Source organism: Gymnoscopelus microlampas (genome assembly GCF_963454915.1).
Source record: "Gymnoscopelus microlampas genome assembly, chromosome: 19".
NCBI classification, from domain to species: Eukaryota; Metazoa; Chordata; class Actinopteri; order Myctophiformes; family Myctophidae; genus Gymnoscopelus; species Gymnoscopelus microlampas.
Window position 1 is genome coordinate 15521078 of NC_139956.1, and position 72089 is coordinate 15593166.

The window sequence follows — 72089 nt, forward strand, 5'->3', positions numbered from 1 at the left end:
CTTTTGAGCCAAGAACTCGGTAAATAGTTGATTACTTGACTGAGTTATTGCTTGCGTTCTTTCTGGAATGCTAGACATTAACAAACTCAAAACCCTGAGGACATGGACATTTATAGGCCAATATTGTACCAAGTACAGTCAGTACAGTATGCATGTAAAACAAGCAACTTCCTCCATTAGTGATGTCATTACCATGCAGTTCAAACTGATCCATTCTTCTATACTGTACAGTCGCCTTTTCACAACTGTTTCTCATTTAACCCATTGAAACCAGGATAAGCATCTGTGTAACCACTTTAACCTTTTTCTATACTTTGGCTATTCAAAAGTAGCAGATATACAAGCTCATAGCGCGTCACCTCCTGTCACGCTATGAGCTTGTATAGATCTGCTATTTTTGAAAAATCCGGAAAATGTGTAGCAAATCTATACTTCTGGGGGGGTCCCAGGAACAAAATATTTAGCGATGGGCAGCCAAATACATATCATTTTGGGGGTCCTTGACATGAAAAGAATTTGAGCACCACTGATATAGAAACATAAGTTTTTCAGAAAGCATTTTTTTCCCCCAGTAATTTCCATATAATTATTAATTATTAAAAAGCAACTGATAATTGTCTTGATATTCTGTATTATGTAAATATCTGAAGTTGTCCCGTATCTGGTGCCCGACCTTTAAATGAACACTGCATTTTGCCATGTCATGCTAAGCGTGTTTTACCTCAGCGATTACCAAGCTGTGGGCGTGAGGATATTACAAGTGGGCTCCTAAATAATTGCCAAAGTACGAAGATTTTATTGATCACATAACAAAAATATTTACATTTGTTTTTTCCTTTAAAACCTTGAAAAATAACGTTTCTTTGTGATACCAATATATAATATACAGAACTTAAAGTATATCTTAATATGTTTGTTCCATTGATCCAAGCCGGAACACAATCGATTGATTCATCATTAAGATAAACATCCTCTGAAAATGCACACGGCCCACCCATCTGACCACTTAACACAGCCGCCGAATAGGTGCTCGGACCGCTACGCCAGCAGTCCGGGGCGCCGTGAACCCTTTTTGAGATATTCAAGTGGGCCCTGATCCAGGAAAGGTTGGGGGACAACTGATTTACCTTATGTCTCGGGTGGTGGTGGTGGTGGGGGTGGGGGTGGGAAGGGAATGGTGGAGTGGAGGAGGTGTAGGGAGAGGAGAGAGAGGACTATCTGTCCTCCTCCTCCTGTAGAGAGGAAAGAGAGAGACAGAGAGGTGGTGAGTGATGGAGCGGTGCGTCTTCTACAGAGTGGAAGGGTTACGCCAGGCTAATGAGGTGACTCAGTCAAATAACCACTCTGAAGGACTAAGGCAAAGAGGAGAGTGGGATGCTGATAAATGCAGCGATGTGGGAGATGGAGAAGCGTGCGTGCGTGTGTGTGCGTGTGTGTGTGTGTGTGTGTGTGTGCGTGTGTGCGTGTGTGTGTGTATGTGTGTGTACTTGTATTACTATACGTGTGAGGGCCACATTTCCCCATGCACAAATACAGTAGAATTTGGGAAACGGGAACATTTTCCCAGTCAGAGAAATCGCTGTTTGTGCTTAGTTGCGTGCCACGCTGCAACGCGTCTGGGGCTTGTAGATCAGCTATTTTTGGTGCACAACACTCGCGTGCAAAAACCTGTCCTCACAAGTATAGTAAGTAGTACAAGTACACACAACAGTGTCTGAGACGTAATTATTGTGGGACTCGACAGCAAGAGGCGACAGTGCATGGCGTGGTCGTCTTGTTGTTTGTTTAATTGATTGAATACTTTATCAACAAATTGCAAACCGTATATGGCAAGTGCAATTTCACAAACAAAGCTGAAAGGACAACACCAAAGACGTCTTGGCTTGGCTGGCTTGTGGTCCTATTCAATTCAATTCAATTCATCAGCAATACCAGGAGAAATAAAAGGTATATATTGTCCTGTTGTACGGCTTTAGGCCTTGTTTGCAGTGCCCCGCCAATTGCCTTCCATTGTGAGGTGTTGACTCTAGCTGCCGAGCCCCTGCGCTATAGGGCATTTAATTCCAGCTGCTAGCCAAACCAACGGTGGCTAACAGCCCACATAAGCTGATAACACCGGGTTTGTGGGTTGTGTGTGCACCGTGTACCTCCCAGGACAATGAAATCTGGAGCCAGAAATTGGACGAAAGCCCCCCGAGGGGCAGGTCGGGGGGAGGGGGGGGGTGCTGAGGTGTAAGGGCTTGAGTAAAGCTGGATTTATACTTCATCGTGTGGCGGTGTCGCACCTCAACAATAGCGCGTTGTGAGCTTGGTAGGTCGGCTATTGTTGGGCGCCCGCAACGGAGCATAAATCAGGCTCAACGGGTGAGGTCCTTTGGGGTGGGGTGGTGTGTTCAAAGTGGGGGGCGTGGACGTGTTTTGTGGCTAAAGTGCAGCTCCCCTGTGTGTGCCACAGAAATCCCAGAGGCACGCGCGGCACCGCCGCCCGCCACTGAGATGCATCTCGGGTTCCCGCGTTGTTTCCCTGGGGACTCGTTTAGGTGTAGCGCGGGGACCCGCGGCTTATTATTATGAATCACCTGCGCTTTAATGCGCTCATTACGCTTGGTTGTGGTGTGGCTCTCTGAAAGGCCCCTGGGGGGCCCCTGGGGGGGTTGAGACCTCTCGCGTGGAACACGCATCCCACTCGCCACTGATCACACGCTCGACCAACGCGCCTCTCCGGCCGTGTCGCAGGGTGGCCTTGTCATCGTTAGAGGGTGCAGCGAGTGTACGCGTGGGTGTTTTTCCAGCTGTCCGTCGGTATCACTTATTTTGCTGATAACTATATTTTGACTGTTTTGCCTTTTTTGTTCTACTGTAATTGCTTTAATTAATTTTCTGGTGTATCTGTTTTAGTTCTTTGAAAACTTTTTTTTTATGAGTATTCTCTGTCTTCTGATTATATATTTTTTAATGTTGATGTATATACATGTATATCCCTGTTGATATTATTGTGTTCTGTATCTCGGCTACATTGAAAATGAGGGGCCTGTCCCTCAACTGTATTCCGAGTTGAAATAAAGGTTATGATGATGTTTTAGTCATACAGTATTAGCACAATTTTAACTGTTGTCTTTTTTTGACAACCTTATGAGGCTTTGTATCTGTTTTGTCCATACATGGTATGTCACTTTGTCCCCCGGCCCCAGCCAAAAAAGTCTGTCCCCCTTTCGTCATAGAAGGGACATAGAAGGGACACACGTCATGCGAAGCCCGGCCATTCAGATTTCAACCACTAGTTGTCTGGCAGTACCAGGTCTCCTGGTTCTAGTTATTGTATCATTTTGGCTATAGCGACCACTTTGTGGGAGCTAATGGGGATCCTAATAAAGAATAATAAGAAAGAACCACCGATCCAACAATTATGGCCATATATGGGCATGCCAATATACAGGATATGGGCATAATATACAGATACAGAGACCTCCATATACTGTATGGGCACAAAAGGAACACAGACAGATGGGTACAACGGGTACTCTAACAACAACAAAGCCCCCGATACTATAACTCAGACATATTGGTCGGATCCAGTGTTGCCAGATTCTGTGAGAGAAACAAGCAACCAGGTCTAGGAAAACCAGCCCGAAAGAAGCGACTATGGGCCACACGAGCACTTTAACATACACATCAGCTATTTGAAAACAGCAGATCTACAAGCTCACAACGCGTCGCGATGCGACGCGTTGTGAGCTTGTAGATCGGCTATTTTCAAATAAAATCTTGTGGGGAAATTATAATAAGCAGATCTGGCAACGCTGGTGGGATCGCCGGTGCAGTAGTATATACAGTATGTTTTATTTAATTGCCCAGCCCTATACTTCTAAGATAAAAAAACAAAGTGTTTGTATTAGATTTAGTTCATAAACATCTATGGGTGTGGTGTAGTACTGTAGTGTGCAGCAGACAGCGTGCAGCAGAACAGAAGATGTGTGTCTTGGCGTAGCAGCTCCTGAGCGTCCCATTTTCCTGTGTGATGTGCTCTAATGAGATGATGTATGGTTTATTCTCAAGGAACTCTCATAACAAGTGTTTACGAGAGGGAGACGTGTCCCTGTTGTGTGCGTGCGTGTGTGTGTGCGTGTGCGTGTGTGTGTGTGTGTGTGTGTGTGTGGGAGAGAGAGAACAGAGAACCAAGATTCAGAGAACAGCCGTGCACAGCATTATTTGTGCATTCATTGTGTGTGTGTGTGTGTGTGTGTGTGTGTGTGTGTGTGTGTGTGTGTGTGTGTGTGTGTGTGTGTGTGTGTGTGTGTGTGTGTGTGTGTGTGTGTGTGTGTGTGTGTGTGTGTGTGTGTGTGTGTGTGTGTGTGTGTGTGTGTGTGTGTGTGCTTACAGTGCTTGTGAGGGCCAAATGTCCCCATAAGTATAGTATAATTTGAGAAACAGGCATTGTGAGGACAATGTTCCTGGTCCTCACAAATGAAAATGTGGTTGTATGGTTAAAAACATACTTTTTAGAGATAGGCTTACAATTGGGAAAAGATTCAGGCTAGGGTTTGGATTTAGGCATTTAGAGGTTACATTTATGAGATGGGGTTAGAGTTATGCCTGATTTATACTTAGTTGCATGCGGGTGTCAACACACCAAAAAATAGCAGATCTACAAGCTCACATCGCGTTGCAGCATTGTAAGCTTGTAGATATACTATTTTCAGCTTTCGGATTTTGTGTTAAAAATGGCTCAAAATTGTCAAAATGGCATTCGAAAAAAAAAACACTGTCCTAAAAATGCTGATATCCTCACAAGTATAGCAACACAAACGTGTGTGTGTGTGCGTGCGTGTGTGATGCATGTGTGTGCTGTGTATGTGTGTGTGCGCATGTGTGTGTGTGTGTGTGTGTGTGTGTGTGTGTGTGTGAGAGTGCTCCAGATAGTGCTGCTGATGGCTATCTCTGGGAGAGAGGCTCTATTGATTTGGCTGGGGTAAATAATTGGTTGGTTCTACAAGCTGTCATGTTCGGCCTGATTGCTGAGCACTGTGTGGTCTAAAGCAGTTATCTCTCACCATATCCCTCCCTGATCCTCCACCAGGCCTTCTTAGTCTATCTCTACATTTATCGATCAGCACAATTTTGGACTATAATCCTTATTCTGAAGCCTTGTGTTACAAGTCCTCGTTTTTGTTGTTGTTACTATTGGGTGAGGACAGATGATAGCCTATATTTCGTGAAATGAGAAAATGACTAGGGGGGGGGGGGGGCGTTTTAGAGCAGTGGTTCTCAAAGTGGTGTCCGTGGACCCCCGAGGGTCCTTAGCGTAGCATCAACAGCAGTTTAACCACTTCGGGAATTTTGAAAAGAGGCTATCTGATCTACAAGCTCACAGATCTGGGCTTTATGGAGTGAAAACAGTCTGGTACTCAGGCTATTTATGTGTTGTGACTGTCTGTTTTGTATCTCGTTTTTTTTTAATATGGACCTATTGTGTCTGAAATAAAGTTTATATATCACAGCGTCTAGACCTGCTATTTTGAAACATTCTAACAACTCAAATCTTGTATGGGGCTCCCTGGCACAAAATAATATTTCAGATGGGGTGGGGGGGGGGGTCTGCCACCTAATAGCCTACATATTAATTTGGGTGTCCTTGACATGAAAAAAAATGAGAACCACGTACTACAGGGCAGGAGATAGCCTATTTCATTAAAAGAGAAACTGGGCTTGCTATCTTTACAATAGAGGGATAGAGGGAAAGGTTTCCAGAGGAGTCAGACATACAGTAATAAAGGCTTAGGCTTTGAATGGTCTGCTCCATTTTTCTCTGACAGCAGAGCCTGCCCTGTGCTACACCAGATCGCATAGGGTCATCCGACCTATAGGCCCGTAGAAGACCATTAGCGACCCCGCTCGGGAGCCTTCAGAACTACAACCCACCACTGTGAGCCTCCGGCAAAGAAAGTCGATTTTATTTATCCACTTAATCTTGACAGAAAGAAAAAGAAAGAAAGAAAGAAAGAAAGACGTAATCGCACGCAGTTGTTGCAATATTGTACAATGTTGTAGCATGTAGCCTAATCATATAATTATAATTGTAGGCTACTGCCAATAGCCTTGAAACATGACTGTCATATATTATATGACAGTCATGGATGAACTTCAACCTGGTGTTTGCACTTTCTCTCTTTGTGGCCCGTACATCTACATAAACGTTCAAATTTCAAATATAAAGTGCTTACCCCATGGCCACGGATGTTACAATTATGTACGGTACCCGTATCTTCCGTGTTGTTCAATAAAAAGCATTTAATCCGATCGGTGGCCATTCTTTCATATGCTTTCAACTACGTGGCCCTATCGGTTGGGAGGTGTATTGCACGGAAAATAACTCTGAGAAAATGGCCACCGGTCGGATTAAAATGCTTTTTATTGAACAATGCTGAAGATACGGGTACTTTTGAGAACCCGTACATAATTGCAACATCCGTGGCCATGGGGTAAGCACTCTATATTTGAAATCTGAACGTTTATGTGGATGTACGGACCAAAAAGGGAGAACGTACAAACACCAGGTTGAAGTTCATCCATGACGGTCGTGACAGACGACCGTCGCGTGATCCATGGCTACAGTTGCCAGGCGTTTTATTACACGATAAATAAGACGAACGTCCTCTCTCTTCTCTTATGTTTTTAGTTTTATCTGTGAGAGGAGAACCAATAAAAGTCCTGTGCTGGGCTTTACTTTGTTTTATCTTCGAATGCCTTTTGCCAGTTTTTTTTAACCATGGTTGTGTGGGTTATTTGCAATTCAAATCAACCATCATTAGAAAGTTCACAAGTAGGCTATAAGATCGCTTTGTAACGTTGAAGCCGATTAAGCGAGGCGTGACGCTTGCTGCGACGCGTTGTGCTTCTTGTCGGCAAGCGACAGCAGCCCACCGCAGCGCCACTACGTTCTGGAAGTTTGTGGGAATTGGGGAAAGCGCTCCCACTCCCAAAAGGGCAGAAATGTGTGTCTGTATTGTGTGTTTCTGCCACGTCTGAACGCAGTCAGTCAGTCCCTACATCACTTCCCCTCAACATCACTTCCCAAGGACAGCGTCGCAGCTGCAGTACTGGAGCAAGAAACTTTGAATTAATTAACGGTAATTTGGGAGTAAACATCAACCTTTCTTTTCTTATTCTCTTTTTTTTTTAGCTGCAGAGGCTTTCGGATATTTATAATAAAGTAGGAAAACAGATGTTGAGCGTCATTCTGTCATCGTCGGCTTGGCGAATTCAAAGTCAAGAGCAGGGGGCGGGAGGAGGGGGGCGTTGAAAGGAACAAACGCTTTGCTTCATTCTCCTTTTCATCATCATTCCGTTGTTTTTTTTTTCATTTTCTTGACACTGCATCAAAGTTAATTGTGTAACACACTGTATTGGTGCTGCAGTGGGTGTGATCCATTTAAAAAATAGCACGTCGTTGATGATGAAGACTTGGTTTAAAGTTTACAGTTAAAGTTCCCGTGTACTTAGTCAGCAGGGGAGGAACAGAGAGAGTGAACATGCAGTGTGGAAGCAGTGGGAGTCACCACGCTGTCAGAAGGAGGAGGGCCGCAGGCTAGTGCTTTATTACATGAACTGAAACAATGTCTTTGCAAAGGGGCATATAGTAAGCCATATGAGTAAGCCATTTCCTTTGCTATGAGCATAATCTAAACTAGCATTGTAATGTTTAACCCGTTCAATCCGGAACGCATAGATCTGTCATTTTTAGATTTCTTTGGCTATTAAAAAAACAGCAGATCTACAAGCTCATAGTGTGGCTATTGTTTTTGAAAAATCCTGAAAATGTTTGCAAATCTTTAAATGTATATATTTTATAAAGCAAACATTTGCAAAATATTTTGTTCCAGGGACCCCCCAGAAGCAAAGATTTGAGTTACAAATGTTCGTTTTAAAATAATAATAAGAATATATGCATATATTCAAAGATTTGCAGGCATTTTCACAATTTATCAAAAATAGCAGATCCACAAGCTCATAGCGCGGCACTCGGTGCCGCGCTATGAGCTTGTAGATCTGCTATTTTTGAATAGCCAAAGAAATGTAAAATGACAGAGATGCGTCCCCGGATTGAATGGGTTAATGTTTTTTTCATGTGTGAGAGAGAGAGAGAGAGAGAGAATAAGGCATATTGATGAGAAAACATATTAATTAACATGGCAACAACAATGTTGATGGTGTTTCTTTCTCTCCTCCAGGTCTGCCATGCTGCCTACACTCTCCATCTCTCTCCTCATCATCGCTGTGCCAGTTCTCCTATCGCTGGGGGGCAACGCCGCCGCCTCATCAGAGAAGACCCCTGCCGCCGCCCTTGCCAGCCCACCCCCACCCCCCCCACCCCGCCCTCCATCACCCCTAGGGGACCCCACCTGGGCCCTGGGTCTGCGCGTGTACCAGGCTCTCCGCTCGTCCGACTCCCACAACACCGTTTTCTCCCCCTTGCTCTTGGCGTCCTCCCTGGGCGCTCTGGGCGGAGGCTCCGGCGGTAGCACCTCCAGCCAGCTCCGGGACCTCCTCAAGACCCCCTCGTCTTCTTCTTCCTCTTCCTCTTCCCCCGAGGCAGGAAGAGGAGGAGGGGAGGAGCTTTTATCTGGGGCGCTGAAGGCCCTCGGGGAGGCCAACGGGAGCAGCTTCCACCTCCACGGCGCCTCGGCCGTCTTCTCCAAGGAAACGCCGCCCGTGGACCAGGCCTTCGTCAAGGACGTCCGGGCCAGGTTCGGGGTGCAGCACCTGCCTCTGTGGAAGGGAGACTCCCAGGCCGACCTGAAGCAGCTCCACGCCTGGGCCAAGGCTGGCCTTGGCGGGCTGGAGGGGGTCCCTCCTCTAGGGGCCGAGATCCAGGCCAAGGCGGGAGCCCTCATACTGGCCAATGCCCTGCGCTTTAAAGGTGAAGAGAAATAGTGTGCGTGACATACATACATACATAGACCACTTATGGCAAAAACTAAGAACTGTTTCTGAAATACCTTTTAACCACTTTCAACCTGACCTCCCTATTTTATTGAGGCAAACAATAGCAGATCTACAAGCTCACAAAATGTCGCAATGCAACACATTGTAAGCTAGTAGGTCGGACATTTTTTGCTATTTGTCGTACTACCATATGTATATAGTGGTTAATGTCTTGAATATAGTATTTAATGCTGGGCAATATGGACAAAATCAATTATCACAATATGTTTATATACCTTAATACCGTAATGTTTTGATTTAAACATTTAAGCCCTATTTTTGAAAATTCTTTCAAACTACTCTGATAGCATTAAATGTGCCTCTTTCTATCGCCAAATATATAGTACCAGACCTCAGCTGTGCACACAATGACCCTTGACCCCTGGTTAAATTAAAACTAACATATGGTTCATGTGCATATAGCCTCTGAGTTTGGACACAGATAGTCATAACATTACTATTTGATTTGATTTGATATGAGGATATGCCCACTTCTCCTTCAAATTAGATCATTACCTGGCTCTCAATTTGATTAGAAGTCCAAGAAGATGCAGAATCAGAATCAGCTTTATTGTCACATCACAGGTTTACGGACGTAGAGAAGCGGGTGAAATCATTTATCTTGTGCGTGGCTGCACGCTCCATCATTTTGGAGTAGTCTTCCGTGAGTAGGGTTGGGATCAGGGTTGCCAGATCTGCTTATTATAATTTCCCCGCAAGACTTTATTTGAAAATAGCCGATCTACAGATGTGACGTGTTGTGAGCTTGTAGATCTGCTATTTTCAAATAGCTGATCTATATGTTAAAGTGCTCATGTGGCTCATAATCGCTTCTTTTGGGCTGGTTTTCCTCAACCTGGTTGCTTGTTTCTCTCTGGCAATCTGGCAACACTGGTTGGGATCCTTTAGGATTTCAACGATTCTGGTTCCTTAACGATTCCCTCTTAACTCCTTAACTGCCCTGAGTAATGGTGTAATAGTGTGACACTACTGCCAGCGAAAAGGTGCGATTTTACCAACCTTTGAAAAATCATGGACCCTTACGGGTCCATTTGGTTCCATTTGTACACTCTCAGAGTTATGGTGGTCCTTGAAATTTAAAGGTTTGAGAACCACCGGTATTGTAATTGCATAGCAGACGTGAAATAAATCCACATAACCAGCTCTGACAGTGTGATTAAAAAACGGTTCCAGAAACGGTTCCAAATGTGAGGGAACCGATTCCGGTTCCTCAATGTTGGATCCGGTTCCTCTGATTCCTCCGGTTGTGGATCCTAACCCTATCTGTGAGGAGAGAATACAGGTAGAGTGAGAGCAGAATGGAAAGAGATAGAAACAGCTTAAATAAAACAAACAAACATATATACATACAGATAGCGTGTGTGATAGCACATGGTACATATACTGTACTGTACAGCAGTGCTTCTCAAACTTTTTCCATGCCAGGGACCCCCAAATTGATATATATTTGGCCGCGGACCCCCATCTAAAAATATGTTGTGCCAGGGACTCCCAGAAGCAAAATATTTGTGTTAAAATGTTCGCTTTAAAATAAATATATTCAAAGATTTGCGCGAATCTTCAAGATTTTTCAAAAATAGCAGATATACAAGCTCATAGCGCGGCACTCGGTGCCGCGCTATGAGCTTGTAGATCTGCTATTTTTGAATAGCCAAAGTATAAAAGGTTACAATTATTGTGATGCTATATTCACACATTTTGCTGGGGACCCCCTGGAACCCCCTCAAGGACCCCTGGGGGTCCCCGGACCCCACTTTGAGAACCAATGCTGTAAAGTATGTGATGTTGAACATTGGCATCTTATGCAATGCATGTTCTTTCAGAAACATTAGCATAGCCCCATATGAAACGCACACACACACGTGGTCAGGTGCCAGTTAATGAAAATAAAGTCTTAAAATAGAAGGAAAAAAATCGCTGCACACTCATAACTTCCGAAGCAATTATTTATTAGCACATAAAAGAGATTAAAAATAACCAACGTTTCGGCAGTCAGTCTGCCTTCTTCAGGGTTGATTTGATTAACATTAGCATATAATTTATTTCTAAATATCAAGTCCAGCCTCAGAAAATATACCTGCTATCTATCTCCCTTGCCCAAGGATGATTATGGGTAATACTAATATCCCATTTAAATATCTGTTTTGTAAGTCTTCCCTCAGACATGTATGTAGTGTCTATTCCACGACTATCATATTTCATTTATGTCTGATATCACAGAATTCCCAGACTATAAAGTGTATTGCCTGGCCCCAGTACTATCTCACACTGTCTTTGAAGTGTGGTCTCAAGAGCTTGAAAATGCTGTCATTTTTATAGCTTATGGGAATTAATTATAGTTGAATGAAAACATGTTACTTGATTTATACTTCATCATTATCGATTGAGTCGTGTGCAGATTAGCAAGCTCACAAACGGAAACCTTCGGGGAGTCGGAAGGTTCCTGGTTCGATTCCCGGCTCTCGCTGGCTGCCTGTTAAAATGGCCTTGAGCAAGACACTTTAATTGTAGCCCCTAACTGCTCACAATGAGCAGGTTGGTGCCTTGCGCATGGTTGCTTTCACCGTCGGTGTGTGAATGCAATGAACTTTGTAACGCGACTGGACAAAGGCGCTACATAAATACAGCATTTACCATTTTACCAACAGAACCCGGTCACTCAAATCCTCCTCTAGCCAACCGGTTGCATGTATCATGTAGCTATGTGCAGCCAATGGCAGAAGTATTTGGCTGGACAGTAAGCTCATCACATCACATTGCAGCCAGGCCCGAACAATTGAACGGTGTTGAAATCCATCAGCCCGGGCTTCAAAATCGCAGCCACTTGGAATGCCGCAGTGTGTCTGTAAACGGGCATGAGCACTCTATCGGAGGGGCCGGTCCAGCAATGAGTTAACTTACCCGGGTTTGACTGTTAATTGTGATTAATATTAGCATGTGTGCGTGCCCACGGGTCTGTGTCAGTGCTCACAAAGCTCCGACTGTGCTCTCGCCAGCTCGTCCATCAAAGCGGCCGCGTTGCCAGCATCGCCCACCTGTGTGCCTCTACGCGCGCACGCGCAGAGGGGGCGCGTGCGCGCGCGGCCACCCGTTGGACCCCAGCTGGTGGACACAGCAGATAAAGGATGATTCTGGGGTCTATCACTGAGAGCTTATTCATCTTCCGTTGGGGGGTGATGTGTCATCTTAAATAATTGAGTAACAAGTGTCCAGACTCCCTCCCCGCGGCGTCGTGCCCAACATCTGTGCTCGGAGCGCTCCAAGTCTGCCGCAGAGCTGGGCTCTGATCTGCTCTTTTGTGGAGGGGGGGCCGCAGTGGCACGGAGTCACTTGCCTTTTTGCTGCAGGCTTCAATGCGTCCGCTTTTGAAGAGCCCTGATCTGTCATTGTTGCATGGCGCCCCCTGTTGGAACATTGCTTACAGCCCAACTGGGGGGGTGGTTGATCCTTCGACGGAGTCGGTCGCTGAATTCAGTTGTTTAACTCATTAAGGCCTGAGGCTGATTCTATACAAATGTCTTCTAAATCCTAACAGTTTTATGAAAAGCGTATGTTTCTTTGTCGGTGGTTCTCAAACCTTTTCATGTCAAGGACACCAAAAATGATATGTATTTGGCCGCGGACCCCCTCCTTCCCCTCCCCATCTCAAAATATTTTGCTGAAGGGACCCCCAGAAGCAAAGACTTGAGTTACAAATGTTCGCTTACATTTTTGAGTGGTGCCAACCACTCCTACATTTGACTTTGTCCGTGTGTCCGTATGTCCGTCCGTCCGTATGTCCGTCCGTATGATTGGTCAAGCTTCACGTGACACGTGACAATAATATTGTTGCTGATTGCAACACAAGGATGCAACCAGTTACACTTTCAAAGGCACCACTCTCTTCACACTGGGTGTGATTTTATTTATATAGATATAACATTTTCATGATTTTTCTAAAATGGCAGATCTACAAGCTCATAGCGCGGCACTCGGTGCCGCGCTATGAGCTTGTATATCTGCTATTTTTTAATAGCCAAAGAAATCTTAAAATGACACAGATGCGTTCCCAGTCCTAAAGTGTTAACGTAGTACAACAGCTTTTCTTTTTATGTCGTGATTTGTGAATGATCTGCTGGTGTAGGTACATTTTGTCATAATTAATTTACAACAGAGCTGTATCTTTGGTCAAGGGGAAAAAGGCGATGTATCACCTTTGTCAAATGGTGCTACTGTATACAGAACCATTAGAGGTGCCTAAACTAAGATGAAGAACCAGCAGAGAACCTTTACAGCAGTGGTTCTCAAACGGGGGTCCGGGGACCCCCAGGGGTCCTTAAGGGAGTTCCAGAGGGTCCACAGCAAAATGAGTTAATATAGCATCGAAAGTCAGTCATCGAAAGTCAGTCAAAAATAGCAGATATACAAGCTCATGGCGCACTCAACCGAGTGTTGCGCTATCAGCTTATAGATCTGCTATTTTTGAAAAATTGTGAAAATGTGTGCAAATCTTTGAATATATATATTTTTAAGCGAACATTTGTAACTCAAATCTTTGCTTCTGGGGGTCCCTGGAACAACATATTTTGAGATGGAGGTCCGCGGCCAAATACATATCGTTTTGGGGGTCTTTGACATGAAAAAGTTTGAGAACCACTGATGTACTAGTAACAGTTTTTTTTTTAAACTGTTAAAAAAAACAGCATACAGGGGCTGAACGGGCTCAAAGAACCACTGAAAAACCTAAAACGAATCTGTGTGTGTGAGAGGCCAAATCAACTCAGCCTCAGAGTCGAGTCATCCTCTCATCCTGTGTGTTTCTCTGACCTGCAGCCAGTGGTGGGTGGGTGGGTGTGTGTGTGTGTGTGTGTGTGTGTGTGTGTGTGTGTGTGAAGCCTGCAGGTGTGTGAAGGAAGGCTTAGGTTTGTTCTAGTTTTTTCGGGACATAAAAAAGACACAATGCACCAAACTGCATCCTCCTGTTCTCCCGCACACTTTCGCAGTCTCTTTGTTTTCGGCCGCCGGGTCCTTTTGCACATCGCCATCTCATCTGTCTTGTCTGCTGCCATCTCCTCTTCCCCGTCTCACTCCCAGCAGCCCTGCTGTTCACACGATTATATGTTGCTAGCTCCCTCTCCCTCCCTCTCCCTCCCTCCCTCTCTCTCTCCCTCTCTCCAGGTATTGTCTTCCTCTCATCTAAAAGCCTTTTATATCCGGCTAATGTTCGGTGCGCGACACCGTCGTACGGCGGAGTATAAGTCAGGCTATTTGGAGGAGAGAACAGGTGGCCAACAGACAGACAGACAGACAGACAGACAGACAGACAGGCTCCCGGAAAAATAACATTGGCTGACAGACTGAACATTGATAAGCAATTTAATTAATTTTCTTTGTTTGATGTTTTGACTTCATTATGAAAATGAGTTTTTCTGTTGAACCCTCGTTGGTCCGTTCATTAATTTTTTTGCGGCGGAAATACACAAATTAGATTACACGGCAGGTTGGGGCTCTTCAAATTAGATTACCGCAAATTGAATTCCTTTAGTTTTGATTTATAATTTAAATGTAGTCGATCGTTTGTGTGTCTGTCGTTGCGCTAACTTTTTTTCTTCCTCTGCGTTTGAGTTTGTCTTTGATACCGCGAGGGGTCCTGAGGCAATACTCGGCACGCTGATGATGCAACGGGTCTCACAGAACGACAATGGCGGGGAATTCTTTTGGCGTGGAGAAGGCATCTGCTTCCTCTAATGTTCTTTTTTTTTGTTTGTTTGTTTGTTTGCTTCCCTCTTGCTCCTTCTAGTTAATTATTGAAGAGAAACAAGGGGTGGGAGGGGCGAGCTCTTTGCTGTCGCCCTCCCCCACTCCCTTGGCTCTATGCATGACTCAAAGAGAGGAGAGAGAGAGAGAGAGAGAAGGAGGGGGAGAGAATTAGTGGACAGGAAATCAGAGGGGAGTAATGTAAAGGAAACAGAATGGAGAGGAGAGGTCTGTTGTTGAGCCAGAGGAAATGTGATGAGACGGAGACTTCTGGGTGGGTTTGGCGGACAAAGCGATGGAGACTGGCGTAATTTTGCATGTGTGAGCGGAGTGAAGAAAGCATGGGGTTAGACCACTGAGAGAGACGGAGAGGGAGAGGGAGAAAGACGGGAAGATGGGGAATGACAGAGAGAAGGGGTGAGGCAGAGGGGGAGAGAGGAGGAGGAGAGAGAAAGAAAGGGGAGAGAGGGAGGCCTACCTTGGGAGTTCCAGTCCATACTTGTTAATTAATTCAGGCTCTGTGCTTTGTTTCAAGACAAACAAACAGTGGAAACGGAGAAAAATAGGATCCCCCAGAAAAAGGAGGGGGAAAAAAATACAATAAAATAAAAGCCGAGAAAAGCGTGCACACGAGGGGAAACAACAAGTCCCCACATATTTAACCTCTAATAACGGCTTTTAAAATACCACAAACCACTTGTAATCAGAAGTTGATGAGGGAGAGGAGAGCAGCAACACGGTCGGCCTCATTGATTCTCTCCCTTGTTCTTTTCTTATTATGTATTCCCGATGTCTTGGCGTAATATGGGCCGGGAGAATGCGAATCGGGTTTCTTTCTTTCTCCGAGATTGCAATTGTCTCATTGTTTATTGTCGGGAGGGATTGGATATTAATGGGTTGGTGGGTTTTCAAGTATATGGACCGGACCTCCTCCTCCTCTGCTAGGGCTGTGGCCAGGAGGCGCTGGGAGATAACACAGCGCTCGGCCAGGAGGAAGCACACGCCGAGCTTGTCTAGACACCGCGGCCCCCACACAGCCCTCACACGCCCCCCAAATCACCACGCATCGCCTAGCTTTGAATGCTGGCCCAGGTACTAGTGTGCTTCTTGCCAGGTATCACCTCATCATGGTGTTTTTTTGGACACATACAAAACATACAGGGAGAACTAGAGGTTACGTATGTAACCCCGGTTCTTTTACTCTTTTTCCCCACATGTTACTGCATAGCGGACGAATAATGCCACCCAGGTAACACACATCGGCTGTTGCTGTTGTGGTTATAACCCGTTTAGACCGGGAAAGAATCTTGTATCATTTTTTTTTATTTCTTTGGCTTTTCAAAAATAGCAGATCTACAAGCTCAGTGCCTCATAGCGTGGCACCGAGTGCCACGCTATGAGCTTGTAGATCTGCTATTTTTGAAAAATCATGAAAATTCCTGCAAATCTTTGAATATACATATATATATAGCAAACATTTTTCGCTCAAAACTCAAATCTTTGCTTCTGGAGGATTCTACAAATGTCTTCTAAATCCTAACAGTTAGTTTTTGGAAAATAACGTATGTTGCTATATATATATCAGTGGTTCTCAAACTTTTTCATGTCGAGGACCTCCAAGATTATATGTATTTTGCCGCGGACCCCCATCTGAAAATATTTCGTTCCAGGGACCCCCAGAAGCAAAGTTTTGAGTTATAAATGTTTTTATATATTCAAAGATTCGCACACATTTTCTCGATTTAAAAACAAAAATAGCAGATATACAAGCTCATAGCGCGGCACTCGGTGCCGCGCTATGAGCTTGTAGATCTGCTATTTTTGAAAAGCCCAAAGAAATATAAAAGTGACACAGATGCGTTCCCGGTCTTTATGGGTTAAAAAAAAGAAAGAAAGGAAGTCATATCCCGTTTCTCACTCCTCCAGAGTTTGTGAAAGTGGAGATGGGTGCCTGTGGCTGGTGTTTGCCTGTTCTTTGGAAGAGCAAATTCCATTCCATCCGCCGCCCGCGCGCCGTGATTGGCCGTGCTCCGAGGTGAGGTGAGGCGAGGTGAGCCTGGTTTACATCAGGCTCACTCTCCGGTGTCAGATTCATGCTAGGGCTGGTCATTAATATATGGATAATATATCCATTTCGTGATACGTGACTAGATATTGTCTGGGATTTTTTTAATATCGTAACATGATACCGCATAAGTGTCCTGGTCGTTTTCTGGTTTTAATCACTTAAAGGCGCACTGCGCCCTTTTTCAACCATATCGTCATATTATTGGTCCTCACTAATGCTCATTATAAGACGGCGCCATTTCTGTCTACTCCCACTCATTGGTCTCATTGATGGGCTGTGGACAGTTCAGAAACCTACCTACCGGTGACATCATCGATGTGGATTCTGAACTACTACAAACTACAGCCTTTCTCTTGCTGGAAAGTTATCTTAGTGAAATAGAAGCCTTTGTTGTTGCTTAGGAAAAAAACATCTTATTTGGAACACAGCGGTTAGACAGAAATTATACTGCGCGTCATTGAGGACGATTTATATACATTTAACCCATTAAGACCTGGAACGCATCTGTGTCACTTTTTGATTTGAGCTAAAAAGTATTATTTTACACTTTGGCTATTCAAAAATAGCAGATATACAAGCTCATAGCGCGGCACCGAGTGCCGCGCTATGAGCTTGTACATCTGTTCTTTTTGAAAAATGGAGAACATTTGTGCAAATCTTTGAATATATATATATATTTTTTTCTTCCATATTGCCCAGGCCAGCCATAGTTCTATTATCTATTTCTTTACCCAGGTTGATCTGGTCACTCCATCCAGTGTCTCCTCTCTCCGGCTCTATTGAACTGGCCACGGGGGTGTCTGGCAGACAGTATAGGAAGGCAGTTTATTACCGCCTCACCAATTCCGCTCATCTCCTGTCCCCCTCCGTCGGGCAGCAGTCAGGGGGGGTTGGGGGGGGGGGGCGTCACCGAGCACACCGGGGAGGGCACACCGGTGAATGAGGAAGGTGTGTGACCTCACGGACCTCATAACCGTCCCCGTATAGCCCTCCACACACACAGGTTTTATGGAGAGCAATATAGGCTTTTTTTTCAATGCACTCTCTCTGTATATCAATGTTTGATGACTCGGTGTCAGTGTGGTATGCGCGCGGCACACAGCGGCCACGCGCCTTCATGAATGAGCGCCCGCCGGGTTGAAGCCGGGGTGTCCTCCCGCCCCCGCACGTACCTTTTGCGTATTTCAATATTTTTCTAAGGGCCCATCCATGCGAAGCATCCAGTATTTAAACCGGCTCTGACCTCGTGTGTCTGTCTGCCTGCCTGTCTGCCTGACTGTCTTCCTGTCTTTCTATTCAGGGCTGTGGGGGAGAGAGTTCAGCGTGGACCACGGAGATAAACGCACCTTCTTGGGGAAGAAATACACCAAAGTTCCCGTAATGCACAGGGCAGGTAGGTGCAGTATATGGTTAATGCCATGGGTGATGGGAGAAGTACTCCAGTTTTTTTACTTAACCACTTGAAGCCTATAGAATCCCCCGAACATTTGCTAAAAACAGCAGATCTACAAGCTCACAACGCATCGTGAGCTTGTAGATCAGCTATTTTCAGCAAAGATATGAAGTATGAAGTAGTGAACACAGGAAGGGGTCTAATTTACTCCGGTCAACTTAGTGTATGGTTTTAAGTCGAAAAAATAGAAATATCACAATGTAGAAATATTCTGTTCCATGTAAAAGTCAGGTATTGAAAATACTCATAAAAAATACCTGAATCATACAGAATGGTCTATTTCACAATCATATTATTGACTATGTATATTATTATTAATGCATTAATGTGTCAATCACTTTAAAGTTGTAGCTGGTTAAAGGTGGGGCTGATTATAATGACTTTAAGTGCTGCTGGGAAGTATAACCTATAATAATACATAATCTTGTATCACTTAATTTATGTTTTGCATCAATAATCAAAATATCGAAGTAACTAAAGCTGTCAAATAATTGTAGTGGAGTAAAAGGTGCAATATTTGCCTGGAGATGTAGTGGAGTAGAAATATAAAGAAATGTAATACATTGGAAATACTCAAGTAAAGTAAAAGTACCTCAAAATGATACTTATGTATTATTCAAAATGACAAAATACTTATGTACAGTACTTGAGTAAATGTACTTGGTTACTTACTCCACCACTGAATAACACCATCTACCACACGGCAGGAATCCAGGTTTTGAAATGACTTAAACATGTGCCGTCTTATTATTATTCATCAATGTGTGGCCTCTGACTTATTTATTAATAGGTTTTCATATTTAACCCTTTTAGACCGGGAACGCATCTGTGTCATTTATTTATTTGGCTATTCAAAAATAGCAGATATACAAGCTCATAGCGCGGCACTCGGTGCTATTTTTGAAAAATCTTGATCATTCAGTGCAAATATTTTAATATATATATATTTTTAAAGGGAACATTTGTAACTCAAATCTTTCTGGGGGGGTCCCTGGAACAAGATATTTTGAGATGGGAGTCCGTGGCCAAATACATATCATTTTGGGTGGTCCTTGACATGAAAAGGTTTGAGAACCACTGATATTAAAGCAACATACTGTAAGCTTTTCAGAAAACTGTTAGGATTTAGAAGACATTTGCAGTATCCCCCCCAGAAGCAAAGATTTGAGTTACAAATGTTTGCTTTAAATATATATATTCAAAGATTTGGTCACGATTTAGAAGAAATAGCAGATCTACAAGCTCGTAGCTATAGAGCTTGTAGATCTGCTCTTTCTGGACACGGATTAAGATTCCGATTCTTTCCTGGTCTTAATGGGTTAATGTGTGCATTGCCCTGCAGTCAGGGCGAGGTGCACTGTGTATTTTGTGCTGTCACAGCAGTCGAGGGAGCCGTGGGAATTCACAGCAGATGCTATTCCATCATGTTCATGCTTCATGTCAATCTTGTCCTACACAAACCTTATCTCGCTTAACCCTTTAAGACCCCCAGAAAAGCAGGGATTTGAGTTATAAACGTTTGCTTTAAAAAAAAATATATATTCAAAGATTTGCACAAAATGTTCACGATTTATCGAAAATAGCAGATCTACAAGCTCATGGCGCGGGTGCCGCGCCATGAGCTTGTAGATCTGCTATTTTTGAATAGCCCAACGAAATCTAAAAAATGACACACAGATGCGTTCCCGGTCTTAAAGGGTTAAATTGAAGCCAGACGTCAATCAAACTCTCGGGAAAGCAAATAAATAAATACAAATGAAAGATATTAACGATAATTCCGCATCACTGAACACTACAGGATATTGAAGATATTATCTTGCCAAGCAGAACTATGAATCGCCATGCGTTTCCTCCATCTCAGCTGTCCAACACACAGTTTTTTTTTGTTGTTCTTTTTTTTTGCACATGGATACAATTCAATTAGTCTTGTGTGGCCAGACTGTTGCCTCCCACAATTTTCAAATGTACAGGTTGGACACTCTGGAAGCTCTGATCATGATTAAAATATGAAGCGGCTGTGAAGCCGCCTCCCCACTTCGGTTTCGTCTTTACAGTCGCGCAAACTTATTCTAATACAAATCAAAATCATCAAAGTATATTATATAGCTTGCTGTTGAGCAGAAATGGAAATTTAAAAAATTAAAAGCAAAGATATTTTAAAATATATTTTCGCGAACGGAAGTGCCAGCTTCCTCTCTCGAATTTTGGGAGGTGTACTGTAGTTCCAGACTCTATATAGCATTCGGAGATTGTGGAATAGTTGTCTGGCTACGCGAGACTACGCCTCAATTGCACTAGGCGTGTACAGTAAGTAGCCGCTTCTGATCCGTTTCAACTCTGGACAATGCTTGTGGTTCCACCTTACAGGTTTCAGACGTGTCCCAGTAAGCCGAGCGTCTCTCCGCCTCACACCTCGCTCTCGAAGACTTATCTCTCTTTGGTCGCATGCGACCGTCTTAGATAAATATCAAGAATGTTTGATAGTAATCTATGCGTCTGTGAGCAGATCTTGGACATGTAAGATCGGATCTACAAACCCCTCCTCACACTACAGGATCATCTGGGCAGATAATCGCCTCGAACCGGGAACACTGGCCTGTAATTGTCAGGCAGGCCGTTTCTGATCCAAACATCTCCCCATTTATCCTGTAATGCAATGGTCCCCCATTCCCAACCTTTTTTTCCCCCTGTGGAGCCCCCCGCTTCTTATGTCTGACGATGCTGAGATCCACCACATGTCCGCGCACGCACGCACGCACGCACACACACACACACACACACACACACACACACACACACACACACACACACACACACACACACACACACACACACTTGTGTTTTTCAGACATGTTAACCACTGAAGCCCTATATACTTCTCGTAAGATGAATAATAAAAAGAGCCGATTATGTTTGTAGATCTGCAATTTAACTTTTTTTTGAAAAATATATAAAGTTGGATTGATATCACATTGAGAACAACATGGCACACAGTGGATGAAAGCAAGTTATGATTTTGTGCAACAAGTTTAAAATGTTTTCCCAACATTTCCAAACTATTTCCAGGGCCTCACAATGTGTCACGTTGCGACGCGTTGTGAGATGGCTTTTTTCTAGCCTGGCATGGCCAGACTAATATCACTGCGTAGATATTGGTCTGGAATCTCTGTGTGGAACCTGCATTTCCGAGGGGAAAATTCATAAAATGCCTCTGGTGATTGGTCCCTCACAGTTTCGGAGGGAGAGAAATGGAATCTCTATCTGCCAAGGGCAATTTTTTTTTGCAATGGCAGATTTGTCTGGAACCAGGCTAGCTTTTTTCGGCCACAAGATTTTGTGTAGAGTGTACAGAGCCAAAGGTTAAGTTTACTATATGTTTTAATGGTTTAAGCGGTTAAATGTCTGAATTAACATGAATCCAACATATGAATTGAAAATAAAATCTAAAGAAAATGTGTAAAATAAAGTGCTGTGAAACAAGTCTATAAGGAGATCTATGAAAAGGTTTTAACACCATTTTTATACAAACATGTAGCAGGGGGTCCCTGCTACATCTCTCAGCTAAGTGATCCTTGGCCTGAAAGACGTTAAAGACCCCCGTTCTAAATCTTCCATTTTGTGTCCCCATGTGGCCCAGGTGTGTACCGTCACTACGAGGACATGGAGAACATGGTGCAGGTGCTGGAGCTGGGGCTGTGGGGGGGCCAGGCCAGCCTGGTGCTGCTGCTGCCCTTCCACGTGGAGGGTCTGTCCAGGCTGGACAAGCTGCTCAGCCTGGAGCTCATCAGCACCTGGCTGGACAAGAGCACGCTGATGAGCACCGCCGTCTCCATGCCGACGGCCAACATCACCTGCACGCTCAGCTTGAAGGTACACGCACGCACGCACTTTTGTAGTGTTACCAGTGGTGGAGAAAGTACTCACATTTCTTACTTTAAGTAAAAGTATCAACACTGCAATGTTGAAACACTGTTACAGGGAATAAATAATAAATAGGGCTGAAGTGGTTAATGTATGTTTTGTAACAATAATCTACAAAGTAACTAGTAAGTTTTCAAATAATTGTAGTGGAATAAAAGTACAATATTTGTCTCTTAGATGTAGTGGAGTAGAAGTATAAAGTATAGAAAATTGGAAATACTCCAGTAAAGTAAAATTACCTCAAAATGACTTGAGTACATGTACATAGTTACTTTACACCACTTAGTATTACTATACTTGTGAGGACATCGACATTTTGGGATAGCGATAGTATGTATTTTTTTTTATCCCTCTTATATCCCCTCTACAAGGGTGACAATGACTTAAAATGGATCTGGTATAAAGCTTACCTAACCCAGACCAACCTCCATTAAATTTAATTCACCAAATATCACAGTACATAACTTCCATCTGTGATTCATGTGTCTGCCTGCATCTGACACCACGCCAAAACTATGACTGTGAATATGAAAATAGCACGTCTACAGCTTGTGGATCTGCTATATTTGCTATTTTTGCAATGAGGCTTAAGTGGCTAAGACTCAAGCAGGTTTATTTGTCACTACTCAAGCAGCGAAATGCGTGTGTGCAAGATCTGGAAATACTGTGCAACATCAACATAATAATAAATAACTAGGGATGCACCGAATATTCGGCTACCGAATATATTCGTCCGAATATGTGCCAAAATAAGCTTATTCTGTATTCGTATTCTGCCTTAAAATCTATTCGGCCGAATACCGAATGTATATATATATTTTATAACTGATCTCGATATGGACCCATAGTGATTATAAGTTTTGCCATAATCATGTAGCTCTACACAGAGGCACAGCCATGACAGCAATGGTACAAAAAAGTGTTTTAAAAAAAAATAAAAATATATATATATATATATTTTTTTTTAAATCATATTCGGTATTCGGTTATTCGGCCAACTGTTTCCTATATTCGGTATTTGGTTTCGGCCAAGAATTTCCCATTCGGCGGATCCTTAAAGTTGTGCTGTGCAAATTAAAAAAAACATTTTTAGCAGCCTCTGCTGGTCATTACCGTCACTGCAGGCCGTTCGTTTATTACTGCGTTACCCAGAATTCCATTTGTTTTCAACGGAAGACGGAAGTGTTTCAAAAAGCGTTCTTTTAATTGTTTTATACGATCTGTGGATCGTTTCTCTTAGACAGTGGAGCTTTAGTTACCGTGAGCTGTGTTTTCTTTTTCGTTCTTTTTCTTCTTCGTTCTTCAAATCATACAATCTCATAAAATCAGCGTGAGTTTCCTTTTGTTATTAGCGCGGTAGTTCCTGGCCAAACAGGAAACCGGTGCATTTCCGCTTCCATTTTCCGGCCCGATGACGTCAGTATCGCGGGAACGTCAACCCCGACCCTGTTCAATAGAAAATATATAAATAAAAGGCTTTCGGGGGTGAAATTCATGGAGTGGGTGTTGTGAAACATTTGCCACTCACAAAAGATATACAATTTAACTTTAGTTTTATTGAAAAAGTTACCTAGCATTACTTTAATAATAACAACAATAAAACTAAGATAAGAAGAAGCCCGCAAGTTCTTCTGCCGTTCCCAAGTTCTCCCTGTGAACCCTGGACTGGCTCCAGCAGAGCCTGGCAGAAGGCACGATGCTCCGTCCGTACTGGGCCCGACCCCTCTCGAGCCCATAGCCCCCCGCTCGCTGCCGCGTCAGCAGCCCCCGGTGCCATGGGCGCTAGCCTTGGGTCTCCCCGGAAGGGGGAGTGGTGCACCCTCAGGGACCCAGATGCTGCCACATGGCCAACTTGTCCAGTAGGGATTGATCGGGGGGCTATGAGGGGGGGAGGGTGACGAAGGTCACCTTTGAGCAGACGTCTTCTTCCATAATGCCCCCCCCCCCCTGCCACCGCCACTGCATGACTGGCGAGGGAGATGCAAGAGTTTCTCTCTTAAGCCATTAAGGCAGGGAACGCATCTGTGTGTCATTTTAAGATTTCTTTGGCTATTCAAAAACAGCCGATCTACAAGCCCATAGTGCGGCACCGAGTGCCGCACTATGAGCTTGTAGATCTGCTATTTTTTTTTTTATCGTGACATTTTTTAAACATTTAAAACATTTAATAACATTTTTAACTCAAATATTTGCTTCTGGGGATTCTACAAATATGTTGTTATATATCAGTGGTTCTCAAACATTTTTCATGTCAAGGACCCCCAAAATTACCCCCCATCTCAATATATTTTGTGCAGGGACCCCCTCAAGCAAAGATTTGAGTTAAAATGTATCTATATATTCAAAGATTTGCACAAATATTTCACGATTTAAGAAAAATAGCCCAAGAAAAAAAAAAATGACACACAGATGCGTTCCCGGTCTTAATGGGTTAAGCCCAATTTAAATGTAGTCCTATGATGGTGTTGAGCGACAAATATATGCGATGCATTGTGAGCTTGTAGTTGCCATTTTCGGTGTGCAACACCATCATACGATAGAACATAAATTAAGCATTTTCCGCCTACTCTCTTCGCCTTTCTTGGTTATTTTCCCTCCCTCCCTCTCTCTGTCTTTTCTCTCCATTCTTCCCCCTCCTCTCGTCCTCTGTCACCAGGCCCGCCTCTCTCTCTCTCTCTCTCTCACTTCATCATCTGCCCTTTCTATCTCTTCGCTTCCCACTTTTCACCTGTGGCCTCTGCCTCCCCCTCCTCTTCTTCTTCCCCTCTTGTCTCGACGTTGTCTTTGCTCTCTGAGACACCGGCATGCGGCGGTGCACGCGGTCACGCGGCCGGGGACCCCCAACCAGAGCAGACAGGGTCGGGGACCCCCAACCAGAGCAGACAGGGTCGGGGACCCCCAACCAGAGCAGACAGGGTCTCTCTATAGCAGAGCCACTGCAGCCTCGAACCCAAAGCTGCCTGGGCAGGTCTGAGGGTGACCGTGAGCTGTATAGCTCATTACTATAGCCTCCCAGCAGAGACTCCCGCAGCAGACCTGCCTTTCCAGGCATGACAAGGTCCTCCTGAGGCCTGCGTGGAACCTGTGCTCTCGTCACCCTCAGAGCCAGCAGGTCAGTGGCCCTGGGTGAGCAGAGAGGAGAGACCCCCATCGGGCTCTGATCTGTGGTGGATGAAGTATAGCATGCATGATTGGGGGGTTCTTGAGGTTCACAGAGCAGAGGCTAGGACTGAAGCAGTGTCTGGGCTTGTTAGGGATGATGGAGCATCCTTGGAGACACCAAGCCATGGGGCCGAGCAGTTCTAGAGGCTATTATTGACCAGGTCATGGGGCGTATAGTACTAGAGGCTGTTATTGGTTTGGTCGATAATATCAGCCATTACTTGACTTTTTGGATAACATTGGTATTGGCAATTTTGCAGCGGATGTGTCATGATTTTTAACCACTTTAAACCTGGCAGCCCTCCATCATAACCTTTATTTCAACTCGGAGTACAGTTGAAGGGCAGGCTCTCATTTTCAATGTAGCCGAGATACAGAACGCCGTAATCAACAGGAATATACATGTATATACATCAATATTAAATATATGAATAAGACAGAGAATACTCAAACATATTCAAAGAACTAAAACAGATTGCCCTAAATTGACCCAAGGAAGGCAGTGATCTGATTTTTAGGGACTTAGCTCATTCCAAGCAGATGGAGCACTAACAGAGAATGCTGCCTTGCCTAGCTCTGTATGAGTAAATGGAACCTTGAGGGTCAGGAAGTCACTCGAGCCGGTCTGGTAGGGCCCTTATTTTGGGCATGTAATTATAGTCATCTTTAATTAAACATTATTATTATTATTCATATGTTTTAATGTAAAATCTACTACAGGATCACATTTACAATGTGTCATTAGGTTTTATTTATTTGTTTGCTGATAAGTTAAAGGGTAGGGTAAGTGATATTTTTTGGTTAAAACAAAAAGTATTTTGTTAAAAGGTTAAAATACTATATTCTGATAGTAATCATTGCTATAGAGTGTTTGTTCAGTAACAGGAGTCTCCATGTCTCTCCAGCTCTTTAATAAACAGAAAATACATTTTCCGGTAGGTGTCAAAATCTCAGCCAATCAGGAGAAAGTACCCATTTTTAAGCTTCATTTTTATAGTGTTCCAGTTCCAATTTTGCCTGCTCAAAAGGAGACTCTTTTTACTGAACAAACACTCTATAGCAATGAGTACTATCAGAATATAGAGCTATTTAACACTTATTTTAACCAAAGCAAATCACTTACCCTACCTTTAAATGTTCTCAATACAGAAACTTGAATCAAAATATTTTTCAAATTCATTTCAAGATTATTATTATTCAAAACAAAACCTCAGTAATCAGTGGTCTAGGACTCTCCAAAATCAGGATCTCCATCGGACCCGAACATCTGGCTTCTGTCGCGCTCTGCCCATTAGCATGAACACAGGTAGCAGACAGAGAACCAACCACTCACAGAAGATTTCCCAGGGGTCTCTCTTTCCTCCAGAGGGGGATTCTCTCCCCTGGGGAGCGTCTCCCCTGAGAGCTGGGCAGAATGGGGGGTGTGCGTGGCGTGTGAACATCATAAATCATGATGAATCTGTGGACGAGACACAAGGAGAAATGTCCCATTTCACGTTTTCAAATGTATACAAATCTTTTGAAAATAGACGATCTACAGTACAAGCTCACAATGCGTTGCGATGCGACGCGTTGTGAGCTTGTAGATCTGCTATTTTCTAATGGCCGAAATGTATATGGGGCTATAGGGCTGAAGTGGTTAATGTATGTTTTGTAATAATGATCTAAATCTACAAAGTAACTAGTAACAAGTTTTCAAATAATTGTAGTGAAGTAAAAGTATAATATTTGCCTCTGAGATGTAGCGGAGTAGAAGTAAAAGTACTGAAATTGGATATACTCCAGTAAAGTAGAAAAGACCTCACAATTGTACTTAAGTACAGTACTTGAGTAAATGTACTTAGTTACTTTACACCACTGGTTAGTGGTCAGTTCTTATACAATACACAAAGAGCAGTGGAAAGTATTTCTTGAGTCTGTAGACACGATGTACAATTTACGAGGCATTTAGCAGATTTGGGCATTTTATTCAGAACGACTTGTGCGAGATCAGAGAAAGCGGAGTACGCGTGACCTCTAGTCCACAAACAACAAGGTAAATGCAGAGAGAACAATGTAGTGCCAAACAAAGTAGCTAGGATACGAGATAAACAATGACCCTAGCATCTGTCTAAACATTTTTAAGTAACCTTCTTGACATCAAGTAGTAAAGAAGAACGAATATATGAAAACAACAACAACCAGACAAGTAATCAACATATTATCTAAATGTACTTTACACCACTGGAATCCTGTTGGTTACATGAAATCTGACTGACTAATATATCACAACAAAAGGTATGAAATATGTCAATGTAAAATGACATTTAAACATTGACTTATCATTACAAAAGGCATGACTTTCATAATAACGCTATTCGTCAGACTAAATATATAGGGCTAAACCCGACACTAGCATCCCTACTGCTGGGGCGAATATTTAGCAAACAAATAGCTGTTTTTGGCTAAGACATTTGGTGTAATGAATGGTGTAATGGTGGCGTCTTCCATGTGGATCTCAGATGCCATGTTGGTGACGGCATATTGACACAGTGATGTCATGTGGCTTTTTGTGGTTTATTTGCCTCTCCATAGACCCCTTAACAGACGACGTCATACTGGCTGCACGCAGCCAGTATGCGCGCAACGAAACCCATTATATCAGGTCTCGTTAGGACGCGTCTCACTAGCCAACACACACAAGAGGGGGTTGGGGTGTGCTGAAACCAGTGCACCCCGAAACAGGTTGGGAATTGATTGCGTGAAACAATCACCTGTGCGTCCAGGCTCAATGTTAGTAAACAAATAATTGGTCTATGGACTTCCAGTATCAAACAGAAGTTATATATATATACTCCATCCAGGGAAACTCTCCCCTGTCAGGTGACAAGAAGGTCAGTTGGCTCTCATGCATTGAAGGAGGCATGAGCTCGGCCCTGGCCTCCCTAGGCTGGTGAGGGGAGTGTAGCGCCCAGGATCACTTAGAAAATTGGCGACGGGTGAAAAATAAGGGTTTAAAAAATCGCGGGATAAAAAAAACAGATGTTATAAAAAGTGAAATTAACTTTTTTTTCCAGAAAGTATAAAACATGAAACATATGCTGGGATTTACTTCAGGTTCTACTGGCAGTGTGCACAACACATTTGGTGCTGATCGGTCGAGTGGTTTGCAAGATTTAGCCCCGGCAGACACACGCAGAGACACACACACACACACACACACACACACACACCCTTGCCATTAAAAGGAGCGGGCCAAGTATAGAGCCCTGAGGGATCCTGGTCAACTAAGTATACAGGGTTTAAGTGGTTAAGTGGTCTCACAGAAAGCAGCAAATCAGCTCACCGCTGTTGTGCTCGAGCATAAACGTCCGTGTTCTGCTCTCTGCTGTCTTAACAACCCGTCTCGTTCTCTTCACAGTAAACCTGCGAGGGAACTGCAAAGGAAGTACGTTTTGTTTACATAGCGTTTCATTGGAACCACGGCTCATAACACCACCAGCTCGGCGGCGGTACTGGCTCCTTGCCTAGAGCATTCCTTCAAATTTGATCATTTTATAATGCGGAAACGTTGCAGGGAGATCCAGGCTCTCAGGGTCAGATTGCAAGTACTCAACGATTCGTGGCAGCGGGGGGATCGGTCGAGTTTGCGTCAAAATTCGTGTGATCACAAGACCGCAAATTTGCGGAGGGACTGATTAACCCTTTAAGACCGGGGATGCATCTGTGTGTCATTTTAAGATTTCTTTGGGCTATTCAAAAATAGCAGATATACAAGCTCATAGCGCGGCACCAAGTGCCGCGCTATGAGCTTGTAGATCTGCTATTTTAGAAAAATCGTGAACATTTTTTGCAAATCTTTGAATATATATATATATTTTTAAAGCAAACATTTTTAACTCAAATCTTTGCTTCTGGGGATTCTACAAATGTCTTCTAATTCATAAGTTTTTTCAAAAAAAATGTTATTATGTTGCTATAATATCTGTGGTTATCAAACTTTTTTGATGTCAAGGACCCCCCAAAATGTTGTTCCAGGGACCCCCCAGAAGAAAAGATTTGACTTAAAAATGTTCGCTTCAAAAGTATACATAAATTCAAAGATTTGCACAAATTTTCACAATTTAAAAAAAGGAAAATAGTAGATCTACAAGCTCTTAGCGCGGCACTCGGTGCCGCGCTATGAGCTTGTAGATCTGCTATTTTTGAAATAGCCCAAAGTATAAAATAATGGTTAAAGTGGTTACACACAGATGCGTTCCCGGCTTTAATGGCTTAAAGGCGTTCTACAACTCCTCGCAGTGGGTCAGGGTGTTATTTTAGGGCCCGAGACGGAGCTGTGGGTTTAGAGAGGGAGGAGAGCCGTGTGCAAGAGTGAAGGAGAGGCTAGTGCAACATGACATATCATCACTGTCTGCTGGAAACTCCTAACCTTGTATGTCCAAAACCATTCGTTTCCAGGACATGGAATAAATGTCCTAGTGCAGTGGTTCTCAAACTTTTTCATGTCAAGGACCCCCAAATTGACACTTAGTAGCCCGCGGACCCCCATTTGAAAAGATAACCCAGGGACCCCAATAAGAGAAGGTTTTTACGGCTCTCTAGCAGTGATTCTCAACCATTTTAATTTCAAGGACCCCCAGTATGACATGCATTAAGGCTACGGACCCCCATTTAATGGCATGTATGTCTCTGGGACCCCAATTTATATTGTAAAATCAATGTTATTTTAACTCTGAGAGTGTACAAATGGAACCAAATGGACCCGTTAGGGTCCATTTGGTTCCATTTGTACACTCTCAGAGTTACAGACCCATAAGGGTCCATTTGGTCCCTGTCCATCATTTAGCTGGGGACCCCCTGGAACCCCCTGAAGTACCCCTGGGGGTCCCCGGACCCCACTTTGAGAACCAACGTCCTAGTGGATCCAATATAGGTATTATTTAGTCAGAAGCTCTTGTTAATACTTTTCTTTGCTTCAGTATACAGTATACAGCAGGCGTGGGCCACTATATTTCCACACTCACTCCAGAGGGCCACACTTTTTTCGTAAATTAATGCCGTACTTCGCCATTAGTAGTAGCCGATCTACAAGCTCAAAACGTGTCGCAGTACAACGCATTTTTTAGCTTGTAGATCTGCTATTTTTGCTATTTTTGAATGGGAATCATGATTTTTTTTTCATTGGAATCCTGAAAAGTAGCATTTTTATTTAATGTCAAATGCATTTAACTATACTTATGTTAACTTTATGGACTTAAATACAAATACATTGGACGTAAAAAAGACAATAGAATTTTAATGCTTGTCATTAAGCTACTAATATAGACCTGAAGTAATTAAAGCGGGTCATGTTTGCATGTTTGGAACTGTAACAGCTGAAATCAATAATATAGCAGTATTCTGATATTAACCTGCGGGCCACATTAAGTGAAGGTGGGGGGCCGCCAGTTGCCCCTGTATGGTATACAGTATATAAAACCCACAGACACACAACACTTTCACTTTCACCTTCAAAATGTTTCAAAAATAGCAAACGTATATATCACAGCTACAAGCTCACAATGTGTCGCTTTATGCAACGTGCTGTGGATCTAACATTTTCAATATTATGAAAAGAAAAACATGAAAAGTTGAATTATGGAGATACAAGGTTTCTGCCCGACAACAACGATTTGAAGCAGGGCGAGCTTAGGCAGTGCAAAACCATTTCCCTTGGAGCGGAGAGGAGAGGAGAGGAGAACAGTACAGCTGACTGGAACCTATTATCATGTCCTCATTAGATGTACATTGTAAAAGCTCATCATGAGGGCTGATGAAATGCACTCTGCCCTCCCACTAGTTTAACAAACATCTCTGCAGACTCATGCTGCCATGTTTTTGTTGCTGCGGCCGTGCCCCGAAGAGCAAGCTTTCGACATGAACATCGTAAAGGGACACACTGGGGGACGCAGGCTGTAATCTAGTATTAAAGCTTGAAGCATCTCTTTTTGACACGGCCGTGACTTTGCTTTCAGAAAGGGAGCCAAGTACGTATTGAAAACCCTCTTTTCTGTTGCTGGGGGGGGATTGTAAGCCACAGAAACCGCTTTTACTGTTGCAAATAGCTAATACTACCCGTGTTATACGACCTAATTATGGCTAAGCTATACCGCTGTTTTCTTAACCACCACGAACGAACCCCTGGCGGAGTCCCACTTCTGGGCATGTCGTTATAGGCGAACGTTTTGCGTAGAGGGGGGGAAAGCATGGAACCCTGGGGGACTCCGGTCAATGAAGCATATAGGGTTGAAGTTGTTAAAATAAATAATGAAAGAATTGTGTCATCCCCAAGGGGGGAAAATAACTTTACTGTATTCACCCAGCAGAGGGCTTGCTCAGGGACACTTCGACACGGGCCGGGCCGAGAGGGGATCGAACCGGTGACCTTCTGATTACCAGATGGCCTCTCTATACCCACTCGGCTCAACCCGATCTCACACGACTTAGTATACATTGCACGGAGTGGTCATTCCGTGCATAGACAACTGGAAAACCCGAAAATCGTAGCCGCCTCGCATCTCCGCCATTGTGACTAAACCCTTTCGGAGGCGCAAGGGAACTGGAGCCACGTAAGGGACCACCGAGCGAGCTAAAGTGAGAGAGTTGCCGTCCCGAACGTTGCAACGGGTAGGCACAGAATATCTAATTTTTTGTTGTAGGGACTGCTCTGCTTCCGGGTTTTTCCGGGTTGCAACTGGTTACGCCCACCGTGGGACTCGCCGTACATATGCACGGATTTTCGGGGTTTCTATAGGCGACTATGCACGGAATGACGTGCACTGGATCCGTGCAATGTATACTAAATTCTGTGAGATCAGGCTGCTCGGCTACGACCGCCTTCGACGGTTCTTTGTCTCGCCTTGCCCGCTCACGAGGATGCGGTGCATTCGAGGAAATCATTACAGAAGGAAAGGCCCCACGAACGAGAACAAGCTGATGCTCATGTTCCCTCTGTCTCTGCGACGGCCCGCCTTGCCCTCCCCGACCATCGTTTCTCCAAATTGGCTCGGGGCAAATAATTGCTCATCACGACGCGTTAAGACTGTTTACCCCTCCGTCTGTCAGGGCCGTCTGACATGGATGGCGGCCTTGGAGTTCGGGATGCATTACAAAGGGGGGGCCGCGTGTCTGTCTGTCAGTCTCGCTGGTTGTCATCTTAACAGCAGACGTACATGCACGTGCACAGGGCAGGGCGGGGGTGTACTGTACAAATCTGTACTTCTATAACACGTGTCGTACAGACGGACACGTGCGCGCGCCAACAGAAAACAACTTCATCGCCAGACTAAAAAGTTTGCATTCTACGTTTCTGCAAAACCACAGATATATATACATTGGATGTTGATGTTTCTGAACCCCAAATGTGTTGCATGTCAGCATTTCCAGATGCAGACCACTTCAACTCAATAATAATACATTCTATGTGAAATACTATGTGCCGTTTAGATCAGCGGTTTTTCAGGCCAAGGACCCCTTAGCTGAGAGAGAGCAGGGACCCCCCTTCTACAAATTGTGTTGCAGATTAAACTTTTTCATAGATTTCAGTAGCTTCATAGATTTGTTAGACAGCACTGTCTGTCATCAGTGTTGGATTCATGTTAATGTGTATCTACAGACAGTTAACCACTATATTACGAAGTATTGACCCTCAATACTTATTAAACTTGACCTTTGGCTCTGTACTTGCTGCTCTTTTTTTCCCTCTACACCAAACCTCTTTGCCGAAAATAGGCGATCTACAAGCTTACAACGCCTTGCGGCGTGAGGCATTGTGAGCTTGTAGATCTGCAATTTTTGGCTAAAGGTCTCCTCAGAAAAGGGATGCTAGGGTTCAAGTAGTTAATGTAAAAAAATAATTATACTATCACACAAAGATTTGGCGGCCCCCCTGTAGTAACTCTGAAGACCCCTAGGTGTCCCGGACCTCCTGTTGAAGACCCCTGGTTTAGATTACAATTGATTCCCAGTTCCTACCATGTTGGTTTGCGACTCGAATGCCGCTGAGTCATCAGCATGGCCATCGCACAGCTCGGCACGGGCACTTTAGGCTCTGCTAGCACCGTGCTCCCTTGAAACACTGAGATGTAGCGTATTCTGCAGTGGTGAAAAGTAACGAAGTACATAATACTTAAGTACTGTACTTAAGTACAATTTTGAGGTATTTGTACTTTACTTGAGTATTTCCAATTTCCAATACTTTTACTTCTACTCCACTACATCTCGGATCCAAATATTGTACATTTTCTCCACTGCATTTATTTGAAAACTTTAGTTACTAGTTACTTTGTAGATTTTGTTTATTATTACAAAATATATATTTACCACTTAAGCCCTACAGTATATACATTTCAGCCATTTGAAAATAGCCGATCTACAAACTCACAATGTGTCGCGATATTGTGAGCTTGTAGATTGGCTATTTTCAAAAGATGTTATACATTTGAAAACTTGAAATGGGACATTCTGCATAATGAGTACTTTTACTTTTGGTACTTAAATACATTTTGATGCCAATACTTTTGTACTTTTACTCAAGTAACTTTAGAATTCCGAACTTTTACTTGTAACAAAGTATTTCTATATTGCAGTATTGATACTTTTACTTAAGTAAAACATTTGAGTACTTTTTCCACCACTGGTATTCGGCAGAAATGTACAAATTCCAATGTTTTTCTTTGGCGATTTGGTCGTGCATGCATGTACGGTTTTGCATGCACGTACGTTTACTGAGTCTATCCCTCCTCCCTCTCTCTGCTCATCAGACCTGATTTATACTTGGTCGTACGCAGGTTGTCGTACATCGAAAATAGCCGATCTACAAGCTCACGACGCGGCACAGCGCAACGCATCGAGAGCTTGTACATTGGCTATTTTTCGACGTGCGACACAGTATATAAATCAGGCATCAGTCTCAGACATCTGGTTCCTCCTCACATGTGCTCCAGTGCGCCATCGCTCAATGGCCGCGCCATGGCTCTGCTGACCTAAATAGGAGTGACATTCAGCGGGCGAGGGAGGGAGAGGTGTGTGTGTGTGTGTGTGTGTGTGTGTGTGTGTGTGTGTGTGTGTGTGTGTGTGTGTGTGTGTGTGTGTGTGTGTGTGTGTGTGTGTGTGTGTGTGTGTGTGTGTGTGTGTGTGTGTGTGTGTGTGTGGGGGGGGTGGGGGGGAGGGGGGGGTTCGATCGCTCAGGGGACGAAGTGGAAAAGCATCACAGGGAAACTATAAATAGCGGTAGAGTTCTCTCTTTCTTTCTGTCTTTCTCTCTCTTTCCCCTCTGGTGAAGGGCAGACTGTGTTGGGGGGGGGGGGGGGGGGGGGTCTGTGGCCAGAGAGAGAGAGAGAGCGAGAGACAGAGAGACTTAACGATCTTGGCCTGTAGGTCACTGGCTAAAATACCCTCATTGCTCTCTCTCTCTCCCTCTCTCTCTCTCTCTCTCTCTCCCTCCCTCCCTGATCCAGCACTGGCCAAGCCGGACACACACGCACACGCGCGCGCGCTCGGTAATGGCATTGGCCTGAGCGCTGCAGTCTGGCTGGATGTCCAGCCGGTGACTAAGACATACGAGCGCGCGCGGGAGAACTCACTCAATCACGGCTAATGAGGTCGAAAAGGTCATCAAATATTTACGAGAGCACACACACTCTCCCTCCCCAGTATACAGTGTGTGTCGGGGGAGAGCTGTCTTTAACATTGGTACCACAGCCTTGTACCGTATGAATTAATCACATTTAAAATAAAGCGTTTCACTGCTGCATGCTTTGATATCTCAATAAAGATGTGGAGGCCGTTTTCGCATGTAAATGTGGTAAAACAACGGCCTTGCGGGGATGAAAGCGGTGCGTGTGATGGCATGGGATGTACATAAAGCTGTAGACGGAGCTAGAAGCACGCTAGCCGCGTCAATGAGATCGCTAGAGGGAGTATTGTCGATGAGCTATAGTGAATGAAGAGGCTTTGAAGCCGGTACAGGTGCGCTGCTCCACCCTGCCTGCATCAGAGAGAGACGCTTTCTTTCTGAAAGCGTGAATGAAAAGGTACACAGATGGGTTGGCGACAGTGGTGGACAAAGTACTCGGGGAAACCAATTTGATCCAATCAGGAGAGAATTCACACAGGGCACATGATAAACAAGTGCATTTGGTGGGGCGCGGCGGCGCAGTCGGTAGCGCTGTCGCCTCACAGCTAGAAGGTCCTGGGTTCGATTGGGGGCGTGTCTTCTCCTCCGCGTCATCAGCGCCCATACCCTAGGTGGGATTGGCGAAAGCGCCTACTCTGTGTGGAGCTTGCATGTTCTCCCCGTGTCTCTTAGGGTAGTTAATACCCTCACAAAAACATGTAGTAATCCTGGTCTATATACCGCCTCCCCCATGACGGCCCTGGGCTCCCTAGGCTGGTGGGGAGAGTGTAGTGCCCAGGATCACTTAGAAAATTGGCACCGGGTGAAAAAGGGTTTAAAACATTTGTTTTTTAAAGAGCTGGAGACATAGGGAGACTCCTGTTACTGAACAAACACTCTTACTATCACAATATAGTGCTTTTTCCTTTATACTGTATCAAGTACCCTACCTTTTTAAGTATTCAAAAGTATATGCTTTTGAAAATACTTTATTAGGTACAGTACTCGAGTAAATGTACTTTGTAATCGTCCACTACTGCTTGGCAGCCTGAAAGCGGTGCGTGCTTGGGTCCCAGCGAGGGTCAAGGGTGAGCGGTCAAACAGGAAAAGGCAGACGTTGCCTGTGGCTCGTGCGACACTTAGCCTTTTACACACGTTCCTTCACTCTATGGGTTTCTCATGAGTCATGTTACCGTGGTGTTGTCGATCCGGTGGGACACCCTGATGGATCACACATAGACACACAGAGAGAGAGGGCTTATAAGGACAACTATTGTTACTGTCGGGTGAAAACCTTGTACAGTAAGTCCCAAACATTCCTTTCTTTATTATTATATAAAAAAAGGTGAAAATAACAAATGTATCTAGATCGGATATTTTCGCACATTTTGTGCTTGTATGATGAAGCAGGGAATCAATTCATGAAAAAAACATAAAAAGTTGAAATATGGAGACTCAAGGTTTCTTTTTTTTAATATATATATATGTTTGGGGCTTTTCTACCTTTTATTATGGATAGTACAGTGAAGATAGGACAGGAAACGGGGCGAGAGAGAGAGATGGGGAGTGACACGCAGCCAAGGCCACCGGGCTCGGGAATCGAACCCGCGACTCACTGTCAGGCGCCTTAACCACTAGGCTATCGGCGACCCGAGATACAAGGTTTCTTGCCCCGACAGCAACGATATAATACTACAGGGGGGAGGTTGTTGGAAGAGCTAAAAGGGCACAGGAACCAGACGACTATGTGTTCACTTATTCATTCCCTTGTCTTCAGCCGACTGAGGCTCGTACATCAACTTCTGACTTCACCTTCACAGGTTTACAGGTGTGGAGATGTGTGGGGAAAACAAGCCCCCTAACATTTGAAGTTCATAAGAAAAAGGGGAAAAGAAACAGAGATAAAAAAATAAAACAAGGAAATATCAGAAGTATGAGCAGAGCAAAATATATAGTCTCAGAATATATAGTCAGGTGGAAACCTCATAATTATGTCCAAAACTGTTACTTTTCAGGATTCAAATTCAAGAGTGTGTGACGCTGTAGTATGATCAAGTATAGGGCGTTCATTTACCAAACAGTTAGAATATGGAGATAGGAGGTTTCTGTCCAGATGGCCGTGTTACGGGCAGCGAGACGAGACGAGGCGATCGCGATGTCCGCGATGCTGTCTCCGCATTGCACTCTCATACCAACCCGTCGTCCGTTCTCGCTCGACCCCACACAGCGGCGACAGAAAGACGCGCTCTCCCTTTAAAAAAAAGACGCCCCACCACCGCAGCCCCGCAGCCGCCGCCGGATGAAACATTTCCCGACTCTCCAGAGCCATCTCCCCTTTTAACCCCTTAAGACCGGGAAAGCATCTGTGTGTCATTTTTTGATTTCTTTGGGCTATTCAAAAAATAGCAGATCTACAAGCTCATAGCGCGGCACCGAGTGCCGCGCTATGAGCTTGTAGATTTGCTATTTTTGAAAAACTTAGAAAATTGATGCAAATCTTTGAATATATACATTTTTAAGCGAACATTTGTAACTCAAATCTTTGCCTCTGGGGGGATTCTACAAATGTCTTCTAAATCCTTCTAAAAACAGTTTTAGGAAAAAAAAACTTATGTTGCTATAATCAGTGGTTCTCAAAATTTGGCCACGGACCCCCATCTCAAAATATTTCTGTTCCAGGGACCCCCCAGAGGAAAAGATTTGAGTTAAAAATGTTCGCTTAAAAAATATATATATATTCAAAGATTTGCACAAATGTTCAAGATTTTTCAAAAATAGCAGATCTACAAGCTCGTAGCGCGGCACCGAGTGCCGCGCTACGAGCTTGTAGCTCTGCTATTTTTGAATAGCCCAAAGAAATCTAAAAACGACAGGGATGATGCGTTCCCGGTCTAAACGGGTTAACCCCCATCATCCAGCCCCCCGCACATCCAACAAGCTACTCAAGCCCCGCTTCAATCATCAGACTAATTAAATGCAATATGGAGCGCCGCACACCAGAGACTTGTTGCCATGTTACATGGTAAGTCCACTGTACTCTCTCTCTCTCTCTCTCTCTCTGTCTCCGCCAGCTTGACAGCAGTAGCCTGTAGCGCTCACTACGCCGGCAGACAAATGGCTGATCGATGCAGGGCTATCAGCAGTCCGCACCCAGCAGCGTTGTGTAGCATCTGAGATTCATGCAGCGCTACACGGAGGAGAGGAGGGAGGGAGGGAGACGGTGAGAGATAAAGGCCAGCCAAAAGACCACCTCCCTCCGGGAGGCCTTTATGTGTCCCCGTCACATCAGTATAGCCACGATGCCCCCTCCCCCCCAGCCTTCGCTTTGCCCGCATGGGGGGCCGCCAAGCTGCTCCCTATACTGTACTGTAACATGACCTCTGTAGCACGATGGGGGGGTCCTACATTTTTAACCCATTAAGACCGGGAAAGGATCTGTGTCATTTTTAGATTTGAACCGAGTGCCGCGCTATGAGCTTGTAGATCTGCTATTTTTGGAAAATAATCGTGAAAATGGGTGCAAATCTTTGTATATATATATATACATTTTTAACTCAAATATTTGCTTCTGGGGGGTCCCTGGAACAACATATTTTGAGATGGGGGTCCTCGGCCAAATACATATAATTTCAGGGGTCCTTGACATGAAAAGAGTTTGAGAACCACTGATATTATAGCAAAATAAGTTTTTTTTCAAAAAACTGTTAGGATTTAGAAGACATTTGCACAATCTCCCAGAAGCAAAGATTTCAGATTTGAGTAAAAAATGTTGGCTTTAAGAAATATATATTCCAAAATGTTCACACATTTTTTTTTAATTTTCAAAAAAATAGCAGATCTACAAGCTCGTAGCGCGGCACTCGGTGCCGCGCTATGAGCTTGTAGATCTGCTATTTTTTTAATAGAAATCTTAAAATGACACAGATGCGTTCCCGGTCTTAATGGGTTAAACACTCAATTGTTTAGAAAAATTAACCCAGAGCTCTCCCCCCCTTCCTTTTTACCACCCCTTCCCTCCCTCACGTCAAGTAGCCGAGTGAGCCTTGTGGACGACGGAGGGAGGCACGGGCACAGAGGGAGGTTAGGTCAGGGAGGAACTTGGTTCAATTCTATTTATAAACTAGTTCAGCAGCTATAGTGCGCCGCCCGACGACCGCTAGATGTTACTATGTGACTGTAATGGCTGCTGTGACAGGATTTCCGCGGCGCGGCGCTGGATTCCATGTTAGCTCTCGGCTAATGTGCAGCTTAAGCCCCGATTTTATACTAATACGCCGTACGACGGGAGTCGCGCGCGCGCCGGAAATAGCCGATCTACAAGTTCACAACGTGTCGCTTTACGGAGCTTAAATTGGGGTGTGATGGACAAAGCCATAGGCTTTGTGTCTACTGGAGAAGGTGTGTGTGTGTGTGTGTGTGTGTGTGTGTGTGTGTGTGTGTGTGTGTGTGTGTGTGTGTGTGTGTGTGTGTGTGTGTGTGTGTGTGTGTGTGTGTGTGTGTGTGTGTGTGTGTGTGAGAGACAGAAACGGAGAGAGAGAGAGAGACAGAGAAAGACAGAGAGAGCGAGAGAGAGAGAGAGTGAGCGGGGTGGCTGCTTTCCTCCTCGGACACATTTGTCTTCCGAGATTTGAGGAATTCACCGGGCGGCGAAATCTATTTCAGGTTTCCTCCTCCGGTTAGATAAGAAGTGAAAAACCTTGAAATGATCGCCGATGGAGATAGAGGGGGCTTCGGTGGTATGATGTATCTACCTCCAAGGGGGTGGGGGTGGGGGGTGGGGGGTGTCGGAGCGAGAGAAGGATGAGGCGGGGAGAACTTAAAGGAACGGGAGGCGAGAGAGAGAGAGAGAGAGAGCGACGGAGGAGAGGATAGAGTAGAGAGGTGTGCAGGTACAGCGGGTGAGGGATTGGGGGTTTGGCGGAGAGCTGGCGGGGCAGAGGATGCAGTTGTTGTGGAAGAGGTACCACTTACAGTATTAACCCTTCATGACCGGGAACGCATCTGTGTGTCCTTTTTTAAGATTTCTTTGGGCTATTTTTTTTTTTAAATTGTGCAAATCTTTGAATATATATTTGTTTTAAAGCGAACATTTTTAACTCTGTTACAACTTCTGGGTGTCTCTGGAACAAAACGTTTTGAGATGGGGGGGGTCCACGGTCAAATACATTTTGGGTGGTCCTTGACGTGAAAAAGTTTGTTTGGTAGTTAATACCCTCACAAAAACATGTAGTAATCCTGGTCGCTATACCGCCTCCCCCATGACAGCCGGGGCGCCTGATGGAGGGGAAAGGAACTGGTTGGAATAACGTGTTCCTTCCACGCGCTACGTCCAACCAGGGAAACTCCCCCCTGTCAGGTGACAAGAAGGTCAGTTGGCTCTCATGCAATGAAGGAAGCATGAGCTCGGCCCTGGCCTCCCTGGCTGTGGGGGACTGGTGTAGCGCTGGTGTAGGGCTGGTGTAGTGCCCAGGATCACTTAGGAAATTGGCACCGGGTGAAAAAAATGGGTTACAAAAATCGCGGGATAAAAATTATTTAAAAAAAAAGAAAAAGTTTGTCCACGATCTTTCACGATTTTTTCAAAAAAATAGCAGATCTACAAGCTAAGAGCTTGTATTATCTTCTGTTTTTGAATAGCCCAAAGCAATCCAAAAGAAAATAACACAGATGCGTTCCCGGTCTTAACTCATTGAGTGCCAAAAGACGTCAAAGAGGTCATGTGGCCTGACGCCCTGAGCGCCAAAAGGCGTCATGAAAAACATGTTCAGAACCCAAGATATGATGATTTGAAGATTTGCTGCTCCATCCACTCCTTGTTTAACCTATAACTTAAAAAGGCTGTATCTCGCTTCCTAAGCACTTTTTTTTTTACAATGAATTTGAATGGTGGCCAAAATTCAAAAATGAGCATGGCATTAAATGAGTTAAAGGGTTAAGTTCTAGCACCACTTTTACTTGAGTACTTTCACTTGAGTAAAAGTAGCACAATACCACAATATGAAAACACTCCGTTACTAGGTAAAAATCCTGTGTTCAAAATGTATTGGCATCCAAATACTTAAGTACAGCACTTGAGTAAATGTACTTAACCCATTAAGACCTGGAATTGTGTCATTTTTAGATTTGAGCTAAAAAGCATTATTTTACACTTTGGGCTATTCAAAAATAGCAGATATACAAGCTCATAGCGGCACCGAGTGCCGCGCTACGAGCTTGTAGATCTGCTATTTTTGAAAAATCGTGAAAATGTGTGCAAATCTTTGAATATATATATTTTTAAAGCGAACATTTTTAACTCAAATCTTTGCTTCTGGTAGTTCCTGGAACAAAATATTTTGATGGGGGTCCGGCGTCCGCGGCCAAATACATATAATTTTGGGGGTCCTTGACATGAAAAAGATTGAGAACCACTGATATAGAAACATACGTTTTTCAGAATACTGTTGAGATTTAGGAGACATGTAGAATCGGCTTCAGGTCTCAATGGGTTAAGTTTATATACTTTCCAGGATGGAATAGAACAGAACTGAGAGGCAGTGCGTGCGTGCCGTGTGGCGATGAGGGATGGGGCTGGGCGCGGCGAGGTGGCGGAGCAGCGGAGGAAGACAGTGATGAAGTGTTGGGAGTAGAGGAGGAGTGGAGGAAATAATGGATGAGGACAATAGAAGTGCATTAGAGCAGGAGGAGGAGGAGGGCGACGACGCGTGTCGAGTCCGTGTGCGTGATGGTGTGATGATGATGAGATGATGCCTTCAGATTGTACATTATCTCTCTCTCTCTCTGATGCTTATTTCATGTGTGTGGGGTCAGGGTCTGACTCAAAGCTGACATGATCCAGTCTATTAACTCCCCCTCATGTGGGCTCACATCCAGTTCTGGTCCTACCACCTGATTTCGAATGCTATCGATGCATTGAATGGGACATTATCACGTTTGAATCAGATCGTTGAATGGGCGAAGTATATGGCGACGTAGTGACCTACCCGCCATTTATCAGACCATTCATTGTGTGTTATCAGGACATACTGTACTGAGTTACTGACCTACCGACGGAGATGACTTATATAAAGTTACGTTTTCGATAATAACGATTACCTACCATCCCTAGTTCCCCCCGCCCCATGAGCTATACGAATGTGGCATTCCCTCAGTGCTTATCAAACATTTTCAAGAGTAAAAAAAAATATATACATATATATATTATATGTACAGTATTTGGCTGTGTTTTGAAGTGTTTTCAGAAATAGCAGATCTACAAGCGCACAGATTGGCATGTAGATTTGCTATTTTTGCATATCCGTAGCATAAAAATAGGGTTAAAGGGGAATACCACTCATTTTCAACATTGAACTATGTCTTTAATACACCCCTCAGCCCCCTCAGCCAAAAGTACACCCTGCGTATGTCACTGATCACATGACCTCAATCAATTATCCAGTTCTAGGCAACATAGAAGGGGGGGGACTTTTTTCTTATTTCCACACAACACCTCTAAGGTGTATTAAAGCAATGGTTCTCAAACTTTTACATTTCAAGGTCTCCCCTTAACTCTGACAGTGTACACATGGAACCAAATGGACCCGTTAGGGTCCATTTGGTTCCATTTGTACACTGTCAGAGTTACATACTTGTAAGGGTCAATTTAGACCCCCCTATAGGAACCCAGAGAGTCCCTGAAATCTACTTTGAGAACCACTGTATTAAAGACATAGCTCAATGTTGAAAATGAGTGGTATTCCCCTTTAAAGTGGTTAAATCCACTTTGATAACCAGTGTTTTACACAACCAAGCGCCAGCTAATACTTTTAAAAATCAAAGCACGACTCGGCCATGATCCTCGGCGATGGCAGGCCGTGTCAAACCCCTTTAGAAGTTCTTCAAGATGCGTCGTCGCCCGCTTCAGGGATAAACTCTATAATTACAAGCGGCGGCTGAACCTACAGCTAATCAAAAAAGGGCGAGAAGAAATTGCGAGGGAAAACAAGACCTTTCGATCATTTGTCTTGCCCTGCCTCTTTATCCTCGGCCCCGGTGTTCCTGCACGCACGCACACACACACACGCACACACACACACACACACACACACACACACACACACACACACACACACACACACACGGCGGGCTCTCAATCGCTCACCTGTGGCCCCTGGAGAAGCCTGTCACTGTGAGTGGCCCTCACACAGGATAAAGTACCTGTCAACCGCAACGTCTTTCTGCGGAATTCATATCGGAGGCGAAACCACGGAGGCGCTGAGGTCGCAGTGGCGTCGCTCTTTAAATTATTCATTTTCTGCTTCCTGTTTGCATCGCTTTGTTCCGCCGGCGCACAAACAAGGGCAAGCCGCCGTCAAGCCCTTCCTCCTCCTCCTCCTCCTCTTCCTCGCCGAGACACATTTGGGCCACGAAGTAAATACACATCACAGAGAAATAGTCCTTTTTTGAGAAGTTATTGATTGACTGTTTGTCCTAGTAGGGGCTGTGTTTATTTTTATGTTAACCCTTTAAGACCGGGAACGCATCTGTGTCATTTTTAAGATTTCTTTGGCTATTCAAAAATAGCAGATCTACAAGCTCGTAGCGCGGCACCGAGTGCCGCGCTACGAGCTTGTAGATCTGCTATTTTTGAAAAATCGTGAACATTTTGTGCAAATCTTTGAATATGTAATTTTTTTTAAGCGAACATTTTTAACTCTATTACAACTTCTGGGGGGTCCCTGGAGGAGCAACATATTTTGAGATGGGGGTCCACGGCCAAATACATATAATTTTGGGTGGTCCTTGACATGAAAAAGTTTGAGAACCACTGATATTATAGCAGCATGTTTTTTTTTTAACTGTTAGATATTTAGAAGACTTTTGTAGAATCCCCAAGAAGCAAAGATTTGAGTTACAAATGTTTGCTTAAAACAAAAATATATATATATATATATTCAAAGATTTGCACAAAGATTTTCACGATTTTTCAAAAATAGCAGATCTACAAGTTCGTGGCGCGGCACTCGGTGCCGCGCTACGAGCTTGTAGATCTGCTATTTTTGAATAGCCAAAGAAATCTAAAAATGTCTCAGATTCTTTCCCGCTCTTAAAGGGTTAATGTACTCGTGCGCGTTGCGATGAAACGTGTCAATCCCACGTCTTTCCCAGTGTCAGGAGCTTCATGACATTTTCAAAATCGCTCTCTCGCTGTCGCTCACTCACTGTTTACACTTTATTTTTATCTGCGTATAATTGACGGGCGTCCTGGCAGCTGCCTGTCGACAAACACTCTCCGGGGGGGAGGGTGTGTTCTCTCCTTGAAGCCATGATTAATACTTCCGTCGTACGGTGCTGTCACTCGCCGAAAATAGCCGATCTACAAGCTCACAAGCTTGTTGATAGACAATTTTCGCCACATGACAGAGCTTAAATGAAGCATCCCAGCAAGCACAGTCAGGACCCGGACCAATCAGTGACGTCTTGATTGGGGCTAGATCAAGTCAAACCAAGACAAGTCAGATCTGGCCCAGAATATCACCTGATTTCAACCAAAATTAATCCTGACCACAAAAACATCACTTCCAGGACGTCATCTAAACACATTCTCATCACCCAAAATTGCTGTCCAAATGTCCATATGATGTCCCGGTGACGACGTCCTGTAAATTACGTAAAGATCATCCCCATATGGGCTGTGATCTGGCCTAGTCCTGAACGTCACCGGGGTGATGACCGGGCGTCATCATAACGTCATCATGACGTTATTGTGCTTGCTGGGATGACACTTGGGAATGGGGGTGGAGGGGGGAGGGGGTAGACAGGTGATTGATTTGAGTCTGTATGTCTGTGACAGAAACAAAACAATTTGGTGTTTTTCCTTAGATTCAGATTCACTTTATTGTCACTTACATGCTGGTTAGGGTACATACATGTGAACACATGATAAAACGACCTAAAACCCTCAATGAACAATAAAAACAGGGCAAGAATATCAATCAATTAAAGTGCCACACTACCCTTCCTCTTCGCCTTGCCTACTTGTTGTTAACTAGTTGTACAAACTCTTGTTGTATTGTTTTATTGGATCTTGTTTATTCGATACACTTATTTGTTTTAGCTCGTGCTCATTTGATTTTCCTATTTTGTCTCATCTGTTTATGAAAGTAGGTACCTGATATATTGCGCTTTTACTTTAGCTCTAGGTATACTCTTGGTTGCTTGTTTTAGAAGAGAATGCACTTAATGCCTCTGGTGATTAGTAGTTTCGTTCCCTACCTATGTTGAATGCACTTATTGTAAGTCGCTTTGGATAAAAGCGTCTGCTAAATGACTGTAATGTAATGTAATGTAATGCCATAGTGCAAAGTACAGAGTGTTATTGCACAGTCACTCTTTACTGTTATTCAACAGTTCTCAAAGTGGTGGTCCGGGGAACCCAGGGGTCCTTGAGGGAGTTCCAGGGGGTCCCCAGCTAAATGATGGATAGTTAGGAACCAAATGGACCCTTATGGGTCTATAACTCTGAGAGTGTACAAATGGCCCTAACGGGTCCATTTGGTTCCATTTGTACACTCTCAGAGTTAAATAAACATTGATTTTACGATATAAATTGGGATCCCAGAGATAGAAATGTCATTAAATGGGGGTCCCTACGCCTAATGCATGTCAAACTGGGGGTCCTTAAAATCAAAATGGTTGAGAATCACCGCTAGAGCCGTAATAATCTTCTCTTATGGGGGGTCCCTGGCATATCTTTTCAAATGGGGGTCCGTGGGCTAATAATAAGTGTCAATTTTGGGGTCCTTGACATGAAGAAGATTAACACATTTTCTGGTCCTCTCTCTCTCTCTTTCTCTCTACAGGAGCAGCTGTCTGCGCTGGGCCTGAGCGACGCCTGGGACCAGAAGACGGCGGATTTCTCGGGCGTGTCGGGGGCCAATAAGAAGAAGAGCAACAATAAGGGCAACAACGAGCTCCACCTGGAGGCGGTCCTCCACTGGGCCTCCCTGGAGCTGGCGCCCGAGGGCGGGCCGGGAGCGGCCGGCCTGGAGGACGAGAGCGTGGAGAAGCCCTTCAAGACGTTCTACGCGGACCACCCCTTCGTCGTGCTGGTCCGGGACGGCGCCACCGGGGCCCTGCTGCTGATAGGGGCCCTGGACCACGCCGAGGGAGAGGCCCTCCACGATGAGCTGTAAGGGAGGAGGAGCCCCCCCCCTACCCCCCACGGGGGTGTCCTTGGTGGGTTCACGGGGGTCCCCAGGAGCTATAACTGATTGATAGTTGGGAACCGAATGGACTCTTGCTGTCTGTGACTTTGAGAGTGTACGAAAGGAAATAACTTTGGGAGAGTACGAATGGAACCGAATGGACCCTTACTGGTCCATTTGGTTCCATTTGTACACTCCCAAAGTTTTGGGGGGTCCGCGGCATAAGGCAATGGTTCTCAAACTGGGTATCGGGATCCCCAGGGGGGTCCCCTAAATTATGTTGGGTGGTCCCCAGATGATTAGCTTAATTTTCTCGCTCAACAGTAAACAGACCAACTTACAGTATAAGTGTGTACAGGGTATCTGCACATTTCTAAAGTGACAATTTAATTACTTTTTTTCTTTTTTCAAGATCGCAGAATTTACCGCATAATCATCAAAATGGCGCATAATTACGCGGGGGTAAAGTTTTTTCAAAAAGCCCGCATCGCATCGCATAATATGCACATCGCATAATATGCACATCGCATCGCATAATATGCACATCGCATAATATGCACATCGCATAATATGCACATCGCATCGCATAATATGCACATCGCATAATATGCACATCGCATAATATGCACATCGCATCGCATAATATGCACATCGCATAATATGCACATCGCATCGCATAATATGCACATCGCATAATATGCACATCGCATAATATGCACATCGCATAATATGCACTTCGCATCGCATATTTCGCATTTTCCGCATATCGCATATATCGCATATTGACGCATATTTCGCAACTTCCCGCAATATCACCGCATAAAATTGCAAAAAGCCCCGCATATTTCATCGCAAAATCAAGGATTTTAGCCCGCATAATCAAGAGTTTTAGCCCGCATAATCTAGGATTTTTGCCCGCGTTTTTCTGGAGGGTCTAAACTTAATTGATAGATTACAGCAGGCTGACAGGAAATGGGGGGGAGAGATGGTGGGGTGACATGAAGCAAAGGTGGTCGGGATCGGGAGTCGAACCTGCGACACGCTGTCAGGCTGGATTATCAGCCTATAGGTGCCCAGACGGTTATGCCAACCATCCGGGCCTTAAATGACTTTTAAGACCTTTTTAATACCAAATTGGCCAAATCGTCAAATATTACGTAAGGAAGAGGCAAACATTGTGAGAATAGCCGACGTACAAGCGGCCTGAAAAGTTTGGGAACCCTTGGCGTAAGGCTTACCAAGCTGCGGGTCCTTAACCCTTTAAGACCTGGAACTGTGTCATTTTTAGATTTGAGCTAAAAAGCATTATTTTACACTTTAGGCTATTCAAAAATAGCAGATATACAAGCTCATAGCGTGGCACCGAGTGCCGCGCTATGAGCTTGTAGATCTGCTATTTTTGAAAAATCGTGAAAATGTGTGCAAATCTTTGAATATATATATTTTTGAAGCGAACATTTTTAACTAAAATCTTTGCTTCTGGGGGTCCCTGGAACAACATATTTTGATGGGGGTCCGCGGCCAAATACATATAATTTTGGGGGTCCTTGACATGAAAAAGATTGAGCACCACTGATATAGAAACATACGTTTTTCAGAAAACTGTTGAGATTTAGGAGACATGTAGAATCGGCTTCAGGTCTCAATGGGTTAAAAGAAAAATTAAAAAGTTTGAGGACCACTGCTGTAGGCCGCCCTCCATCTCTCTTACACCTCCCCTCTGCGTTCTTGTGTTTTCTCCGTCGGTCGGCTGTCTCATAGCGCTGTATACTGTTCTATACCTCCCAATGAATCAGAAGAAGACACACACAGTGTTGGTACGCAGGCTACGGGGACGCTGTACCATCCACCGTGACAATGACATGAAGATATCACCATCACACCGCGGACGGCATGTCATGCGTGACACCCCATCGTGCCACACTCACCGCCGGTACTGAAACTATACAGGCTGCTGCTGCTGCACACACACACACACACACACACACACACACACACACACACACACACAAACAAATGGAAATATTGTATAAGTCACTACCAAACTTGACATAGATACTGGCGATGCTAACATCGGGTGACGTGCCATTGACAAGGGACACATGCTACGTCTGTTTCACTTCTCTCTCTCTCTCCCTCACACACACACACACACACACACACACACACACACACACACACACACACACACAGAGGGAAGAGTAGGCACTGGGCGAGCGAGTCAACACTGAACACACTGGCAAACAAGAAGTGCACTGAGGAACAGTAACTTGCTGACAAACAGAGTCTTGACAACACTTGAACAGCAAGCGGCAAGAAGGCATCTATTAACCAGCAGAATCTGTCCTATCAGAAAAACAACACGACAGGTGTGTGTGTGTGTGTGTGTGTGTGTGTGTGTGTGCGTGCATGCGTGCACACAGTACCAGCTCTGTGAGGGGTGCTTGCAGCAGTTAATCGAACTACATAGTACATTAAGTCGATAAAAAATCAATTGGAATTTGTGTTACTTTGATATGTAATACATTTTAATTATCAAAATAAAACCCCACGCGTCTTTATAATTTACTCGGAAAAAGTAATCGATATATATTAATCACTACGAAAATAATCTATTCTTGTAGTCCTAATGTGTGTGTGTGCGTGTTCGGGCAGCTCAAGGGTGCCTGGCTGGCCTCTGGTCGTGCTGGCAGGGGTCCCTGACGGGGTCCCCAGGGCCGTGTCTCACAGAGACTGATCGCTGAGCCCAGTGCTTATTGATGGCCCTGCTTAACCCATTAAGACCGGGAACGCATCTGTGTCATTTTAGATTTTAACCACTTTAGCCATTATCTTATACTTTGTCCATTCAAAAATAGCAGATATACAAGCTTGAGTGCCGCGCTACGAGCTTGTGGATCTGCAATTTTTTAAAGCGAACATTTTTAACTAAAATCTTTGCTTCTGTGGGGGTCCCTGGAACAACATATTTTGAGATATACAGTATACATTCAAAGATTCCCACAAATTTTCACTATTTAAAAAAAAAAATAGCAGATCTACAAGCTCGTAGCGCGGCACTATGAGCTTGTAGATCTGCCATTTTTGAATAGCCAAAGAAATCTTAAAATGACACACAGATGCGTTCCCCGGTCTTACTGGGTTAATGCTAATGGCCATAATGAGTCAGTACGCCTGTCAGCCACACAGAGGGGACAGGGGAACCTCTTAATCTCTTAATACCGCCAGCGATCAATGGGGGTCCTGGCCTGCGCCCGGGGGGGGGGGGGGGGGGGTGGCGGCGTGGTCGCGCAGGTCCGTTATTCACACACACCGCCTCACCTTGACCACCTTATGATCACGGTGACACCGAGTGACAATTATCGATTTATAGAGACGTTTGTTGTAATATCGCCGTAATGGTGACACTAGAATAGTTTAGTACTACGGTTTGACATGACATGGAATCATTTTAAAGCTACAGTCCGTAAGTTTGATGGCGTTTTTCCCGATGGCACAAAGACACCCACATTGATATGTATTTGGCCGCGGACCCGCATCTGAAAATGTTTTGTACCCCCCAGGAGAGAAGTAAAAAATGATTCAAAATCATTCAAAAGTCTCCAAACTTTTCTCAAAATGTTTCTCTAAAATCAAAAATAGCAGATGTACAAGCTTGTAGATCTGCTATTTTTGAATAGCCAATGCATATGGATAAAGTGGTTAAAATGAATGAATGTGATGCTATATTTTTTCATTTTGCAGGGGACCCCCCCCCCCCCCCCCCCCCCCCCCCGGGACCCCACTTTGAGAGGTACTGCTCTGCCATACTGATTGGTTAAAATAATGACCTTCACTCGTTGGTCTTGCTCTACCTCTTTATCTTTGTCCCGGGCCCCCCACACACACACGCACGCACGCACGCGCGCGCGCACACACACACACACACACACACACAGGGCTCTCAGTCTCTCGCCCGTGGCGTGGCCCCCCAGGAGAAGTCTTGTCAGTGTGAGTGGCCCTCACACGGGATGACGTACCGACACCATGGGGTCTTATAAATGTCTAAATAGAAGGATAACGGAGACCACCTCCAACCGCCGCAGACGTACCCGTTATATCGTATTAACCTCTACTCTACCATACGCATTGGTTTAATATCATGTTTTATTCATTAAAAGAACCACGTTTTGAATATTGTCTTTTAGAAGTAACGAAATGATGAGCACAATGATTTCACCGGATAAGCACCCACTTTTCCCTCAAAAAACTCGATATCAATGAGTCACCCATTCCTGCACTTTTAATATGCAGCGTTGCTGGATTACTGCAGTTACAACTCTCTCTCTCCGTCTTGACAGCGCTGATATAGGCACCGCCCGGGCACAGGGCTATTTCTTACTTCTACCAAGAACTAAATTGGCTGGCATACGGGCCTCGGGGGGGCTGAGAAAGTAGATTTAGAGCTCTGATCCAGCGTTGGGTTATTGAATTTTGACTGGCAGCAAATGGCAAGGCTCACCGGGGCGTAAAAAGTTTCCTTGCACTGACACCGTCCGACAAACTTCCCCCGAAAACTAACTTCCCACAGGCTATACCAAAACAAGCTCTGTGTGTGTGTGTGTGTGTGTGTGTGTGTGTGTGTGTGTGTGTGTGTGTGTGTGTGTGTGTGGTGTCTGTCCCTCCCTTCCCTCTTTTCACAGATGAATTATTGAGAAATAAAATGAAAGAAATGGAACAGAAAAGAAGGGGAAAAAAAGTTTGCTGCCATTAATCTTAAAAAAGAATAAGTGTCTTTGCGTCTGGCTGCGATGTTTTATTGAAACGTTGGGAGATTTTCCCTTCAGTCTGATTCCAAAGGGTGCTTTAGCAGCGCTCTGCACGCACGCACGCACGCACGTACACGTACACGCACACACACACACACACACACACACACACACACACACACACACACACACACACACACATCGTTATTACTTCAAGAGGCTGGGGGCGTCTGGGAGCACCGAAACAGAAATAGGAAGGATGTACTGTATTTTCTCGGCGGGTAAAAGTGTAAATGTGTAGTGCCACGGCGGTACATCTGTCCCATTAAAGGGGTGGATTTCTACTTAGGTTACGGCCCAGTGTCGCGCACCCCGAAAACAGCCGATCTGCAAGCTCAAAACGCGTCCCAGCGGGACGAAAACAGCCGATCTGCAAGCTCCGAAAACAGCCGATCTGCAAGCTCGGGCTGTTTTCGGTGTGCGCGACACCGACCCGTGACTAAGCACAAATCAGGCCGCTGTGGTTCTTTGTAATGTGGTGCCTGGAGACGAGCGGCTGGCCCAGCTAATGCACAACATTCCTCCAGTCTGTGACGGTAAAGAACCCCATGCTGTATTGCTTGCCTCATTGCTAATTCAGTCCTCTTCATTCGGTCTACTTGGCAACTGTGTGTGTGTGCGTGCGCGTGTGTTGGCTCATGTGTGCCTGTGTGTGTGTGAGAACACGCATACAATGTGAGTGTATGTATGTGCGTGTGTGTGTGTGTGTGTGTGTGTGTGTGTGTTTCTGGGTAATAAAAGAAACATATTTTCAGTTGAGAATGTGTCGTGTTTTTTGGGGGTTTGTTATGGAAGTATAAATGGCTGGCACCATCTTCAGCGGCTTTTCACTTTTAGCAAGCCTCCATGATGCAAGGTGGTGCAGGCCAGTGCTGTGGAGTTGTTGCAGGGTAATTTGGGGGTGTTCTCAAACTTTTCTCAAACTTTTTCGTGCAGAGGACCTCCAAATTGATATATGTTTGGCTGCGGACCACCATTTGAATTTTTTTTTGTGCCAGGGACCCCAGAAGAGAGGATTTATGTTAAAAACAATTCAAAGTTATTCAAAACATTTTCAATATTTCTCAAAATGTTTTAAAAATAGCAGATGTACAAGTTCGCAGCGCGGCACGAAGAGTTGCACTGTGAGCTTGTAGATCTGCTATTTTTGAATAGCCAACGTATAAATGCACAAAGTGGTTACAAATATTGTGATGCTACATTAACTATACCTTTGCTAGGGACCCCCTGATACCCCCACCCCCCCTCCCAAGGACGCCTGGGGGTCCCCACTTTGAGAGAACCGCTGACTTAGTGGGGTAGAAAGAGGCCTCGTCTGGTAATCAGGATCCCAGTGTCCCTGAGCAAAGCCACTTAACCCCTTAACAGCTGCCCCGCCGAGCACTCACGCGGTTCATGACCATCTGAGCAGCGATCAGCTGGGCGAAGCTAGGAATTGAATTCTCCCCGTGGTGGGATTAATAGAGGTCTTAACTTTTTTTTTTTTTTTTTTGTATCTACAGTGATGATGTACTATACAGTTGTGCAGGGTGCTGTAGGAGACAGGTATAACACACGCCTCACACACACAATGAGAGCAGCATCTCCACGGAGAGGAGACTTGATGACGGCTCCGGGGGTGTTTGCTGTGAGCACATCAATCTACCTCATTCCCAGTCCTGTGCCTCCCTGCTGACTCACCTTCACATTCTATTCAGCTCAACACACACACACACACACACACACACACACACGCACACACACGTTTGTATTACTATACTTGTGAGGACATCAACATTTCATTTATTAACATTTGATTTATGATTTTTTGGGGGGCACTTCTAAAGCCGGAAAATAGCCGATCTACAAGTTCACAACGTGTCGCAGCGCGACACGTTGTGAACTTGTAGATCGGCTATTTTCCGGTGTTTGACATCGCCACACAACTATAGTATGAAATAGGGGGGAAATCTACAACCCTGACCTCTAAACCTAACCTCTAGAGGTCTAATCCTAAACCTATAACCCCAACCTGAATCTTTTTCTAATTGTGAACGTGATCTCTAAAAATCTTTTTGTTCAACCATAAAATAACAATTTCTCTTGTGAGGACCAAGAAAATGGTCCTCACAACATCTATTTCTCATATCCTACTATACTTGTAGGGATGTTTGGTCCTCACAAGTATAGTACACACACACACACACACACACACACACATACACATACACACACACACACACACACACACACACACACACACACACACACACACACACACACACACACACACACGTACACGCGCGCGCGCGCGCACACACACACACACACACACACACACACACACACACACACACACACACACACTGACTCATTCGTTGACAGCGAACAGGTACTAAGCCCACCTTTAGTGGAGAGAGGGTACTGTATATGCAATGATGTAATGTAATGCAATGCAATGTAATGTTTCTGTCAGGTGATGGGTTTTAAACAATTTAAGCCCTATATATATACACTTCCTCGTGTCACAAACAAGGAAATAGCCGATCTATAAGCTCACAACGCGTCGCGATGCATGTAAATATTTCTCTGATGTGTATTGTTTTTTTTAGCCTGCAGTTTAGTACCAGTGGCTGGATGTGTGGATGTAATTGTCTCTCTTGATTGAAATTCCAAAACAGAATTCTGTAAGCCGGTGATTTAATGGTGGCTGGTGTTACGTTTGCATTGTCGATATAATCCCCATGCTCAAGTCCTCTTCAGCTGCTGAACTTCTTTAATTTAATACATATACTGTATGTTATGGGAAGAAAAAAACATACAATGGATACCAAACCCTGCAACTTGTAATATCCAAACAAGAATGATATAGGCCTATATACAATAGGACTGAATTAGAAGTAATTACCACTACTGATTGGAAAATATGCAAATGATGTACACGACTGCATAATACAAACAAAAAAAGCATATACCGTATACAGAGTTATGTGTAAAATGACAGAGACATTGTGGCTCACCTTGAAAGTGTGTGGTATGTGCATACCACATAAATAAGGCTTTGAATCTGACCCGAGGCTCTTTAACCCATTGATACCTGGAACGCATCTGTGTCACTTTAGATGTCTTTGGCTATTCAAAAATAGCAGATATACAAGCTCATAGCGCGGCACCGAGTGCCGCGCTATGAGCTTGTAGATCTGCTATTTTTGAAAAATCGTGAAAATTATTTTTTTATATTTTTTTCCGAAAAACCATTAGGATTTAGATTTTTTTTAGAAGCGGCCTCAGGTCTCAATGGGTTAATGCATGTCATCCCCCCTCTCGCCCGCCTTTTCTCTCTGCCTGTGTTCACTGTCTCTATCGAAATAAAGCAGAAATGCCGTAAACAAAAGAAAGAAAAAAGGTCAGGGGCATTGTGTATAGAAAGACAATTAACGGCCTGTTAGTTTGTGTGAATTCATCCTTTCTCCTCTGAGTTGAGTGTGTTTATCATTTTGTCGGAGCCGTGTGCTCAGCAAATATAGGCCTAAATGTCCTCTAAATCAGTGGTTCACAACCTTTTGTGGATCAGGGCGCTCTTGGAAATTTTGAAAGTGTTCGCGGCCCCACGCATCTGACCACTTAACACGGCAGCCATTAAGTGGTCAGGTGGGTGGTCCGCGTGCGTTTTCATAGCATGTTTATTTTAATGGAATTAACTGTAGACTAGGCATGCTTTAAGTTCCTATTTATCGGTATCATGAAAACTCATTTTTCAAGGTTTTAAAGAAAGAATATGTTTTTTTTCTCCTATGGATTAGTCACCCTATGGAGACTTGAATTCATGTGTCCTACCGGAACCGCTGCCTACCGGCCCGCTGGTCATCGAATTATTGGCTTTATAGGAATGCGACAAAAACAAGAAAAATATCTGTGAATTCAAGTCTCCATGGGGTGACAAATCGATAGAAAATAAGTATTTTTTGGGGGTGAACGATCCCTTTAATGTTATAACAACAGTACAATCTTAGTGTTTGGTCAATAATTTGGAGGCCCATCACTTGCAATATCCTCATGCATGGCCGCATACCAGTGGGCCCCGGCCTATAGGTTGGGGGAATCGCTGATCTGAATGAAAATCACTAAAACAACACAATATGACTGCTGATGACGGCACTAAACAAAAGGTGTGCAACAACACTGCTTTCAGCTCGGGGTTCTTTCTGTGTGAATTCCTGCACACGGAAAAACAAAACAGAATAATTGCCTTTATTTTAAAGCGATGGATCCTATTCAGCCGTTTTCTGCACTGCATGCCAGCCCCTCAAGTCTTATTGACAGGTTGGGGGTTGAAGGACAATTTTATTCAGACTAAATCTTTTGAGAGAACCACACTGCGATTTAATCCGTTAAGACCGGGAACGCATCTGTGTCATTTTTAAGACTTCTTTGGGCTATTCAAAAATAGCAGATATACAAGCTCATAGCGCGGCACCGAGTGCCGCGCTATGAGCTTGTAGATCTGCTATTTTCTTTGAAAAATCATGAAAATGTGTGCAAATCTTTTTTTTTTAAAGCAAACATTTGTAACTCAAATATTTGCTTCTGGGGGATTCTACAACTTCTAAATCCTGACTATGACTATGTTGCTTTAATCAGTGGTGGTCCAACTTTTTCATGTCCCCCCAGAAGGAAAGATTTCAGTTACAAATGTTCGCTTTAAAAAATATATATATTCAAAGATTTGCCCAAAAAATCAAGAAAAAAAAAAAGCAGATCTACAAGGTCGTAGTGCGGCATTCTATTTTTGAATAACCAAAGACATCTAAAATGAATAGATGATGCTTTCCCGGTCTTAATGGGTTAATTCTGTTTGCTGAGTGTTTTTTTGTAGGGGGGGGGGGTTTATTGAGTTTCCTGCAGCATAGTCTTTGGCCATAGGGCACAGGCCTTGTTTGGCGATACGGGTAATGGAGTTGAACCGTATTATGAGCTCCGAGTCATGGTTTGACACTATCACCAAGAGCAGAGCTTCACCCTTTGAAAAAGAGCTTTTTTTAAAACATAATTTAAGGCCTAATCTGTTTTTAAATTGGAGATGATGAAAAAGAAGAAAAAAAACATCGACCCTGAAAGCCCCCTCTCTTTTTCCCTGCTGCCTCTTTATAGGGGGTTTTTCAAGCCCCTGAAAAAGAGGAAGAAATGGTGAGCGGAGCGGAGCACTCAGAGAAGAGTGACGGTACTTATCCTTTTACAGTTAAAAGACACAAGTGGCTCCGTTTCTCAAGGGGTCAACTGGCAGATATAGCCTAAATGGAACAGGTGCGCTTCCATTTACAGCCTCGCTCTCGTTAAAAGCCTTGAGATAGAGTCGAGCGTGAGAGGCTGTCGTGCAGAAACCTCTTATCTCCATACTAGAGTTTCGGGGGGCTACGCCCCCCTCAACCCCAGCCGCGCACGGGGCCCAGTGGGTGTGTGTATATTGGGGTACCCAAATCGCCGGAGTGAAAGTGTCCAAAAGAAAAAAAAAAAAAGAAAAAAAAAGAAAAAAAATGTTAATAGTGATTGTTACTTTGGTGGTCCGCGGACCCCCTGGTGGTCCGCCGACCCCTGTGAGTGTTGGGACCCCCGGGGACCCCCCTGGAACATGGCGGACCCCTTCGGCATTTTTTTTTTTTTTCATGCACGGTTTGCTTGTTTCTGTCGCTTGTTTTTTAAAACCTGGCAGCAAACTTGGCAACCCGACTGACATCACTGACCTATCCTTGGTATTTGTACTTCCGGGTTGCATAATGATGACATCACTGTCGAGTCCTGTGGTGTCATGAACCTAGGCAGGTTTGTTTACCACATTACCGTGGGGAGCGTGCTGTGCTGTGGCTGTTTTTTTTTGTGTTTGGGATGAACATGGCACGTGAAGGACGGACATATTGTGATCGAGACATGAGTGAAGTGAAAGTAACGGCCTGGGTGGAACAAAGGAGGTACGTAAGAAGGGGGGGGGGTTGAAGCAAAGGAGCTGTGTGTGTGCTGTTGTGGAGGACATGGGCAGAGTGCAATGGCGGCCGCTCGTGTTGTTTCGGCGAAACCCGTCGCCGTGCGGTGTCGGTGGTGTGCACGGTAAACGGTACGAAGCTGCCTCCCCTTCCGTTTTGTCCGACATTTGGTGAGTAGAATAAATTATGTTGCGCGGTGGAAAAGGTGTAGTGAGCAATGAGATGTCCCCTACGCGACGCGTAAATTCAGCGCGGCCGCCGTGGCGAGTCAGTTGGCGACATGTGGTCTGGCGGTGCGTTGTTTATTCGATAACAGAGCTGTGGGGTGTCGCACCTAGGGTGCGGAAGTCGCTCGCCATTTATATAGTTAGATAGGCTCTATGCACATCAGCAGCCATATTGGACAGAAATTGGGCCTCTTCCTTACTTACTCCTTCACAGGGGTTACCAATGATACTAATGAAGGCTCTGTTCCATTCGTGGTCAAACAGAGTCAGGGTGCTGATATTGTGCATGTTGGCTCACTGGAAACACTCTGCTACACCACTGGGTCTCAAAGTGTGGTCCAGGGACCCTTCATGGTTCCTTGAGGGGGTTCAAATGTCCCCTTACAGGTGTGTAACTCTGAGAGTTATGGTGGTCCTTCAAATGAGAACCACTGTGCTACACGAAAAGTTAACAGTTTTGGACATGTGAGGTTTCCAACCCGACAGAGACGATAGGCTCGGCTACGTGTGGTACAAAAAACCCGGCAATGTTTCGAACATGTGCAAGCACTTAAAGCGAATGTCACTGCATCATGTTGACATTTAGAAAGGATAACAGGGAACTTAACAACATGGGTGTAATTTGTGAGATTGCGATGACGAACTTGTTTGAGCCACAGCTTATCTATATAAAAAAAATATATATATATATAAAATGCCCTTCAGCCATAAATTAAAGCAAATTCTTGTTTTTGTAACACTGAAACGTTATCTTAAAAGCATTTAGGAGCCCTGGGTCCATGATGACTCACACAAAATGTAGCCTCGGTGCCCAGGCTTTTATTTTTGTTCAAAACACAAAATGTAAAACAAGTTTTTTTTCATCACCCACATGCTAGCTAGGCTTATTGATTTAGTTTAACCACTTGAGCCCTATGTACTTTGTCGTATGACGGATAGCGAAAATAGTCAATCTACAAGCTCATGTTTGTGAGCTTGTAGATCGGCAACATTCTTTTTTATTTTAAATCGTTTTTTGGGGATTTAATGCCTATATTTAGAGAGGGATAGGGAACGTTTGCTGACAGGAAATGGGGAGAGAGATGGGGAGGTGACACACAGCAAAGGTCGTCGGGATTGGGAGTCAAACCCGCGACACACTGTCAGGCTGGCATTGCAGCCTAGGGTGCCTGGACCCCACGCTACGGCCCAGGACTAAAAGAGATGGCCAGTACAGGGTGAAAGTAAGTAATAGCCCTTGGGAACCAATAAAGGTTTCTGAACCATGGCCTATAGGTCAGGAGCCTATCTATAGCCTATCTACTATCCTATAGTAGTTCTCAAACCTTTTCATGTCAAGGACCCCCAAATTGTGCATCTGGCTGCGGTCCCCCATCTGAAAATGGTGTGTGCAAGGGACAGAAGAGAAGATTTATTTAACATACATTATGGTTCATTTTTTTTAAACAAAATTGCCAACATATAAATGGATAAAGTGGTTAAAATGATTGTGATGGGTATGTTAACTACTTTTGCTGGGGACCCCCTGGAATCCCCCTAAGGACCCCTGGGGGTTTTCAGACCCCACTTTGAGAACCAATGTCCTATATACTATAGTTTGTGTGTGGGCCGGGCCCAGACTGTCATACTGCAAAATGAAACGTGTGTTTGTTTGTTTGGTTTTGTTTATTTCACATGAAACAATTAAACAGACGCAACATATAATTCAGTGAAATTCTCCAGACCACACAATACATTACAGCAATGTGGAGTATAGGCTTACATACACCATACACACCAATCTACTACAAAAGAAGAACATTCAGGACACACACATAGCTACAGTAAAGAAAAGAAACAATCAGGAACAACAACAAGCCATGTTCATAACAGATTGATTGATTGGACCCAGCATATACAGGCATGATGCATCACATATGGAACATATTGATTGATTATAAGTGATTTCAGAGCTCTGTTGAACTGGTGAGGAGACACATTCGGTAAGTCATTTTAAAAAAAGAAAGAAACTAAAATAATTTAAAGAAATGTTCAGGCTACTATGCAGTTCATAGTATGAACTATACTGTCTAACAAATTTTCTCAACAATTTAAAGTAATTGGTTTAGGCTTATTTTTTCTACCATTATTTATTTTAGAAACAAACAAAAATATCAATATAATTTTATAGGTAGCCTAACATTTGCGACTCAATTCTAACTTGTGGTGACTTATGTGTGACTTGTGGTAGTAATTTTACCCAGACTTGTTGTGCAATATTTCATGATGCATTTAGCTACAGCTCACGTGCCATGATCCTTCAAGAGGGATTAGTTAGATGACTATTATTATTAGATAACAATATTCAGCTATAAACTTATTTTAAATAGGTCAAAGTAATAAACAAATACATTAGCTGAACTGCTGCCTTACAAGCCCCTGCATGGACAAAAAAAACTACCCCATGCGAGCGCCTACTCCGTTTCCATGGAGACGAGTCCACACACCGGCGTTGTGCCAAGGCAATTAGCAGCTTTCTTTGTTTGTGGTAACAGAACAGGCAGTTTAGAAAGTTATATTGTAAAGCTATGTAACATTTAAACTCTTAAATACTTTGCAGTTGGACACGTTAGCGTTTTAAAGTAACATAAAACGCCAGACATTGCGTCAGTGGTTGTCATGTTGACAGTTTATAAGGCGGGCTGTTTGTTTGTTTACCTGATGGAGTGACGACACCGTGGTAGCTTGTTGCTATATATCTGTTTGTTAAAGTTACTGTTATAGCACCTAACTTCACCTTCTACCAAGACTATAAGGTAAGGTACGTGCAGCATAAATGCAACTCTTTTGACAAAAACAGTCATAGCCTGAAGGGTGAGAGTTAAGGTCCTTATCAGTGGTGTAAAGTAATTAAGTATATTTACTCAAGTACTGTACTTTTACTTTACTGGAGTGTTTCCAATTTTCAATACTGTTACTTCTACTCCACTAACATCTCAGACACAAATATTGTACTTTATACCCCACTACAATTATTTGAATACTTTGATTTTGATTATTATTACAAAACATGCATTAACCACTTCAGCCCTATGTATACTTAAGCTATTTAAAAATAGCAGATATACAAGCTCACAACACGTTGTCAATTGAGCTTGTAACTAAGTAGCCTGCATTTATTGAGTATTGTACTTACAGTATCTGTAGAAGTACTTTATTTATTTAGAAAGGCTTCTTTAAGGTACATATTTCTATGTTCTTATATTTATGATATTCACTCCATTGTATTTCAAAGTCACATGATGTGACTTTGAAACACAGTGGAGTGAATGTCATAAATATGTGACTCACATATTGTACTTTTGACAACACTACTTTTCTAGGAAAGGAAAAGGTACATTATAGACCATTGCTTCTCAAACTTTTTCATGTCAAAGACCCCCAAATTGACACTTTTCTTTTGACACATTTGAAAAGATATGCCAGGTACCCCCATAAGAGACGATTTTTACGGCTCTAGCAGTGATTCTCAACCATTTAAATGTTTTGTTTGACATGCATTAGGCTACGGACCCCCATTTAATGGCAATTCTATCTCTGGGACCCCCATTTATATTGTAAAATCAATGTTAATTTAACTCTGAGAGTGTACAAATGGAACCAAATGGTTCCATTTGTACACTCTCGGAGTTACAGACCCATAAGGCTCCATTTGGCCCCTAACTATCTATCATTTAGCTTGGGACCCCCTGGAACTCCCTCAAGGTGCAAATATTTAGAGGGGGGTCTCCAATGATATCAAAGAAGAGGCCTAGCACACTGTCAGGAACTTGCAAAACAATGTACTCTTTATTTCGACGTTTCGGTCGATAGACCTTCATCGTAGTGTGTCCCGATGAAGGTCTAACGACCGAAACGTAAAAATAAACAGCTAATTTTTTTTTGCTGAGTTCCTGACAGTGTGCGAGTCCTCTTTGATGTCATCAGAGATCCCCTTCTGAATAGTTGGAAAATGTATTGAAAATCTTTGAATTTGGTGGGAAAAATGTCTAAATTTGGATACAGCTTTTTTTTTTTTTTAAAAGCATGTACTTTTGAATACTTTTAAAAAGCAAATACTCCAGAACTTTAACTGAAGTGCAAATTTGACACAGCAACCTCCCACTTGTAGTTGTGTAACATTAGACCCAGAAGTATCTACTTTGACTCAGGTACAGGGGGTTATTGAGTACTTTGTCCACCACTGGCTACACTATATCTGTTTTTGAAGTCACTCACATAGCACAAATCCACATTCCACCAAGGCAATAAGGTATTGACAAAAAAAAAACTGTCATAGCCTGACATTATAATGCGTTTTACCAAGGGATGAGTAATGCTGTGACGGCATGGGAGACTGGAAAACAGACGGACAGACTCTCACTAAGCGCCTGGCAATAGCTCTTCCTCTGTCTGTAAGTCCATTGTGTTTTCCAGCAGAAGATAGTTAATCTGCCCGCAGCACACTGTCTCTCCAGCAGCCAATATTAATGTTATTGATCACTGTCAACTTACCTGCCTGTGTGTGAAGTTCCCATGGCTTTCCTCTCTCTCTCTCTTTCTCTCTCTCTCTCTCTCCAGTCAGTGTGAACGTTTCTTTTTTCATTACTCTTTCTCCTGCCTTTCCTCCTCCTCTCCAATAACCTGTATCCTTTATCCCAGTCAGACCGGGAACACATCTGTGTATAACCACTTATTTAACCATTATGTTATACTTTGGGCTATTCAAAAATAGCAGATCTACAAGCTCGTAGTGCGGCACCGGCAAAAAATCATGAAAATGTGTGCAAATCTTTGAATATATATATATTTAAAGCGAACATTTGTAACTCAAATCTTTGCTTCTGGGGGTCCGTGGAACAAAATATTTTGAGATGGGGGGGGGGGGGGGGGCGGGGGGTCCGCGGCCAAATACATATCATTTTGGGTGGTCCTTGTCTTGACATGAAAACGTTTGAGAACCACCGATTATTATAGCAACATAAGTCTTTCAGAAAACTGTTAGAAGACATTTAGTAGAATCGGCCTTCAGGTCTAAATGGGTTATTGCACACAGCCGTTAGATAGTGACAACTTGTGTGTGTGTGTGTGTGTGTGTGTGTGGGGGGGCGGGGGGGCGGGGGGGGGGGGGGGGGGTGGGACTGAATCAAAGTTTCAATAAAGAAGTGGACCGCTGTGGGCTTTGACAAGTGGCGTGGCTGAGGCGGAGCAGAACGCAACCAACTGAGAGAGAGAGGGAGTGGGAGAGAGACAGAGAGACAGAGAGAGAGAGAGAGAGAGACGTATCAGTCCCACCAAGATGAATAGTTCATGAAGTTGTTGACTCCGGCATTTTATTACTTTTGTCTCCGCATTTTCCGCCTGCCTGCAGCTCCATTTGCTCCACAAAATGGTTCAGCCTCCTCCTGCCCACAGGGAGCCTGTCAATCCGCTGTAGTGGAAGAAACGGGGGAGGGGGGAGAGTTTAATGTTGAACTCAGGTGGCCTTTTTTATCCATGGCATGATGCTACATGTTTATGTTAATTCAATGAAGGCTGTAGGGGCCGGGGAAGGCCCTGCTGGGCCCTTTGACATACTGGTTAACAACAGGCATACGTATATAGGTTGACACAGAAGTCTGATTTATACTTTGTCATACTGATGTGTCACCCGCCGAAAATAGCAGATCTACAAGTTCACAACCTGTCACATTGTGATGCATTGTTGAGAGCTTGTATTGAGCACCGAAGTCTGACGTAATTTACACATCCTACCTGGTTCCACCCCCGTTCTGAATTCCCCATAGACGTGTTTAATATCGCGTCAAATAAGATCTGTGTTCCAAAAATAGACAAATGATCCCAGCGGTTTGACTCTTATGGACATGAAGCATCAACTGACGGTGAGAAAACGATAATGTTACTTCCGCCGAATTAGTAAAATTAGACTGTATCAGATATGAGTGACTGACTATCATAAACGGTACAGAACCACCCCCCTGACAATATCGCTGAGACAGTTTGTTTATTTTTGGACCAATTCTTATATGAGACGATTCTAAGATGACCCCATGTTATTCTCCATAGAGAAATTACTTTACGAACCAGGGGATGAACAAGTGACGTCAGGACTTCTGTACTCTATATCTAATATTTTTGGCACAGTAGGCAGGCACAGTGGCGTGCACAGACATTTTGAGGGGCAGGTGCTCAAGTAAATTGTACTTTTTTTTGTTTACTTAGTCTGCTCTTTTTTCCCTCTACACCTATACCTCTTTGCCAAAAATAGCCGATCTACAAGCCCACAACGCCTCGCAGCGCGAGGCGTTGTGGGCTTGTAGATCTGCTATTTTTGGCTAAAGTTCTCCTCAGAAAAGGGATGCTAGGTTTCGAGTGATTATGGTAAAAAGAAAAATCGTATCACATAAAGATTTGGCGGACCCCCTGTAGTAACTCTGAGGACCCCCTAGGGGTCCCGGACCCCCTGTTGAAGACATCTGGTCAAGAGGCCAAAGGGCAGGTGCTCTAGCACCACCTAGAGTCTATCTGTGCACGTCCCTGGGCAGGCACGAGGCCGGAGCACACCAGTTGGGTCACGGGATTGGACACAACACTTTTTGAGTTATATTAGTTCTGTTATTGAACTATCAGGGGAGCCAAGTATGACACACGCACGCACGCACGCACGCACGCACGCACGCACGCACGCACGCACGCACGCACGCACGCACGCACGCACGCACGCACGCGCGCACAGTATATACACTCGCATGCGCTGTGTTGCAAGCGCACGTAAACACAGCTGATGTGTTTGTGCATTTGCAATTATCACCACAGGTATGGAGATCATGTTTCCTTTGAAAACGTTACCGAGTCTATTTAGTGCGTAATGAAAGGCTGTGGCCTCATGGCCAGTTCATTCACACCACTTTACTGTAGCTATATTAAGTCATTTCGCTTGTGTGGTTGCTATGGTAACTGCAGTGTTGCCTTTTAATGCAATATTGTTGTGCATCTTGACTTGCCATGTGAATGAGAATTGATGCTGTGATTTTTCTGTTTGAATGAAATATGGGTTTTTCCGGTGTATGTAATTGCTCATTGTTTCGTTTAAATTCCCATCCCATATTTCCGATGCTTGAATATTCATGCTCATATTTAATATTTGATTTATATTGTACAGCCTATGCAATTGAACTTTATTATGTCAAATTAGCGATTAAATATAATATTGTAACTGAGTTCCAAAAGAAAAAGCCTCTTTTTTTCCAACTGACTCGGGGGAACCCAAGTCTGTCTCTCTGTCTCACACACACACACACACACACACACACACACACACACACACACACACACACACACACACACACACACACACACCCCTTTATCCTGGTGTCCCTATTTTGAGCATTTCTTTCTAAGTCGAAATGTCCAACATTTCAGAAGATTGCTGAAAATAGCAGCTCGACAAGATCACAACTCGTGCGTCGCAATGCACTGTTGGCTTGTAGGTCTACCGTTTTTTTAGCTATATGTCATACAATGAAGTATATACATAGGGCTCAAGTAACCTTGTGTCACCAGGCTTATTCCACACGCCAGGAGAACGGGCAAGTGGTTAAAAAGCCAAGACCTGAATGGGAGACCGTTTGTGTTCTTAACCCATTAAGACCTGGAACTGTCTAATTTTTTGATTTGAGCTAAAAAGCATTATTTTACACGTTGGGCTATTCAAAAATAGCAGATATACAAGCTCATAGCACGGCACCGAGTGCCGCGCTACGAGCTTTTAGATCTGCTATTTTTTAAAAATTGTGAAAATGTGTGCAAATCTTTGAATATATATACTTTTAAAGCGAACATTTTTAACTCAAATCTTTGCTTATGGGGGGTCCCTGGAACAAAATATTTTGATGGGGGTCCGCGGCCAAATACATACATACAGTATCATTTTGGGGGTCCTTGACATGAAAAAGATTGAGCACAACTGATATAGAAACATACATTTTTCAGAAAACTGTTGAGATTTAGGAGACATGTAGAATCGGCTTCAGGTCTCACAGTGTTTCTCTCCTGTGTGTTTGGTGATGCCAGTAGGACCCACCATGGCAGACACGAGGCCACGCCCCCCAGGGAAGCCGCGGGGCTCCGCCGCCAGCAGCGTCAAGTCCAAGAGGAGAAGCACCAGGGCCAGCGTGACCACCACCACCCCCCCGGCCCCCCCCAGCCCCGCTGCCCTCTCTGAAGAGGTCCCGGACACACCGCCTGGAGGTAGAGATCCCACCAAAAATACACACATACTGTCAGTGGTGAAAAAAGTACTCAGAACAGTACTCTGTTTACAAGTAAAAGGCCTGTGTTCAAAATGTTACTTGAGTAAAAGTACAAAGGTATTGGCATCAAAATATACTTAAAGTACCAAAATTAAAAGTACTAGGATGTTAGCCGATCTACGAGCTCGTAGAGCTTGTAGATCGTCTATTTTCAAATAGCCTATGTATAAAATAGAGCTAAAGTGGTTAATGTATGTTTTATAATATTATGATATATATCTGAAAAGTAACTAGCAACTAAAGTTTTAAAATAATTGTAGTGGAGTAAAAGTACAATATTTGCCTCTGAGATGTAGTGGAGTAGAAGTAAAAGTATTGTACTAAACAGTACTTGAATAAATGTACTTAGTTACTTTACACAACTGCATACTACATCGTCACCGTCGAGGTAGAACCTTCCGTACTGTATGTCCAAAACTTGAACTTTTCAGCAAATGGGAGAAGAATAAATTGGATGTAGTTATTATTTAGTCACAAGCTCTTGTTAATACTTTTCAGCGGTTCATTATTTATAAAACCCACACACACTTAACCACTTTAACTTTCATTTAAAAATAAAGATAAACATAGCAGATCTACAAGCTCGCAATCGGCTATTTTCGGTACTTTTGTGTGACACTGTTGTTTAGCGCAGTGGTTCTCAAACGTTTTCATGTCCAGGACCCCCAAAATGATATGTATTTGGCCGCGGACCCCCATCTAAAAATATTTTGTTCAAGGGACCCCCAGAATCAAAGATTTGAGTTACAAATATTCGCTTAAAACATATATATATTCAAAGATTTGCACAAATTTTCACGATTTTTCAAAAATAGCAGATCTACAAGCTCATAGCGCGGCACTCGGTGCCGCGCTATGAGCTTGTATATCTGCTATTTTTGAATAGCCAAAGTATAAAAGGTCATAATTATTCTGATGCTATATTTACACATTTTGCTGGGTACCCCCTGGAACCCCCTCAAGTACCCCTGGGGGTCCCCGGACCCCACTTTGAGAACCACTGGTTTAGCGAAGTAGGGCATAAACATATAAAGTAGACATTTTGAAATACAAGGTTTTCTGGCCGACGGCAACGGCATGCACAGCGAGAGAGTCCCTCTTTTCAGGGTGTTTCGCCTCGGAATAGTTTCTGTGAGGTTACGGTTATAGGTTTAGGCCTAGTAATTATGCACAATTATATATGCATACTGTACGTATGCACAGCACACACACACAGCAGCACACTGACATACTTTGCATTGGAACCCTGTAACATATAGGACACGCTCCAGTGACTGGCTCACACTAAAGCTCCCCAAAGTAAACACTGAACTGGGGGCTAAACAGCCTTTTGTTTTAGTGCCCTGACCACTTGGAATGACCCTACAGCTTAAATTAAATATCCGTTCTCCCATAACATAACGTTAACATAACGGTAAATTTAACCCATTGAGACCTGAAGCCGATTCTACATGTCTCCTAAATCTCAACAGTTTTCTAAAAAACGTATGTTTCTATATCAGTGGTGCTCAATCTTTTTCATGTCAAGGACCCCCAAAATGATATGTATTTGGCCGCGGACCCCCATCAAAATATTTTGTTCCAGGGACCCCCCAGAAGCAAAGATTTGAGTTAAAAATGTTCGCTTTAAAAATATATATATTCAAAGATTTGCACACATTTTCACGATTTTTCAAAAATAGCAGATATACAAGCTCGTAGCGCGGCACTCGGTGCCGCGCTACGAGCTTGTATATCTGCTATTTTTGAATAGCCCAAAGTGTAAAATAATGCATTTTAGCTCAAATCTAAAAATGACACAGTTCCAGGTCTTAATGGGTTAAAGCTTTGATTGCAGACCTATACCCACAAGTGTCTGCAACTGCTTTTAAACTTGTGACGGTATTACACGATAGGGGAAAGTTTCTGTTTTGTTTTGTTTTATCATTGATGTGAATATTGATATGTAAATGACATTGTGCTGTGAGGTATCTCGACTAGTGTTGATTTTTACAGCAAATTTTGATTCGGTTTTAGTCATAGTCTTTTGAATAAAATTACATTTAGTTTAAGTCATATTTTAGTCACCTGAAATGTTTTACTGTTAGTTTAGTTTCAGTCGACTAAATATCATAAGATTATAGTTAGGGTTGTCCGATATTGGCTTTTTTACCGATAACCGATATACCGATATTGTCCAACTCTTAATTACCGATACCGATATCAACCGATACCGATATATGCGGGGATTATTGTGATTAGGGTAAGCTCAAATTTCATATCACACACACCATATACAGTAAGAACTCCTGTAACTTATTTATAAAGCAAAAAAAAAAAAAAAAAAAAAAAAAAAAAAAAAAAAAAATTCAAAAACCGATACCGATATTTTCCCGATATCAATTTTTATGCTAATATCGGCCGATAATATCGGGAGGCCGATAAAATCGGACATCCCTAATTATAGTCGACTAAATCTAGAGTTGATTTAGTCGACTAAAATGTATTGTGACGGTGCCTTGATGGCGTCATAATGGCTGATTTTACACTTTGTTGCATGCTGAAAATAGCAGATCTACAAGCTCACAACGCGTCGCGCTGCGACGCGTTGTGAGCTTGTAGATCTGCTATTTTCAGAGCCCAACACCAGAGCGCAACCAAACATAAAATGACTTTGTCAATGTCTTTTAGTTCTACTGGGTCTCTTCTCCACTAGTCCCTCCCAGACATTTTAGTCTAGTTTTTATTTGTTGACGATATTGTAAATATATTTAGTCTTAGTTTTAGTCATCATAGCTTTGTTTTTATTTAGTTTTTGTGTCGTTTTCGTCAGTGAAAAAAGGTAGTCGACAAAACATTTTCGTCATAGTTTTAGTCTACGAAATCAACACTGATCTCGATTCGACGACACTGCAAATGAGGGCAACCTCAATGTCTTTCGACATTGCTGTTTGATACCGTCGCAGTCACGTGGGAACCTTGTATGTTCGTGCTGTTGCTCTTTTTCAGGAAATGAAAACACAAAACTAAACCTGTGTTCCAATGGATCCAATATGTAGTTATTATGTAGTAACAAGCTATACTTTACAAATTACAAAACCATTTCACATATAAAATTATATATTTATAAAACCCACAGACACACTTAACCGCTTTGGCCTTGGCTTTTATAAGCAAAGATTTTCAAGAAGATTGCAAAAGATTTCAAAATTGTTCAAAAAATTGCTAAAATAGCAGACCTATGAGCTCACAAAACATTGCCGTGTGACACGTTTTGAGCTTGTAGATCTGCTGTTTTTGGGCGACACTTGTCATACAATGAAGTATACAAAAATAATTAAATAATCGATTTATGGAAAAACAAAAGTTGTAATAAAATGGAGATACAAGGTTTCTTCCCGGACAGTGACGGTATACTGTATGTACAGTAAAGGCCATGTGTTGCCCATAAACACATCCCCCCCCCCACAGCTTAATGTTATGAATACTTGCTTTGATATGGTCTCCGGGAAATTATTGAAGTGACAAGCTATAGCATAATTATCCTGTAAATACTTTTCCAAAATACCCAATTACGCAATTACATGATTGCCTGTGCACGTTTTGACAAACAATTCTCCTATTCTTTTCATCAGATGTCTAGTTTCTTTTTTTAACCCATTAAGACCGGGAAGGAAACGCATTCATTTTAAGATGTCTTTGACTATTAAAAAATAGCAGATATACAAGCTTGTGCCGTGCTACGAGCTTGTAGATCTGCAAAAAAAAATAAGATCATGATTTTGTTTTTCAAATCTTTCAATATATATATATTTTTTAAAGCAAACATTTGAACTCAAGTCTTTGCTTCTGGGGATTCTACAAATGTCTTCTAAATCCTAACTATTATAGCAACTAACTGTTGCTATAATATCAGTGGTTATCAAACTTTTTTCATGTCAAGGACCACCCAAAATTATACAGTATGTATTTGGCTGCGGACCCCCATCTCAAAATATTTTGTTCCAGGGACCCCCAGAAGCAAAGATTTGAGTTAAAAAAAAAAAAAAAAAAAAAAAAAAAAAAATATATATATATATATATATATATATATATATATATATATATATATATATATATATATATATATATATATATATATATATATATATATATATATATTCAAATATTTGCACACATTTCCACGATTATTTCCCCCCAAAAATAGCAGATCTACAAGCTCATAGCGCGGCACTCGGTGCCGCGCTATGAGCTTGTAGATCTGCTATTTTTGAATAGCCCGAAGAAATAAAAAAAAATGACACACACTTGCGTTCCCCGGTCTTAAGGGGTTAAATCTTGATTTATACAATAGCAGAGCTCAGCACAATTATGTCGACCTTGAACTCCAAACTGCTGTCAAAAGTAATGACCGCGCTCAAAATAACCACACCAAAAGAAAGGCTACATTATTCTGACAATGTGAACCAGATGTAATTATGAAAATTGGTGTCGCTGCGTCACTGCATTTCCAGAGGCTTTTCATAATGTCTTGTTTCTCTGTCTTTTACTGAATGTGTGAGTGCGTGCGTGTGTGTGTGTACACACACACACACACACACACACACACACACACACACACACACACACACACACACACACACACACACACACACCTGTATATATGTATTACTATACTTATGAGGGCCAAATGTATCCACAAGTATACAGTAGCAGTGGTGTAAAGTAACTAAGTATTTCCAATTGTCTATACTTTTACTTCTACTCCACTATATCTCAGAGGCAAATGTTGTACTTTTACTCCACTACAATTATTTGAAAACTGTAACTTACTAGTTACTTTGCAGATATTAATTATTACGTTATAAAATATAGATGAACCACTTTAGCTCTGTTTTAAACCTAGGCTATTTGAAAATAGCAGATCTACAAGCTCACAACGCGTCGCATCGCGATGCGTTGTGAGCTTGTAGATCTGCTATTTTCAAACATTTTAGTACATTTGCTTTTGGTACTTTAAGTACATTTTGTACTTTTACTCAAGTAAATTTTTTATTCCGGACTTTTACTTATAACAGAGTATTTCTACATTCCAATATTGATACTTTTTCTTAAGTAAAACATTTGAGTACTTTTCCCACCACTGTACAGTAGTAGAGTTTGAGAAATATAAATTAAAATACAAAAAAATATAAAATTAATAAAAGAGAAATGGTTGTTTTATGGTAAAAGAAAACAAAATCCTGGTTGGGGTCAGGGCTGGGATTAAACATTTAGAAGTTGGATTTAGGGGTTAGGGTTGGAGTTATGCCTGATTAATACTTTTTGCGCAACAATATTGTGCACTGGAAAATAGCTGATCTACAGTAGGTGGCCAGTGCCTTTGTCCAGTTTCACTTTCAAAACCTTTGCATCATGCATGTCACACAAATAGAATGCGATGCGTTTTGTTGATATAACAAGTTTGTTCATATAGAGCATTGGTTCTCAAAGTGGGGTCCGGGGACCCCCAGGGGTACTTGAGTATTTCCCCAGCTAAATGATGGATAGGAACTAAATGGACCCTTATGGGTCTGTAACTCTGAGAGCGTACAAATGGAACCAAATGGACCCTAACGCGTCCATTTGGTTCCCTTTGTACACTCTCAGAGTTAAATTAACATTGATTTTACAATATGAATTGGGGTCCCAGAGATAGAAATGCCATTAAATGAGGGTCCGTAGCCCTAATGCATGTCAAACTGGGGGTCCTTGAAATCAAAATGGTTGAGAATCACTACTAGAGCCATACAAATATTCTCTTATGGGGGGTCCCTGGCTTATCTTTTCAAATGGGGGTCCGCGGGCGAATAAGTGTCAATTTGGGGGTCCTTGACATGAAAACGTTTGAGAACCACCGATACAGTATAGAGTCCTATCCACAAATCCACCATTTAACTTCCACAATCCACATTATCAAAACCATTGGTGTTGTGTGCTGGATGAGGTGTGGAAGGAAAATGGACAAAGTCACTGGCCACCTACTGTACAAGCTCAAAATGTTGATGTTCTCACAAGCATAGTAATACTGTGTGTGTGTGTGTGTGTGTGTGTGTGTGTGTGCTTCCATCAGTCACAGAGGAGACTAATTCAGAAGAAGAAGTGAATAATGGTGTTGCGGTGGTGGGGGAAGAAGAGTTTCAGGACCCGCTCGTCAACCAGGTAAAGCCATCAAGCTGCTAATGGAGAGACTTTGTCAAACGGTGAAAAATGGATTGTTAGCTTTTCCTCCCGTTAAAAACCACCGGCTGTGGCGTTTTCATACGGGCCAGCGGTAGGGTTACATCAAATGAGCATTGCAGCTGGACGTGAAGTATGAACAGCCTCTCGGTTTTTTAACCCATTAAGACCGGGAACGCATCTGTGTGTCATTTTTTATTTCTTTGGCTATTTGTAGATCTGCTATTTTAGAAAAATTGTGAAAATGTGTGCAAGTCTTTGAACCTAGTGTATATATATATTTTTAATCGAACATTTGTAACTCACATCTTTGCTCCTGGGGGGGTCCCTGGAACAAAATATTTTGAGATAGGGGTCCGCGGCCAAATACATATAATTTTGGGTTGGCCCTTCACATGAAAAA

The 72089-nt window shown here is 43.4% G+C and overlaps 1 protein-coding gene across 1 annotated transcript; it reads left to right on the forward strand.

The window, feature by feature from the left end:
• Positions 1-7041: 7041 nt before the first annotated feature.
• serpinh2 (serine (or cysteine) peptidase inhibitor, clade H, member 2) lies at positions 7042-48986 on the forward strand. The gene is made up of 6 exons (XM_084043564.1): positions 7042-7127; positions 8229-8917; positions 18108-18200; positions 21898-22130; positions 45822-46197; positions 47928-48986. The coding sequence occupies exons 2-5, from the start codon at positions 8236-8238 to the stop codon at positions 46152-46154; spliced, it is 1341 nt and encodes a 446-aa protein (XP_083899690.1). The 5' UTR covers positions 7042-7127; positions 8229-8235; the 3' UTR covers positions 46155-46197; positions 47928-48986.
• The last annotated feature ends 23103 nt before the right edge of the window (positions 48987-72089 follow it).

What these genes read in the sequence shown, in the direction of transcription:
- serpinh2 (XM_084043564.1), top strand. Translation starts at nt 8,236, where the DNA reads ATGCTGCCTACACTCTCCATCTCTCTCCTCATCATCGCTGTGCCAGTT. An exon ending in CAATGCCCTGCGCTTTAAAG is followed by an intron (nt 8,918 to 18,107) that starts GTGAAGAGAAAT and finishes CTTTCTATTCAG; the next exon opens with GGCTGTGGGGGAGAGAGTTC. An exon ending in CCTGCACGCTCAGCTTGAAG is followed by an intron (nt 22,131 to 45,821) that starts GTACACGCACGC and finishes TTCTCTCTACAG; the next exon opens with GAGCAGCTGTCTGCGCTGGG.